A 68,423-nucleotide genomic window follows, 5' to 3' on the forward strand; every position below is an offset into this window, starting at 1 on the left:
TTGAAATCAAGGAGGCATTTCAACTATAGTGTCTCCAACCAGAATCTCTGACTCATGGACAGCTGTGACTATGGTACTTATGGGTCAAATTGTGTCCCCCAAATGAATACATTGAAGACCTAACCCCCGGTACCTCATAATGTGACCTTGTGTAGAAATAGGGTGGTTGCAGGTGTCATAAATTAAGATGAAGTCATACTGGAGTAGGGTGTGCCCCTAATCCAAAATTCCCCAGCAACTTCAGAGACAGCATGGATCCTGCTGACATCCTGGCTTCCAACCTCCAGAACTATGAGACAGTAAGTTTCTGTTGTTTGAGCCGCTCAGGGTGTGGTACTTTGTTACAGCAGCCCTGGCAAATGGAAACTTCTCAGCGATGAACTTCCTAGGGCCTTGGTGAAGGACTATGTCCTGGGTCGTCTCCAGGGACTCAGGGAGAAGGTGAGTTGTCCCTGATAAATTCAGTCCAACATTTATTTTGAATGAATGAGTGAATCTTCCTGAGGCCTTGGGTTCTTTCCTCTACATTACACCAGGGAGCATTTGGCATCTCAATTGCATTTAGTGAGACCCAGTTTTCATTTCAGCCAACCAAATAGACAGGCAGAACAACCCCCAGTAGCTTAAGCCTGCACATTGAATCCAGAGTTCCTGGCAAGCTCACCTGCATTGATGAAGTCCAACCTAACTAAGCTGATGTTCTTATCTCCATGGTCTAGGGCCTCGGTCTCCCCCCGCCACCCCACCACATAGTGTGTATATTTTAGCTAATGTAAAATACCAAAGTCTTAAATTCTTTTGATACATAAGCCATCCCCTCTGGGTCTGACTTTGTAATAAGGTCTCCAGACATGCTGGTATCCATCTCTAGTTTAAGGAGTTGGGGAGGAGGGGCATTAGAAGAGTTGACTCCCCTTGCAAAGTAACTCCCTCACGAGGTCTTATGGGAGGACACCTTGCTTCAGTGGGCAAGGGAGGTGGAGAAGGGCTGGAGGTTGGTTGCAATCTGATTCCTCTAATTCTTTCATATGCATCTTCATTTCACTTAATTCATGAACAACACATGAAGTGCCTACCACGTGCTAAGCAGGAGGAATATAGCAGTAAGCACAGGGGCAAACCCCCTCCCTCACAGAGCTGACATTCTAGTGGTGGAAGACACAGTAAAGAGGTAAGTAGTGTATTAGAGGGTGCTGGGACAGAGCCGAGGGCGTGGTTCAGGGTTGTATGAAGTCCTCACTGAGGAGGCGACCAATGTCCTGGATGTATTAAATACATTTTCAACTTACGATATTTTCAGCTTACAGGGGATTTATCAGTAACCCCATCGTAAGTCGTGGAAGATCTGTACCACACCACCAGTGATGGCTGTACTAGCTCTGTCTCCTCAGCCTGCTGGGGTTGCCAAAGGCTTTCCCTTCATCCTGGCTGGATTTCCACTGCCTTTAACTCCAACCAGGCAAACGTCCACTCCGGATGCACCCCCGTTTCCCTGGTCACCTGCTGACAACTTTATCAGTTGGAGGAAACTGACTCTGCCCAACATAATCAGAAATGGAATTTATGAAAATGAACTTGTGTAGCTCCCAGAACCACCAAGGGCACAGGAGGACAAGACAAAGAGGCCATGCCCAAGTCACAGTTCTGCTTTGGCAGACACTGCATGCTGCTACCCGGCTGCTGTGACCCCCACCACTGCAGAGGCTCTGGTCACCAGCCCACTAGGCACACTCCGGGGAAGGTATGTCTGACCCTAGGGAAGGTACATCTGACTCCAAGGAGGGTACACCTGATTGGCTGGGCCTTGGGCAAAGGAAGCTGGGAAGTGGATGTCTGGCATTTCTGCCTTCTGAAATGGAGGAAGGGAGCCCAGGTGCTGGTGAAGAGGAATGGCAGGAGAGCTGTGCTCTACTTAGCTCTCACACTCCTGGCCCTGTGGGTCAGTCCTGGGCTGATGTCACCCACACCCTGCCACCCACACCGTGGGACACTGGGCTTTCTGAGCATCATTGGGTATTGCTTTGGCCCCATGCAGAGTTCCCATATGCAGCTTGACTGCCACATTAAGGTCCCAGCAGAAAATAGTCTTTTTAAAAAATATTTACTTATTTATTTGGTTGCACTGGGTCTTAGTTGCGGCAGGTGGGCTCCTTAGTTGCGGCTCACTGGCTCCTTAGTTGTGGCATGCGAACTCTTAGCTGCGGCATGCATGTGGGATCTAGTTCCCTGACCAGGGATCGAACCTGGGACCCCTGCACTGGGAGCGCAGTCTTGGCCACTGAGCCACCAGGGAAGTCCCAGAAAAGAGTCATTATTAACACTGTGCGTATTTGAGGAGAGTCCAATAAAAGGGCCGTTTACAGAGCTGTGGGTGAATTCGGGTGTCAGCACCTGGGGCTAACCTTGGGAGCACTTTCCTTCCCTAGGCCTTGTGGACTGAAGAAAAATGCACAACCTAAAAGTTGTGTGGGACCTTACTGAGGACTAAAGCCCAGAAGACAGCCTCTCAGAAAGCTCTGAGGAATTGCTCTGAAGAGATAAGGGAGGAGCCAGGATCTACAGGAGTTTTTTGTGGGAAGAACAAAAACAAAAATATGTAGTTGAACACCAAGATTACTAATCACAAAGAACAGACAAGTTAATGTTTTTCTATGTATGGGAACATGCAAGGACCTGGGTTCATTGAAATTATTCCTTTGATATGCATCTTAACTATCTAGGGTCAGTATCCAAAGCACAGAACGCTTCCTGTTTTTCTCCATCCTGAATTCCCCTCAGGTGCACCATCCGTGGGTTGCTGCAGTGGCTAATGGCTTGATTCTTGTAGAACTGGGATAGCGGGCAACATTCTTTGTTTACAGGAGAGTCAGGCAACATTCCCTGTCCACAATCCACAGGGTCAAGGCCCAGGAGGGGAAGGGTTAGTGGAACCTGGTGGGACCCAACCCCCGACCCCCACTCCTGTTCAGTTTCTACTGTAATCTGTCTACCAGAGGGATCTCTTAAATCAGTCACTCCCTGGGGCTCTCAAGATAATTTCTCAGCATTATGGCCCTGAATGGAGGGACTGGCGAGCTGTGGCTGTGAGGGTGGAGCGGGTGGTGTTGGCGGTGGGATGTGGTGTGTCTGAAGGCCCACAGGAGCTTTGGGGAAGGAATAGGGAAGGAACAGCGCCATTCATGCACTCTCCTCCCACCCTCTGACGGATCTCCTGCAACTTAACTGCCTTCTGTTGACTAAGCCTGACGACTGACTACAAGAAGGGAGAAAGAGAAAGAGGGAACCCCAGGACAGAGTGGGATAGGGGGTGGATGTGGAGGGAAAAGTAGAAGACGGGCCTGGACAGGCATCTACTATGGGCATCAGCACTAAGGTTGATGTGGTTGGTAGGGAGGTAGATGCACAGACAGCTATAGTCCAGCATAATGCGTGCTAGGGCAGTGGGAGTGGGGGGTGGGGTGGAACCCACAGAGGGGACTGGGGAGGCTGAGGCAGCCCATCCCCCAGGGGGAGTGGTTTCCGGGCTGGTGCTCAGGGGAAAGTGGTCAATGGGCTAAAGGAGATCCTTTATTTCCTTTTCCAGTTATTATCTAGCACCTGCTGTGTGCATGGCCCTGTGTTGGATACAGAAAACATAGTCCCAGCCTCACTTAGCCCGCAAAGTAGCAGGAGACACCCACATAACCCAAGGTTTGGTGCTGGGCTGGGGGTTCACAAGGGCTGTGGGAACACTGAGGGGAGCCCTAACCCAGACTTGGCATCTTGAGAGGCTTCCTGGAGGAGGAGGTGTTTAAGTTGGGAGCCAGAAAGGGTGGCGGAATTCACGTGGTGCGTGCTGAGAGCAAGGAAGCACAAGGAGCCCCATTCAGTGCTATGGGACTGAAATCAGGACTTTGTCTTAAGAGATACAGGGAGCCATTGCAGGGTTTAGAGCGAGGGTGTGTGACTGATATGTACTCTAGGGAGATCCACACAGGAAGCATTGGGGGGAGCAGGTGAGTTCAGAGCTGGGTCAGTGGTGGGTAAACGAATGTTCTGGGGGTGAAAGTGGCAGAGCGTGGAGAGAGTTGGGCAGCATGCCTGGGTGACCAGGCAGAGATGGGGAGAGAGGTTTGGGGACAGTGAGTTGCCCGTGGAAGCCGAGGAGGTCTTTGGAGATGGAGTTCTGGGAGTCCTCAGGGCAAGTATGGTGGTGGATGGGCGCAGACTCTCGGAGGCCAAAAGGGCTGGGAGGGAGGACAGGGCAGGGTCCACTGTGCCTTGGGATGCTGGTGGGTGGTGAGCATGTGAGCAGTGGGGAGGGCCAGAGAAGAGGTGTGGGTGGGAGGTAAGGAAGGTGACAAACAGATGGTCCAGGACATCAGCACGCAGTGTGAGGGAGAAATACAAAGGGAGAGGGTGAGGACATAGGGGAGGGCCTGAGGTGCCACCGGCCTGGGACAGGACGACAAGAGGCACAGGGGGCTGTGCCCTGAGATAAAGTGTGAGCCTTTCAGGTAGGCCAGATGGGGAAGGGGCAGAATTTAAGGTAGGGTCTGCCTCAAGCAGGAGGGGAGGGCACCTACTGGAATGAAAGGGGGTGGGGCAGGGGCTGATAAGAAAGGTTGTCTGAGGGGGTGGAGCCAAGCACAAAGGTCCCCAGCTGCCGGCCCCTCGCCCGTGGCCTGGCATTGTTTTGCTGAGCTAGTCCAGCTGGTCTGGGTCCTTAAATGGACGTGGGACTCCTCAGTCTTGTTGAGACCCCGAAGTTTGGCACAGGGAGATTGGTTTCTGTCCGGGAGAAGCAGATTTCCTCAGGCAACCTGTGGAAGTGACAGTTTCCAGTTCACAGGCCTTGTTCACAAGGACCCCTGCCTGTTTCTGCCCCCCCCCACCCCCCTTCCCCGGAACACACACATGGGCACATGCATGCTGGATGTGTGGCTGTGACATCCAAGCCGCTGGGTTTTCCTGGCCTCACCCCCTCCTGCACATGCACAGCTCTGGGTGGGTCCTGGAGCCACCACTATGCTCAACCATGAAGGTTTAACACAGGTGTCTTTGAGGTGTGGGAAGATGAGGGGGCATGAGGGAACCCAATACTGAAAAAGTCAGGGAGGACTAGGCCAGGAGAGAAGCCCCTAGATGGGGATGAGAGGCCAAAGGCAGGTGATGGGAGGTGAGAAAGGACAACTCTTAGCTGTAATGGCCTATATGGGAAAAGAATCTAAAAAAAAGTGGATATATGTATAACTGATTCACTTTGCTGTACACCTGAAACTAAAACAACATTTGTAAATCAACTATACTCCAATACAAATTTATTTATTTATTTAGGCCACGTGGCATGCGGCAGCCTAGTTCCCTGACCAGGGATTGAACCCGCACCCCCTGCAGTGGAAGCATGGAGTCTTAACCATTGGACAGCCAGGGAAGTCCCCCAGTAAAAATTAGAAGAAAAAAAAGGACAACTCTTAGGAGTTTGACTGGGGGCAGGGACTGAGTTATGAAACGAAACCAAGTCTGTGGGAGGCGGAAGGCGGGGCACCCATGGTGTGGAACAGGCCTCAGAAGGTGGCTGGCGAGGTGGACATGGAGGGGAGTGTGTGGTGGCCACTGTGCGTGGGGAAGGGGGACCTGGGCGGTGTTCAGCTTCAGACTGTGGAGCTGAGGGGGCAGAGGCAGCTGGTTGGGATGAGGCTGGGCTGTGTCAGGGAGGGCCCCTCATCCTGCCTTGGGGGCAGTCACCCCTCTGCCCCCACAGTGTGCCCAGCACAGCATGCTGAGTCTTGAGTCCCTCTGGCCAGTGGTGAGGGGGACCATGGAGGACCCAGGCCCAGAGGAGGACCCTAGCCTCCTAGGTCTGGGAAACTGCACTGAGGACATCCCGAGTTGTCTCCTTGGGCCTCACTCCTTGTTACGTGAAACCCCCGCCCTCAGGTGAGAAACGTGGTGGCATGCCGGATGTACACACTGGCTCCGGGGCCTGGTTAGTGTGATACTTCATGTTTTCTGCCTTAAGTGTAATGAGTTTAACTGTGGCAGGTGCAGAGTGGGCAGCAGGTCAGAAACCCTGGGCAAAAAAAGAATGCTTGCCATAGACTGGATATTTGTGTCCCTCCAGATTCACATGTTCAGCTGCTGACTCCCAAGGTGATGGTATTTGGAGTTGGTGCCTTGGGGAAGTGACTAGACCATGAGGGTGGAGCCCTCATGAATGGGATTGGTGCACTCATAAAAGAGGCCCCAGTGAGCTCCTTTGCCTCTTCTGCCACCTGAGAACACAGGGAAAAGAAGTCATCTGTGAACTAGGTAGGAAGTAGGCTCTAAATGGACACAGATGAGCTGATACCTTGATTTTGGAATTCCCAATCTACAGAACTGAGAGAAACAAATGTTTGTCATTTATAACTGAATCTATGATGTTTTGTTATAGCTGCCCCAAGGGACTAAGACAGTAGTCCAGCTCCCCATCCCTGACTCTGCGGGGACTCGTTACTGAGAACCAAACTTGGGTCTGCTGACTTGAGTGCAGTAAAGCCAGTCTACTGACTGTGGTGAAGGAAAGTGCAGCGTTTATTGCAGGGCACCAAGCAAGGAGTCCAGGGCAGCTAGTGCTCAAAACACCCCAAGTGGGACTTCCCTGGTGGTCCAATGGTTAAGAACCTGCCCTCCAATACGGGGGACATGGGTTCAATCCCTGATCAGGGAACTAACATCCCACATGCCACAGAGCAACTAAGCCTGTGTGCCACAACTACTGAGCCCACACCACAACTAGAGAGAAGCCTGTGTGCCACAACTAAGATACAATGCAGCCAAAAATAAATAAATATTTTTTAAAAAAACTTAAAAAAAAACACCCCAACTCCCCATGGGTTTCGACAGTGTTTTTAAAGGCCAGGTGAAGGAGGGAAGTCACAGGGTATGTGATCAGCATGTGCACAATTCTCTGATTGGTTGATGGTGAAGTAACAGGGCCATGTCACAGGTGTTAACGTTATCAATCCTGGGGCTAGGTGCTCATGATCATCAAGTAGTTAACTTCTTCCATTTGTTGGTAGTTTTAGCATCTATAAAACAACTCAGGAAATGTGCATCAGATACTTCTGATTAGGTACTTCTGAGAGGAGCTACAGCAGAGGATATGGGGGAGGGGTCTGTCCAGGGAAGTCCCCATAGGGTCCTGCTCCCTTATGCCCTGACCCACAGTGAGGGGCCAGTGGAGGCCTGTTAGCCGTGGCCGCATCTCCGGGTGCCTTGTAAGAACCCTGCTCTGGCAGCAGACAAGGATGGCCCAATCCTGCTGGCCCAATCCTGAGCCAGGTGATGGTTTAATGTGTGTCTGGAAACTGCCAGTTCCTTTCCCTCACACCAGGCCATGGGAGCCAGACTTGCCCTGAGGCAGGGGTGAGCCTGCCTGGACTCAGGGTAGAGTGACCACGGGGGTAGGGGTGTCGTGGGTGTCGTGGCAGGAGGCAGGGTGATAGAGTGTCTTCAGAGATGGGGTCCCCGAAGCCTCCGAACTAGGCTTTCAGAAGGGAACCAGCGTCTGTTAGGGGCCTACTGTGTGCGGAGGTCTGCTCTGGGAGCTGTCCCCCAGCCACCTCACTTGGTCCTCGGGTACCTCCCGGAGAGTGAGGATGCCCGGGGCAAGTGAGGAACCCCAGGAGCGGGGAGGGGCTGTGTCCCGCCTGCCAGCAGGACCCAACAGGCACTCAAGTGCTAGGAAGCAGATCCCCTCAGAGACCCCCTCCGGGCCCCAGGGTGGGGACTGGGGTTGTGGGCGGACAGGGCCCCGAGAGTCGAAGTCAACTTCGGTGGTCGCCTGTGTCTGAGAGCCGGTACCGAGGAGCCGACACCGGACCGTGCCTAGCCCCGAGGCTGGGAGGGGCGTCCGCTTACCCTCTCTCACCCTCCCCCTCCCCTCCTCTCCTTCCCGGGCGGGGTTCCCGGAACGGCCGGGCCGGGCAGGGGCGGGCCGGGGCGGGGCGGGGCGGGGCGAGGCGAGGCGAGGCGAGGCGAGGCGAGGAAGCGGGTGGCCGCGCGGGTCGCTGAGGCTACGGTCGCGCTACGACCGTCAGTCCGTCCGCCCACCCGCCCAGCCATGGCCGCGCCGGCCCCAGCGCCTCGGATCCTGCTGCTGTTGCTGTTGCTGCTACCAGCGCCTCCGGGTGGTGAGTCTTGGCGTTGGGGGAGTTTATCCCTGGCAGGCATGGGGGGTGGCCACGTCCGCGCCGTCCCTGCAGTGACCCCAAACGAGCCCTAATAACTTCGAGGCAGTTAGCGGACCCCACGACTGGTCTCTCCTCCACTTCAGCCTCCCTCCCGTCAGCACTGACACTGCCCAGACCCCAGGCAGCTGCCATCATTGTTCTGTCCTAGAATGGGGAGGGTGGGGGTGTCTGTCCTAGAGTGTTCCAAGGGGGTGGGTAGGATTCCCTGCCTGCCCTTAGCGGGGCATGGTGGCAGCAGGGAGGCCTGGCCCCTCCATCAGAGGCCTTCCCTCAGCCTCTGTTTATTGGCTGGGAACCTCCACACTCTGCCTCCATGGCCCTGGTATTCCTGGAGACTGCTGAAGCTGGACCCCAGGGTTGGAGGAGACACACTAACTGTGTGTGTTGATTGTAGGCGGATGAATCACAGACGGCGGAAGCAAGGCTGGGGGCCTTTCAGGGGTAGGGATTGGAAAAGCGCACTGCCCCCACCCACCTCCATAGGAAGCCAAAAATCCTTCTGGGGTGGGTGGTTTCCTCCAAGGGAAGGACTTTATTTCCTTGGGACTGTGGACGAATCTGGAGGACCTGGGAAAGTGAGAAGGTAGAGCCCTGTTCTCTGGTCCAGGAAGGTCTGGACAGCCTGGTTCAGAGCGTCTGGGCATCAGAAGAACATTTGTGTCATGGGCTTTTGGCTCAAACAGACTCACCTGTGTGTGTCTTCAGGCCCAGCTTAGACGCTTGGGCTGGGCTGTGGCTGTAAAGGCTGTAATGGCCCTGCTGGAGGTAGGTTGCCCGAGCCTCCCAGTAGCATGGGCTATGCTGAGCGTACCTGCTGGCAGGTGGACAGCTGGCTACATTGGGCCTGTTGGTGGTCCCATCCTCTGCCCTGCAGCTTTGCCCAGAGCAGGGTTCTGCCTGGAGCTGCCAGGAATAAAGCATCTCCCCCACCAACCACCCCGTTTCTAGTTGTCCCTTCTCAAGGAGGTCAGTCAGTGCCTCTGTCTTTGGACCTTGCTCTGCCAGTGGCCCCAGGGTGCATGATACTGTGGGGGAGGAAACATTTTCCCTTCTTGCCATCTAGGTTCTTTGACTGGTCTAATAATTAAATTGATGTAAGACAGATTAACAGGAGAAAAACAAAAGTTTAACTGCATACCTCCTGTATACATCAGAGAGACACAGGAAAACTGAGTAACTCCCCCAAATGGTGGAAGCCCTCACCTTAAATACCATCTTGAGCTAAAGGCAAAAAAGGATATTGGGGGTCAGTTATGGGAAGTTACCAGGAAAAGCCCAGTAAACAAGGGTAAGGTTGTTATGCAGATTTAAATCTATGCCTTCAGCACTGATTCTAGAGATAAGGTCAACCCCCTCTTCCCAGTACAGCGAGGGAGATACACTTACAAATGGAGATTTCCTTTATACTTACAAATGTCTATTGCAAAAGGGTAACTTCTTAGTTTTCAGAGCTTCTCCTATGTCTGCAGTTTCTTAAAAATAATCTGCTTAAAATAATCCTTAGGCCAAAGAGGAATATTTTTTTAGTTATTTATTTGGATGTGGACCAATTTTAAAGTCTTTATTGAATTTATTACAATATTGCTTCTGTTTTGTGTGTTGGTTTTTTGGCCACGAGGCCTGTAGGATCTTAGCCCCCCGATCAGGGATCGAACCCACACCCCTGCATTGGAAGGCGAAGTCTTAACAGTGGATTGCCAGGGAAGTCCCCAAAGAGAAATATTTAGGGGTGACAAATTTTCCCTTTCAATATACCAACCAGGCTGGGTCTCTAGACACTGCCCACTGCCCTGGGGGCGTGACCAGGCTGGGTCTTTAGAGTCCCAGTGCTGTGCCAGGACTTTCTACCTCAGGGTTTATCAGGTCTATCCCCAGCCTACCATAGTCATCTGGGCCTTCCTGGACTGGGTGTTCCATCTGGGGCCTGTCTAGGCAGAATCCAGGACCATTCTGTCCTGCTGGTGGGCACTAGATCTGTGCTAATGTAGCCAAAGTATGCGTGGGAACATTTGGCCGTAACATCTTACTGGAAGTTTGCAAACTTTGTGGTCATTTTCCACACTTGTCAGCCAGGTATACTTAGACCCCACCTCTGACTAAGAGCCTTGTGATGGTTCTGGGGCTCCACATGGTGCCATTGCCTCAGAGCCCTGGCCTCTGAGGGCACAAACATTTCTTAGGTGCCTACTGCAGGCCCAGCCCAGGGCTAAGTACCGCATGGACACTTCTGTGGCGGGAGTGACTGTGGCCCATGGTGAATTGGTCAGGAGGCAGCCTGCTGTAAAGCTATAGTCTGTGAGGGCCGGCTCCTGAAGTCGTAGTGTCCAGCAGGGACTGAGGCTGCTGCGGCTGAGCCATAGGGACAGGGAGTGAGGATTAAGAATGGGTCAGTCTGGGCTCGCCTGGTGGCGCAGTGGTTAAGAGCCCACCTGCCAATGCAGGGGACACGGGCTCGAGCCCTGGTCCGGGAAGATCCCACATGCCGCGGAGCAACTAAGCCCGTGCGCCACAACTACTGAGCCTGCACTCTAGAACCCTCAAGCCACAACTACTGAGCCCGCGAGCCACAACTTCTGAAGCCTGTGCTTCTGTAGCCCGTGCTCCACAAGAGAAGGCACCACAGTAAGCCCGCACACTGCAACGAAGAGTAGCCCCCGCTCATCGCAACTAGAGAAAGCCCGTGCACAGCAACAAAGACCCAATGCAACCAAAAATAAAAAATAGTAAATAAAATAAATTAATAAAAAAAAATATTAAAAAAAAAAGAACGGGTCAGTCCACTTCGCGCTCCCAATGTAGTGGGGAACTAAGATCCCGCATGCCATGCAGTGTGGCCAAAAAAAATAAAAAGAACGGGTCAGTCCAGGGCCTGGTCCCCAGCAGCTGGGACTGCTGGACTTGGGTGGCTTCTGTAGGAGGGGGCCTGGAGTAAGGCCTTGATGGGTAGGTAGATTTGAAGGTGGAGGATGGGAAACAGGTAGAATACTGGCAGAGAAGCGGGTGACCTTCAAGGTCCTTTGTAGTCTGGACCCTGCTTTGTGGACTCTGGGCTTGATCCCATGGCCTGAGAGTGGGGAGTGGCCCAGTCAGACTCACACGTAGCAAGTTCACTGTCCCATCTGGAGGGCAAGTGGACTGGTGGGAGAGGCAGGGAGCCCAGATTGGCACCTCTGCTGTGGCCCAGGGGAGAGGGAAAGGCTGGTTGGGGCAGTGGCCAGAGGTGGCCAATGAGTGGGATGGCTCAGAGATGGCTTGGCATGCTGGGACCTGCTGGCCTTGCTGGGGAAGGGGCTGTATTGGCTGGGACAGGGCGGAGGCCTGGCCCCATGGCCACAGATGAACGGTGTGTTTCTCTGTTTCAGCCCACAGTGAGGTGTGTATGGTTGCCGCTGGACACAATCTCTTCCCCAAGTTCTGTCCTGATTTCTGCTGTGGCACCTGTTATGACCAGTACTGCTGCTCTGATGTGCTGAAGAAATTTGTGTGGAATGGGGAAGAATGTGGTGTTCCGGAGGCCAGGTGGGTGCATCGGAGGTCACAAGGTAGGCAGCCTGAGCCTGCCCATCTTTCCTCTCAGCCCTCTCGAGATGGTGGCAGATCACTGAGGGTGGGGGACTGGGGAGTCCTTGTCCTGGGCTGGACTCCCCAGACCCTGCTCAGGTAGTCCCTTGTTCCTCTCTCCCCCACTCTCGAGGGCTGAGCAGGTTTCTCAGGGGTTGGTGGCCTCGGCGGGCCCTGTGGCTCACCCCTGGGTGTGTACTTGTACCAACGTGTCCTCAGGGTGGACACCTTGGCATGAGTGTACCTCGCAGTGTGTGTGTGCACCTGGTGGGGGGTTGTATGTGATTTGTGCAGGTATCATCTTGTGGACCCTGGAGGGCATAGTGCATGGGTGTGTAGCCCACTGTGGGCCATGCCTTTGTCCTCTTGCCATGGCCCGTGGATTTACACTGCATCTTGGGTTTAAACTGTTTCATAGGCTGGAACCAAGGTTCTAGGACCCTGTGTGTGTCTCCCTTTGCCACACTGTGTGTTTTGTTTGTGTTCGGCCACAGGTATAGAGGGTTGAGGTAGTCACACTGCTCAGCTCATGGCAGGTGACCATCATTGGTCTGGGCAAGACCAGCCCTCCACCATCTTAAACCATGTTATTTTAAACTCCCATGACCATTCCATTCCCCTCTTATTCTGTAGGCAACCAGTCAGTCTGTTGTATTCCTTCGATTATTTGTGTTGCAAAGTTTATATTCTGTGGGCACAGTGAACCCTCTTACTTTTTGCAGTCAGTGCAGTGTTCGTAAGACGCATCCACATTGCTGTGTGTACACCTGGCCTGTGCCCATCACTGCCATGTATTCTTTGTGGTGTGAGTCCAAAACTTGCTGTCATAGATTACTGTGGTGGGCATCCTCATGTACTTCCTCCTTTACAGAGCCATGTGAGAATTTCTTGCCAAGTACAGTGGAGCGAATTGCCAGGTCAGAGACATGCATGTAGTTACTGACTAAGGAGTTGCAAAATTCCCTGGGGAATGGCGACACCAGGCTGTATGCCTGATGGATCATATTCTACCGTTTTACTGCTACCCTTTTGCTGCCTTTATGTTTTATAAGTGTCTTCTTTCTTTCTTTTTTTTAAAAAAATTTATTCTGGTAGCTTTAAAAAACAGGAGGATTTATTCCATTTAAGTTTAATGTAATTATTGGTATTTCTGGGATTACATTCAATATTTGCTATCTTGTTTTGTGCTTTATATTTGTCTCTCTTGTTCTGTATTTCTTTCTTTTTCACTTACTGTATTGTTTTGGTTTGTTTTCATTCCATTTTTTTCTTCTGTTGTTTACTTCTTTTTCTTTATTTATTTATTGGCTGCATTGGGTCTTTGTTGCTGCGTGCGAGCTTTCTTTAGTTGCGGCAAGTGGGGGCTGCTCTTCTTTGAGGTTTGCGGGCTTCTCATTGCGGTGGCTTCTCTTGTTGTGAAGCACGGGCTCTAGGTGCATGGGCTTCAGTAGTTGTAGCATGTGGGCTCAGTAGTTGTGGCTTGTGGGCTCTAGACCGCAGGCTCAGTAGTTGTGGCCCACGGGCTTAGTTGCTCTGAGGCATGTGGGATCTTCCCGGACTGGGGCACGAACCCGTGTCCCCTGCATCGACAGGCGGACTCTCAACCACTGCGCCACCAGGGAAGCCCCGGCAGGCAGATTCTTAATGACTGCACCACCAGGGAAGTCCCATGTTTACTTCTTTTTCAATCTGTATACTTTTATTTTTTCTTGTCTCATCACACTGGCCAGAACCTCCAGTATAATGATGAATAGAAATGGTGAGAACAGCCATCCCTGTCTTGTTCTCAATTTTAGGGAGAAAGCATTCACTATTAGGTATGATGTTAGCTGTAGCTTTTTCATAGGTGCCCTTTATTGGGTTGAGGAAGTTCCCTTCTGTTCCCAGTTTGCTTGGAGTTTTAATCATGAAGGGATCTTGAATTTGTCAAATATTTTTCCTGCATCTTTAGAGATAATTGGATGATTTTTCTATTTTTATTCTGTTAATATGGTAAATTATATTGATCTTATTCTTAAAGAATATTTTATCTGAGCAGGACTTAAGTTGATGGTTATTTTCTCTGACTTCCATTATCTCTGTTGAGACATCAGCTCAATAGTCAGTTGTCCATCATTTAAAAGAAATCTTTTTCTTTCCTTATGACAGCGTTTTAAGATTTTTCTTTTCTTGTCTTTGGTATTCTTCAGTTACACTATGATATATCTAGGTATAGATTTTTAAAAATTTATGATGTTATGTTTGAGCTTCTTAAGTCTGTGGTTTAGTGTCTTTCATCAGTTCTAGAAAATACTCTGCTATTCTTTAAGTATTGCCCTTCCTCCTTCTCCTTTCCTTCTGGGACTCCATTTATACATGCTGCATCTTCTCCTCCAGTGTCCACATCTCCTAGTCTCTCTTCCATATTTTCATCTCTTGGCTGCGTTCTGGATAATGTCTTCTAACCTTTCAGTTCATTCAATTCTTCAAGTGTCTAATCTGCTGTTAAACTCATTCCTTGAGATTGTTTTTTGTTCTGTTATGTTGTAACATATAATTCACATACAGAAAACTGCATTAAAATAAATGTACAACTCAGTGATTTATCACAAAGCAAATATCTGCATGACCACTATGCAGGTCAAGACATCAGATGTCCTGTTGAGCTTACTCCCAATCACTGTCTCTCCTCTCATCCCACTAAGATAGTGATAATTCTTAACTTTTATATAGCCTTGCTTTCCTTTAGAGCTGTAATACCCAAACATGCATCCCTAAGTTCTATAGTTTAGTTTTTTTATTGGGGTTGGGGGCAGTATATATCATACATACATAAAAGTACACAAATATAAAGTGTACAGTTCAGTGAATTACTGCAGAGTAAACACATCCACATCCACGTAACCACCACCTATCCAGGGCAAGAATTAGCACATCACAGCATCCCAGAAGCCCCCTCATGTTACTTACCAATCAGTATTCCCTCTGTTATCCCCAAAGGTAACCATTAAACTGCTATACCTGTTAAACACACACACACACAGAGACAAACACACACACACACAGAGACATACACATGACATCATACATCTATTTCCTGTCTGGTTTCTTTCTCTCAACATGTGAGTTTCATCCATGTTGTGTTGTCTGTCCATTTCCATTGGTGTATGTTAAGTTTTATACCACAGTTGATCCATTTTAATGTTGATGGACATCTGGATTGTTTCTTCCTTTCCTCCCTCCCTCCCTCACTTCCTTCCTTCCTTCCTTTCTTCCTTTCGCTATAACAAATAATGCTGCTTTGAGCATCTTTGTACATATCTTTTAGTGCACATGTATATGGATTTCTTTTAAGTATGCCTAGTAGTAGTAGTGCATGTAAGTAGAGATCAAATTTCATTTTTTAATTTGGGTATTCAGTTGACCCAGCGCCACTTATTGAGAAAACTATCCTTTTTTTCTGTCACTCTGCAGTGCCAAGTTTGTTACAGATTGAGTGTCCACATATGCGTGTCTGTCTCTAGGTTCTCTATTATGTTACATTGGTCTGTTTGTCTATCCCTGGGCTAAAGCAGACTCAATTACTGTGTCTTTATAATAATCTTTGATATTCTTCAATATTGTCTAAGTGATTTAAAAAAAATTAATTAATTTATTTTTGGCTGCGTTGGGTCTTCGTTGCTGTGTGCGGGCTTTCTCTAGTTGCAGCGAGCCAGGGCTACTCTTCATTGCGGTGCGCGGGCTTCTCATTGCGGTGGCTTCTCTTGTTGCGGGGCACAGGCTCTAGGCATACAAGCTTCAGTAGTTGTGGCTTGCGGGCTCTAAAGCTCAGGCTCAGTAGTTGTGGTGCCCAGGCTTAGTTGCTCTGTGGCATGTGGGATCTTCCTGAACCAGGGCTCGAACCCATGTCCCCTGCATTGACAGGAGGATTCTTAACCACTGCGCCACCAAGGAAGCCCTGGCAGGCGGATTCTTAATCACTGAGTCACCAGAGAAGTCCTACATTCTTTCTTAAAGGATATTTTTCCTCGTTATAGATTTCTAGGTTGGCAGTTATTAACTTTCAGCACTTTGAAGTTATCAAATTTCAGCACTTTTTTTTAAAGATCAATTTATTTATTTGTTTTTTATAAATTTATTTATTTATTTTTGGCGGCATTGGGTCTTCGTTGCTGCGCGCGGGCTTTCTCTAGTTGTGGTGAGCGGGGGCTACTCTTCGTTGCAGTCTGTGGGCTTCTCATTATGGTGGCTTCTCTTGTTGTGGAGCATGGGTTCTAGGCATGCAGGCTCAGTAGTTGTGGCTCGCGGGCTCTAGAGTGCAGGCTTAGTATTTGTGGCACACAGGCTTAGTTGCCCTGTGGCATGTGGGATCTTCCCGGACCAGGGCTCAAACCCATGTACCCCGCATTGGCAGGCAGATTCTTAACCACTGCACCACCAGGGAAGCCCCAAAGTTCAGCACTTTGAAGCTTTCATTCAATTGTCTTCTTTTTTTTTTTTTTTTTTTTGCGGTATGTGAGCCTCTCACTGTTGTGGCCTCTCCCGTTGCGGAGCACAGGCTCCGGACGTGCAGGCTCAGCGGCCATGACTCACGGGCCCAGCCGCTCCATGGCATGTGGGATCTTCCCGGACTGGGGCACGAACCCATGTCCACTGCATCGGCAGGTGGACTCTCAACCACTGCGCCACCAGGGAAGCCCTGTCTTCTTTTTTTAAAAAAAAAAAAAATTATTTATTTATTTGGCTGCGTCGGGTCTTCATTGTGGCGTGTGGGATCTTTTAGTTGTGGCATATGGGATGTAGTTCCCTGACCAGGCCCACTGCATTGGGAAGGCAGAGTCTTAGCCACTGGACCACAGGGGAAGTTCCCTCATTCCATTAACTCCTGGTGAGTAATCAGCTGATGGCTTTATTATTGCTCCTTTGCAAGCAACATATCTTTTCTCTGACTAATTTTTAAGTTTTTCCTCTGTGTATTTGGTTTTCAGCAGTTTTACTATGATGTGCCTAAGTGTGCTTTTCTTTGAATTTTTGCTGCTTGGGGTTCACAGTACTTCTGGAATTGTTGGCTTGTTTTTTTTGTTTTTGTTTTTGCTAGGAGAAAAACAAACAATTTTAATAGCATGTATATCTCCTGCATTTATGGGAGATATGCAGGAAAACTGAGTAACTCCAGCCATCATCTTTTAAAATATTGCTTCTGCCCCATTCTCACACTTCTCCCTCTAGGACTCTAATTACACACATGTAAGACCTTTTGTAAATTGTATTTCGTATTTCACCTACTCTCTTTTGTATTTACATTTACCATCTTTTTGTGTCTCCAGGCTTTAGTGTACATATATTTGTTTGGGCCTATCCTCCAGTTGTTTAATTATATCTTGCACTGTGTCTAATAAATTATTATTTTATTTTATTATTATTTTTTGCGGTACGCAGGCCTCTGACTGTTGTGGCCTCTCCTGTTGCGGAGCACAGGCTCTGGACGCGCAGGCTCAGCGGCCATGGCTCACGGGCCCAGCCGCTCCACAGCATGTGGGATCTTCCCGGACCGGGGCACGAACCTGTGTCCCCTGCATCGGCAGGTGGACTCTCAACCACTGTGCCACCAGGGAAGCCCATAAATTACTATTTTTTTGTGTAATTTTTTAGTTCTAGAATTTTTGTTTCTTTTTTATATTTCAAGTTCTCCTAAACTGCTTAATTTTTTTCCTTTCATCTCCTTGAACAAAGTATGTTTTGTTTTTTTTTAAAATATTTATTTACTTATTTGGTTGCAATGGGTCCTAGTTGTGGCAGGTGGGCTACTTAGTTGCAGCTCGCTGGCTCCTTAGTTGCAGCAGCTGGGCTCTTTAGTTGTGGCATGTGAGCTTCTTATTTGCGGCACATGGGCTCCTTAGTTGTGGCATGCGAACTCTTAGTTGTAGCATGAGTGTGGGATCTAGTTCCCTGATGAGGGCCTCCTGCATTGAGAGCACAGAATCTTATCCACTGTGCCACCAGGGAAGTCCCAAAGTATTTTTTTTAAACTTAATTTCATTTTTATAAAGCAGGTTCTTATTAGTTATCTTAAAGTATGTTTTGTTTTAATGTTAGGGTGTGATAACTTCAATATTTAAAGCCCTTGTGGATATTTCAGTTGTTTCTGTTGTTTTCTAGTCATGTTGTCTAGTGTCCTAGTGTTCCTGAAAATCTTCAGTTGTGTGCCAAACATTGCATTTGCAAAATTGATTGTAGACATTTGGACCTTAGGACTTCCTCCAGGGAGGATTGATGTTGCTTTTGCCAGAGACATGAGCACTCTAAGGTCACCTTGGCCTAATTGCAGAGCTGAGCTGAGAAACTCATGCTGAGTTTCTCCTTGCTTTTCAGGACCCAGCCCAAGTGAGTGGGAATCATCAGGGCTTGCCCACCTGCTGGCCTCTGGATATAATTTCTGCCACCTGAGGTTTTCAGAAATGCTGCTCTCAGCAGCCCCTCTGAAATAGGCTAATGCCCCCAGGAGAAAAGGGGCTTCAGATGCCAGGCCCACCTCCATGGAAGTCTCTTCCCAGCCACACACTCCCCCCGCCCTCCCTGCATCCCAGCTTGGTGTGCTTTACTCTTGTTATTGCTTGCCAAAGCACACACACTGAAGTTTTAAAGAATATTTTCTTCTCAGCTTTACTTGTCCTTCAGATTTAGTACGGTATAGTTGTTCCTAATGCTCTTGCATTTTTTTCTTTGTTTCTTGAATTTTATTTTGTTAATTTGTTGAGAATTTATTTTGAGAATTTTCAAATACATACAAAAGCAGAGAGAATAATATATCCATCACCTGCTCCCATAGTTATCAATACTCTGACATTAGTGTTCCATATACCTCCCACTACTTTTGTTTTCTGGATTATTTTAAAACCCATCCCAGGCATAAAAATTTCTCCTTAAATATTAGATATCTGCAGAAGTGAGTCCTTTAAAAAGAAATATAATTATATATCAGGAACACACTTGGCACAATTAACAGCAGTTCATTAATAGCTTTCGGTACTAGTCTGTCTTCAGTTGCCTCCATTTGTTTCAAAAATGCCTTTTCACAGGTGGTTTGTTCAATTCAAACAGTTATTATCATTTTGGGGAGGGGGGCCGCACCATGAGGCTTGTGGGATCTTAGCTCCCTGACCAGGGATTGGACCCAGGCCTCGGCAGTGAGAGCGCCAAGTCCTCATCACTGGACCACCAGAGAATTCCCAGACAGTTATTATTTTTAAAATCTCTCTTGTGTCTATAGTTTACCCCTTTTCATTCTGTATTTTTATCTTTTTGCGTCTTTTCTCCTTTTCTTGATTTGTCTTGCCAGAGGTCCACCAGCTTTGGTTCTGTTAATCTTCTCTTATTTTCCACGGCTGCTATTCTCTTTTATTTTTGCAGTTATCTTTATTAATTCCTTCCTTATTTGGGGGGTTTGTTCTATTACATTTTCCCCATCTTCTTCAGTTTACTACCATCTCAGTATTAAAGCTATAATTTCCCTCTAAGAACCCTTTAGCTGTGTTTCACAAATTTTGACCAGTGGTATTTTTATTATCATTCAGTTTTACAGATTTCTTAATTTCCTCTATGATTTCTTTTTTAAGCCACAGCTCTTTTGTTGTTGTTTTTGCTGTAATATGTTAGTTTCCCAAGGTATGAGGGGTTTTTTTTCTTTAACTTTGTAGCGTGTGTCTTTTGTTACTGATTTATAACTTCATCCCATTGTGATTGAAGATACTTTGTATGATAACTGTCTTTTCAGATCTCTTGAGACTGGTTTTGTGGCCTCACATGTGGTGTGTCCTAGAGAATGTTCCATGTGCACTTTAGAAGGATGTGTGGCTTTGTAACCTGAGATCTTGGTGTGTGTGATATCTGTCCTCCAGAGGCCCCCAGGGCTACTTCTCTGGCCCAGTATGGGGCTGGCTTTCATGGATGTTCTGTGTGTGTGCTAAGTTAGTGTTTGTTCGTTTTCGGTGTGCTGGGTGGGGCGCAGTCATGTTAATTGTGAGGTTTCCTTTTTGCAGCGTCCCCCCCAATGTGGAGCCACTGGAACAGCTGGGCTCAACACTGAAGTTTCGCTCTAGCCTGGACAGCGACCCCATGTCTGGGTAAATAAAACCTGCAGTCTGGGTACATCTTCCTGGAAGAGGTGACAAGGGGGGCTCAGGAGGGCTGTGGGGACTGGGATGGCACAGAGTCCTTGGGCTAGAGCCTCAGGGAAGCTGTCACCATATCTGACCTCCAGGACCTTTGATCCTTGTGTTGGGTGTTTCATCATTGTGCCAGGGATGGGGGAGACTGTGGTTGGGGGTTCACGATGGAAAGGCCAGGTGTGGGTGTTCATATTGATCTAGGTGATGGTGTGGGCACAGGTGACCTATGGATGTAGGTGATGGGGATGATAGTGGCAAACGGTGATAGTGATGCGGCAGTGGTGACAGGGATGAGATGATGGGGGCTACAGTGCTGAGTGTGTGGTGATGGTACAGTGGTGGTGCTGGGTGCAGTGGTGGGGAGAGGCCCTGACAATAACCACGACCCACAAACCCTGACACAGAGACGGGCATCATCAGTTATCCCAGCATCTTTACCCCACAATAATCACCCCATCACTCTGTACCCCGCACCACCATTGCCCGCATCACTGTCACCACCGCCACCATTACCCCAACACCAACACCCACCACCAGCATCCCTATCACATCTGGCTTCCTGGTCCGGGATAGGGTGATGGTAGATGTTGGTGGGTGTGTGGTAATGGGGGAGTAGTGCGTGTTGATGGTGTAAAGGCTGATGGTAATGGGGGCTATGGTGGGGCTATGTAATGGGGTGACAGGCAGGTGTATGATGGTACGAGGTGATGGTGGTGATGGGGGACAGTGACAGGGAGATGTGATAAGGATGCTGGTGGTGGGTGTTGGTGTTGGGGTAATGGTGGCAGTGGTGAAAGTGACAGGGGCAGTGGTGGTGCGGGGTGCAGAGTGATGGGGTGATTATTGTGGGGTAAAGATGCTGGGATAACTGATGGTGCACAGTCTGTGTCAGGGTTTGTGGGTCATGGTTATTGTCAGGGCCTTCCCTTCAGGGGGCAGGGGAATACCCCAGTTGCCCAAACTCCAGTCCCCTTGGCCAGGTTCCTGCGCTGTCTTGTTGCCACCGTGACGGGTGTTGTGATGCACATTTTGCGTGGATGGAACGGGCGTGCAGCTGCTTGTGTGTTTTCCTGGCGGAGTCTGTTCCACGTGCCATCTGCCCTCTACCTCGGTGGATCTAGAAGCCCCTCTGAGAAGGTCCACCTAGGCCTGGTTGCCCCTTTGGAGGAAGAGACTTTGGGCTCTGGGCCTGTGTAGTGGGGTCCAGGTTCTTGTCCTGTCCCATCTTGCCCTGTGGGCCTGGGTGAGTGTGGGCCTCTTTGGCTGCAGAGGAATTGGCGCAGGGCTCCTGTGAGTGGGGGAGGGGAAGAGGTGCAGCTTTGCTCCTAGGCAACTGTGGCTGGGCCTCCTCCCTCTGTTCTGCCCGCTGATCCCGTTCCCTATGTTGGTCAGAGACTGAGACCTGGAAACGCCACTCCCTCTACATGCAGGGAGCACCCAGTTGCTGAGGCCCGAGGCTGTGGGCTTTCAGTTGGCCCCACATGGGGGTCTGATGTCCAGTCAGTGTGGGCCTCGTCCTGGGCAGGCACCATGGAGGGCTCTGGGCAGTGCTGGGGTCTGAATGGTGTTTTAGGATGAAGACCACTCTGGCTGCTCCCCGGAGGATGTCAGCAGCTGGCGGGGAGCCTGGACCATGGCTTCCTGGTCCAGGTGTTGTAGGCCAGAGAGAGGCTGGGCTGGCGGGGTGAGGTGAGGTGAGGCTGCCTGCTAGGAAGGTTGCCAGGGAAGGGGCCACGGTGTGGTGTCCTGCTTTCTGCCCTGCATGGGGAGATACAGGACAGAGGCGGAGTGGCCTCCCGGGGCAGCTCAGGAGCACCTCCCCCACCCCTGCAGGTGCGGAGGTGTGAGTGTGCTGCTGCCCCCACCGGGCCATCTTGCCCATCTGCCGGGAGTGTGGATGCTGCTCGGCCCCCTTGGGCCCCCACCCCATCCTGCCCCATCTCTTCTCTGCTTCTGAGCAGAGCCCCAGCGTGGCGCACAGCACCCGCCTTACAAAGGTTTAGGGCTTCAGGAGTAGGTGCTGGGAGGGTGGAGGGATGGGGTCATCAGTGACACGTCTCCTGTGGATGCCCCCAGGTGGTCACCCCCCTGGGCCCCAAGGAGACATCCTCTCCGGTGAGCATTCGTGTGATGCCCCCTTGGCCAAGGGCACTGTTGTTTGTCCATTGGAGCGTTGGTTCCTTGGGGGGGTCCAGCCCTGGTTGGAAGCTCGGGGGACACTCGACAGGGGAAGGACCCTATGTGCTGAGGGGGCCTGTGCCAGCTCTGCCCCCCTCCCCACCTCCGACCCCTCCCGCTTCATTCTTGGACTTCACCCCCCTACCCCCGCTCTTCCTCTGGGTGACTCCTTGGGTTCTCCAAGAATGAGGCACCAGTTCAGAGCACAGCGATGCAGGTGAGACCACATCTGCCTGTCATGGCCTGGGCTCCATGCTCCCCGTGGTGTGGCCATGTTACCTGTGGGTCTTCCACCCACTCTCCACTTTGGCAGGTGACTCCTGTCCTGCCCTGTTGATGGTCAATGGCTGGTTCTCTCCCCGGAGCTTCCTTGGCTCCCTGTCATGGTTCTTTTGGGCCCTGATTTCATTGTCCCTTCCTAGCTCCTTTCACTCACAGGATGATCAGGCAGGAATGGAGTGTCTTGAAGCACCCAGGTGGTGGAACTGCTGGCTCCAGGCTCCAGGCAGGTCACTGCTGACCCTCTGCGCTGACTCTGCTGTGATGGTGCAGGGGGAGGGCAGGGAGGTCCACTAGGTGAGGTGTGGGCATCGCCAACCTGTGTCAGTTCTCAGCCCTCACTGCGCTCCTTCCGCAGCTCTCTCACCCAGTGTGTCACAGCCGCGTGCTGCCTGGCCAGCGTCGCGGTGAGAGTGCTGGTGTCTCAGTTCCAGAGACAGCCCTCTCGGTGTCTGGACGTTGGAAGTCTTTGGCCTCCTAGGGACCGTCCCATTCAGCCCCGCTGCAAGCTCCTTGCCTAGGCTCTTGTTCCCCTGGCCTTCTGTCCCTTCCTGCCTAGGCCAACTCTGCCTTCTGAACTTGGCCTTTGGGCTCCTTGATCTGGGAGGTAGCCTCAGCCTTGGGAAGCCCCATTCCTTCCTCTCGGAGGTGTGGTTCCATTAGTGTCGTGGCCTGTTGTGGCCACAGGCCCCTGCCCCACTCTGCAACCACCCCTCAAATATTGCTGTTCCTCAGGGCAATGTGCCTTGCTGTCCTACTAGGTGCTGCCCATGGGGTCCCTGAGTGAATTTATTCATTTGTTAAATACTTATTGAGCACCTCCTGTATGTCCAGTCACTGGAGATACAGTGATGGTCCAGAGCTGGTACAGTCTATGCATCCATGAATCCACAGGCTGGAGGTAAGATGCACATTAGTCAAACGCTCACACAAAGGGGTGTGTGTTTATAAACTGAGGTAGACAAGAATTTGATTTGTAAGAGCACTTATCGAGGAGGCTTACCTCATCTGCATGGTCAGGGAAGGTGTCCCTGAGGAAGTGATGTTTTGAGCTGAGGTCTGAAAAGTGACCAAGAATTAAGTGTGTAGGGGTGGGAGGAAGAGAAGAGCAGACGGGGCAGTTGGGCGGGAGGAAATGCGTGTGCAAAGGCCCTGAGGTAGGGCACAGCATGGTGCTTTCAAAAGCTGAAAAGGAGGGTGATGTGGCTGGAGCACACAGGAGGGAGGCTGGGAGTCCCAGGCCACACAAGTTTTACCTTATTTAGACTTTTAATTAAGATTAACATTTGCCTATTGTAAGTGTTACTATCTGATAAGACAAATCCTAGATTGTTTTCCTTTTATTATCAACTATTATATATGTATTTATATATGTATACACACACACACACAGAGAGAAAAGTACAGATACACACACACATCACACAAAGTTTAACAAGTAAATTATAAAGCAAATTCATGTGTGACCCCAGGAGCTACAGGAGCCATACTAGGCTTTTGAGCAGGAGTGACAAGATGAGACCTGACAGGGTGGCCAAGGGGACTTGGGGAGGCATCTGCATCTTCCTGGTGAGGCAGGTTCAGGTTCAGGCAGGTTTGTGGCTTGGAGCATGTGCTGGTGGGAGAGGAGGAGCTGAGGGGACGGGCCGGTGGGCCCCCGGGTCTGCTGGTAGGCTTAGATGGCTGAAGGAGCCCATCGAGGGGACCGCTGGAACGGGGCTGGCCGGCTGAGCTGGGTGGAGCAGGAGCATGGTTTGGGGACCCTAGGCAGGGCATGTCTTGGACCCCATGGTAGGGCTCTCCTGGACAGTGGGGTGGAGAAGCTGGGCCTGGGCGGGCAGGGCTGAGGAGGCAGCTCTGGGAAGACAGCCGAGCACTTCCCTCCCCACTCCTGGCCCCAGTTTGGAGCGCAGCTGGGAGCAGCTGGGGCGCCCGCCAGCCGCACTGTGTCTTTAAGAGGCCCCGCATCTCTCCTTCCTGCCTCTGACGTCAGGGGTAGGGGAGGGCCGAGGAGATTTGCTTTACTTTTCCTGGAAAGGGGAGGAGATTGAAACCGAGTGGCCTCACGATGGAAAGGGGAAGTCCGGGGGTGCAGGAGGCCCCTAAGTGAAGGTGGAGGCTAACATGGGGTGAGCTTGGGCGCCATACTGTGTGTCAGAGACAGAGACAGAAGAGAGAGAAAGAGAGATTAGAGATCGGTGGTGGTGGCCCTACAGTTGAGTGCTATTGATTGCGTGTGAACGTGGGTGTGCGTGTCTACATCCCTGGGTCAGTGGAGGGTCTGGGAGGAGCCTGTGGGTGAGGAGCAGTGACAGGCTCCTCTGGTTAGGCAGGAAGGTACCTCCTGACGGTCCTGTCTTGGGGCCTTGTTCTGGGCCTCACAGTGGCCAATGGCTCCTATTTTACGAACGCGGTCAGGTATTTTCAGTCTGGAGTGTGAAGGGTCTGTCCTTAGTCTGTCCCAAAGCTGTGCGCCGGGCCTTGCTGAGCTTGTGCTGCCTGTCTGGGCTGTGAGATGGAAGACCCTCCACCCAAGGCGGGGCGAAGGGGGGTGCCCAGCCTTCCCCCAGCCCTCAGGGGAGGCGAATGCCTAAAGCTCACCAAGCCCCTTCCACGTTTTGATGTGCTTGGTGCAGTTGCCTTTTACTGGCACACTGCTTGGCCTCGGGGAACAGGGGAGGACAGCTTGGGGCTGTGGCTGTGCCCTTGAAGGTCGGCTTTGGTGAACTTCCCACCACGGCCTGCGTTCTCGGGGGGCGGGCTCTCGACTTGGTCCTGGTCCTTGCTGAGGGGCCTGCGTGGGCAGGGAGGCGGCCTCTTCCAGAAGGCAGGGCCCCTCCAGCCCCGCTTGGCTCTTAGTTTACCCACCTGCCCTTCTGGTCAGAGCGAAGGTGTATGAGGACACCTGGCACAGTGCTTGGCACCCAGCAAGCTCACCGTCACTCCGGGGGCCAGCAGCCCTACCCTGGGCTCGCTGCGTGCCTCACTTCACTGTCCTGGCCACACCAGCCTCCCCTTTCCTGGAACTTCTCCCCGTTTTCGTTACCTGTGCTTCCTGAGTCATTTTCCCTTCAACATCTGCCTCCTCTAATAATCTGTGGGCTCCCAGAGGCCATGAGTTGGTCTGTCTCGCCCACCTCTGAGTTTTTGGTTCAAGCCACACAGTGCCTGGCTTGTGGCGTGTACTCGATGGGCATCTGCCGCTGGCTCGGTGGGGGTAGACAAGATGTGTGTATGGGGGAGGCACCTGAAGAACTCTCTCCCATGCTCCTGAGGGTGTGGCCAGGGGGCCCCCCCGGGTGACTCTCAGTCAACCCCATTTTACACTTGAGGAAACACCTGAGGCTGAAAGAGGTTCAAACTACATACCCCAGAGGTTGCTCTATCTGTGTTGCCCAGAGTCTCCTCTGGCAAGTGGGGTGCACCTTGGGCATGGGTGTGGTGTGGACTGCTGGTCCTAGGTAGGGGAGAGAGGCCCTGGGCCTTGACTGGCATTTTGGCAGGTTTGGAACGACTGTGGCCGTCGGACTGACCATCTTTGTGCTCTCTGTTGTCACCATCATCATCTGCTTCACCTGCTCCTGCTGCTATTTGTACAAGATGTGCCGCCGACCGCGTCGTAAGCATCTCCAGCCCACCTGCCCCACTGTGACCCCTTGTGTGAGGGTGCCGACCCCGGGTGGTGGGCGTGGTTTACCAGGTGCCTGACGGAGCTGAGCTGGAGGGAGGGGTGGCAGGCCTGAGGGTCCTAACTGGGACTCTCTTTTCAGCGGTCGTGACTACCACCACGGCCACCACAGTAGTGCACACCCCTTACTCGCAAGCTCCAAGTGTGCCGCCCAGCTACCCCGGACCAACGTACCAGGGCTACCACCCCATGCCCCCCCAGCCAGGGATGCCAGCAGCGCCGTACCCCACGCAGTACCCACCACCCTACCTGGCCCAGCCCATGGGCCCCCCCGCCTACCATGAGACAGTGGCTGGTGAGTACCCCTACCGACTCCAACTGTGCTGGACCCCCTGCAGCCATGCCCACGGTCAACCAGTGTCCTCTCTATTTTCAGGAGGTGCAGCCATGCCCTACCCTGCAAGCCAGCCTCCTTACAATCCAGCCTACATGGACCCCCCGAAGGCGGCCCCCTGAGCACAACATTGCATCTCTGGCTGCCACTTGATCTGTCATGTGTGTGTGAATGGGTATGCAGGCAGGGTCCTTTTCTCCCTGTGCGTGGTGTGTGTGTCCTGTTTGTACATGAGGCTTCTTGTGATCAATGAGGGGCTGGGAACAATTCTTGCCAGAGTTGCTGGGACCACACTCTGTTGCCTTCCTCACTCGAAATTATGCTTCCTGAAATCTCAAGCAAAATTCAAAGAACAGTTCTTTTCTAGACCACCCCAGGGAGAGCAGGTGGGGCTTGTCACACTAGGATAGTACAGACTTTTGCCGGCAGGATGCACACGTGTTCCAGTTTCTGCAGAATGGCTAGCCATTGCTCAAGGCCATGGCTTGTCCCCAGGCTTGTCTTTGAAGAACCCGAGGATGATGCAGGCAGGTGGGTGAGGCTTGGGAACTGGCTACAGGTGGGTCTCAACCCTTACCCATAGCTCCCTGAGCCTGTGCCATGCCCAGTGGAGGGTGGGCAGCCTCCTGATATCAAAACACCTCAGACAGAACCCCACCCTCCCCCGAGTGCTGTCTGCCTGGTCTGTGTTCTTGCATCCCTCCTGGGACCACCTGGAGGCCCACATTTACCCTCGGTCTGGCTGCCCTGGTTGGCTCTGGCCGCCACCTTAAGTGGGCAGGGTGGCCTCTGTCCATCTACACACTCAGGTGTCTTCCCTGCAGTGTTTTTGTTTTACTTTTAGCTAAGTATTTTGCCTGTTTTCTGTTTCAAAATGTGTGTAATAGTTGCTGTGAGGCTGAAACCCCTGGGTCCTGGAGGAAAATTGCCCGAGAGAGCAGAGGAACTCTGATGTCTGATAGTCCCTGCTTCCCCAGCGCCAGCCTCACAGGCTTTCCAGCCCCTGTACCCCAGGCCACAGTTTGTCTTGGCAGTGGGGATGCCTGGGCCAAGGTGTCGTCTGGACCAAAGGTGGAGGGGACCCTTGGTGGCTGCTCTTGGCCCAGACACATACCTCGCTGTTCCCTATCCCTCTGTTAACGTCTCACCACATAGTAGCTTTGTACCTGTTGATGTGTTTTGGAGTCTAGGGTCTGCACCCTTGTTTATAATAAATCCAACTATTTGGAGCTGCTGTCTCCTTTCTTGGCTGCTGGGATTGGGTTTTAGGCTAGGTATCATTTCCATCCAGTATTTGAAGTTCCTTGTTTTCCCTACTTTTATTGGGCTCAGACGTCTGACCATCCTGCTAGGGAGGGTGATGGACAAAGACTGCCACTTCCTGTGCCCCTGGCCCCAGGTGTCTCAGTGTGGGCAGAAGTGCGGGAGGCTCTCAGGCTGCCACGGTGGGTAGAGGTGAGTGATCACTCGGTGCTGTGGAGGGTCTTTATTAGTCAGAATTTCCTTCTTGGCCTACTGCCCAGGTATGGCCAAGGACAGCCTATACAGCGTGGCTACTGCCAAGGTCAGGAAGGCCAGCAGGCCCAGTGGGGCCAGCAATCCCTCCCTGGGTGGGGCTCCAGGGCTCTTCACTGGGGAAAGGGGCTTAGGGTTCCTGTTTCCACCACGGTTGGGGCTGGTGCCCCTGGCTCTGGCCAGGGGTACCGTGGCCGTAGCAGCAGATGGCCTTGGGCTGGTTCCAGTCGAGGCTGTGACCACGTACATCGGCTTGACGGTGTTGAAGGGCCTGGCATGAGCATCTACCCACCGCAGCAGGGCCTGTGGCCTCCACTGACAGATGCTGAGCAGGGCTAGGACGTCACCCTCGGCTGTGTGTGAGTCTGGTGGGGCCTGCCCGTACAGGCGCATGTAGATGCTGCCCAGGCTGTAGCTCTTCCTTGGGCCGTGCTCTGAGGGGCTGTCAGCTTGCTCCAGGGCCTTCAGGGCAGCAATGCTATCCACACAGAAGGCGCCCTCCAGAGCACTGGCAAGGCCCAGCACAGCCAGCTCTGCCTGGAGCAGGGGGAAGTCGTAGCGGTCACCGTTGTGTGCCACAAGGCACCAGGGCTGTGGTTGGCGCTGCAGGAAGGCTCGGAGCATGTTGGCCAGGTTGGCATCGAAGCGTTGACGCCCATGTGCAGCCAGCACAGGTGTGCTCAGGCCTGTGATCTCACTGGCTGCAGGGCTACAGGCCTTCCCCGGAGCCACGCACAGGGAGAGCTTGTCCAGCACCCGGGGTGGTGGGGGCACTGTTGAAGGAGGCCCCTGATGGGTAGGAAGTCTCTCCAGGGCCCATCTGTGGATGGCCAGCAGGCAGAGCTCTGTGACCTTGGGCTGGGAGAAGGGCAGGCCAGTGGCCTCCAGGTCCAAGAAGATGAGGGTCTGCACAGGACCCGGGGGCAAGGCCTGCGAGCCCATGGTGGTATCTGCCGCTGAGCCTGGGGAGGAGCATGGGTTGGGTGGTGGGTGTGTGAGTGCCCAGTGATAAGAGGCAAGGCAAGTGGGGTGGGGTGGGCAGGAGCACCCCTCTGGCCTTCCCTGCATGGGCAGGCACTGTTGCTGAGCTCCAGGACCCATTTCCAGGGCAGGAAGCCAGGGAGGGTGGGGTGGCTTTCTTAGTGGGACCAGCACACTGTTTTCTGTTCAGGGGAAGGCTTGGCTCCTCCCCCTAGTGCCCGCTTAGTCCGGTGAGGGTTGGTGGGGCAGGTACCCATGCCCTCCCACCCTACCCCCTCCCCTCGGGGGTCCTCACTTACCGAGTAGCAGGCAGGCAGCAATGACTCAGGGTGCTGCGCCCTCTCCAGCTGGTTCTTGCTGCTGGCAGCAGTGGCGGGAAGTGAAACTCAGCCTGAGCCCGCCCAGCGGCTGGTGTGAGCAAGGCCCGCCCCGCTTGTCAGCCTGCCTGGGCTGTCCCTCCTGCCAACACCTGTCCCTCCCCAGGCACCCACAGTGCTATCCCCAAAGGCCTCCTCAGACCTCTCGCTGTGGGCCTGCTGGCTGGCACAATGCACCAGGGCCCTCACGCCCTCACACCGGGAGGACAGGGCTATGGGGCAGGCTAGCTCCAGGACTTGAGCCTGCTGGGAGCCCCTGCCGTGGCCATTTTGCACCCACCCCCTGGCCCCATTTTCCCAAGCCTCCCTGGTTTAGGCCTGGGCTGAGGGCCACCTTCTTCCCTGCCACACAATGGTTTCTTCCCATGGCCTCAGGCGAAAGTGATGACTCAGGACAATTCCACAGGCAGGGCAGGGCAAGGCAGGGCTCCTTCCTCAAAGCAGATTCATTACCATGGGGCTGCTGGCCAGGAACAGGAAGAAGGATCTCAGCCTTCCCTGGGTCCTCCTCCTGCTCTGTCCCTCCCACTTAGCCGTCACAGATCAGACTCAGGAAACATAAGGCTGGCCTTTTCTTTAACAGCCAGTCACTGCTTTTAATCAGGGGATGAGGTAAGGAAAGTGGTGGTGTTGGTGCCACCATGTGGCTCGATGCTCACAGGCCTCAGCCACAGTCCATCTCGGGGTCGTCCACATCAGCCTCCGCGGCACAGAGATCATCCAGGGCTGCCTCTGAGCCAAAAACAAGAGGGTTCTGTGGTGAAGTCCTGCCTGAAGGTGCTGGGACTGGGGAAGGTCCCACCTCTCCTCCCCACCAGGCCCACAGGAACTAAGCAGTCCCTTCCACGCCCAGGCCTTGCTCCCTCAGCTACTGCAAGCAAAATAATACAAAGGCAATTCAGACAGGGATGTTTCTGGAAAAACCGTGGCTCTGCCAGGCCGACTCAGTAGGTATGAGCAAAAGGCAGGCTGATATGCTGAGAGAAGAACCGGACAGGGAAGAAAAAAAAATGGCCCCCGTGCCGGCAAAGGCTGTGTGGATGGAGCAGTGCTGACCTAAGGCCAGGTAGTCTGATTTGTCCATGAACTTCAGGGCAAACTCCACATGTGGGCTGGGGCAGGGAGGGGCCCTCCTGCAGGCTCACCTTCACAGCCTGTCACGTCAGGAAGCCCTCGAATCAGCATGCTGACCCCTGGCATCACCTGGTCGTACTGATGCAGGACCTCCACGCAGTGCACAGTGAAAAGCTTGTCCTTTTGGGACAGACCGTGCAGCAGCAGCACTGTATCGCGCAGACACCGCACCGTCCGCTTCTGCTGGTCAGTCCTCGGGGCGCCCCCTGCCCTCCGCACAGTCAGCCACTGTCTGTGCAGCATCACCGTGAGTGCTCTGACTACCTGAGGGAGGGCACGGGCTGAGGTCAGGTCAGGTGGTCCCTGCACCCTGACAACCTGCTTAGCTGGGCAGCATCTTTCCTAGCCACCCGGGTGAGGACGGTTCTGAACAGTGGCACCAGGGTCTAGCCCTGGTGAAGGAGCATGGGATGCTTTCAGGGGGCCCTGTCATTCACCAGCAGAGCTGCCCACTGTCGGCCCCTGCCTGCCCCCGGCACTCACCTCCACGTTGCACTGGCAGCTGGAACCAGTGACTGGGGAGGAGGGGCTCTGCACAGCAAGCTTAGCCAGGAGCCACACAGCCTAGAACAAGAACAGACTGTCCCATCCATGGCACAGTGAGGCCCTGGTCACAGTGAGGGCTTTCTCAGCCTTCTACAAGAGCTCCAGTTGCCTCAGCAACTGCTTGTCTGCACTAATGGGATCCAAGAGGTGGTAGTGTTTTGGGACCTTCCCAGGAGACACTCAGGACCAACACCTGTGTCTCACCACTGACCCACCTGCCTCCGTGCCCACCTCCAGCCACCAGGCAACTTTGCCAAGTCCCAGGATACCCTGGGCTCCGACTGTACTGTATCTGTGTAGTATGGAACCCCCCAAATGAGTTTACCTTGCTAGTGGCTCAACGTGTTACCAAAATGAATTAAAGCTTCCTTTAATTCCCAGAGGAAGGAGAAGAGTGGCTCTTACGTGGGATGGGGTGGGGTGGGGTGGGGTGGGGTGGTGAGCAGCACAAAAGGGGCTCTGGTGTCTTTACCTCTTGTTCCAGCTGAAGCCACTGTGTCTCCGAGGCGGCTTTGTCAGGCCTCGATGTGATGTACATGTACAGCAGCAGCAGGAGGCAGCCTTCTGGAAAGGACACACCACCTCTCACTCAGGATCCGCCTTCTCACCCAGTGCCTGAGGTACAAGCTGCAGAAGCCCTCAGGAGGCCCTGGACCTGCCCCTGCCACCACCCTTCCCTCCAAGCTGCAGGAGTCCAGACGCGCGCCCCCGGCCTGCTTTACCCGGGTGGGAGCAGAGCTGAGGTGCAAGCTTCTCATGGTCCACCAGGAGGGACAGGAGCTCAATAGTCAGCAGCACACTAGGCAGGGGTGTCTCTGGGCGCAGGCACTGTGGCAGCACCCGGAACACGCACTGGAACCTGAAACACAGGGCCCCAGAGAGACGTGACACCTCCAACCCAACCCCATAACTCACCCTCACCTTTCACGATAGGCAACAGGAAATTGAAGAGGCCAGTAAAAAGGAGACTCGATTCAGACAGACCTGAGTTCAAATGCCACCCTACTTGCTGATACTTGTTTCAGGTGAACGAGTGGGTACTACCCTTCACTGTGGGACTGCTGTGAGGGACAGGGCCTGTCATCCCTTAGAGATGACAGGCCCTTACCTGGCACAGTGCCACCCAGCAAATACGAGGTGCCCCCCTGGACCTTGGGTGCCGGCCTCCGCACTGCTCTTGGGCTCCTTCCTGCCTCTGCTCCCAAACAGGGAGGCAGGTTCAACTTGAGTGTGAGAGAAACGTCCTGTGCCCACCACCAGAGGACTGGCCAGGCATCAGCAGCAACAATGTGGACTTGGCTATGGTTGGATCTTATGAGACCACTCGCTGGGCAAGGAAGACTTCATTTTCCCCACTTGTCGGGAAACACCAGCTCCTCTGCCGCCACGTATGAGAAGGTACACACTCAGGGTGTGCATGGTGAGGGGCTTGGGCACTCTCCCCCTGGTCTTGGGGGCAAAGGGATGGCGCATTCATTACCAAGGAACCGAGTCCAAAGACAAGCACTGCTTTTTGCTCAACCCACACAGCCTCGTGGGTGGGGGGAGGGGCAGTTCTGCGGGTATGTCCCTTTTCATGCACACGGCACCGAGGGTTAAGAATATTCCTTGTACACCATTAGGAAGCAAGGTCTTTTTGGGGCAAACTCATTTTAGAGCAAATCCTGTATGAGAGACAAGCTGAATGTTTCTAGTCACCAGGGAGTGTGGAACTTTGTGGGAAACTGGAATTTAACCGGTTACTACCTAATTTCATTATTAGGCCAGAAGTGGCCCCTGAAACTAAAAAAATCCATCTTTGTATACAACACAGTGGTTTCCAAATTATTTTTGACAGCATCAGAGCCGCCTTTTTAAATGAAAAAAATTTTTTTTGGCACAGCCCCTAAATGCACAATAAATAAGTCATGCTGCCCTGGCTGAGCTGGGGATGAGAACTTTTTGTTCAAAAGCGCCTGCCATGCCAGTACCTGGGGAGCTATGCTGGACCTGCCCCTAAAACAGATGCAGTGGGAAGACAAGAGTCTGAGGGGATGATGTGCCCTCAAGCCTGGGTGGGCAGTGGTGCCTTTCATAGGAGATCACAGCCTGCCTGGCTGCTCATGTTGTATCGTATACTGCTATGGAGCCTTGGTAGCACCTGTCCCTGGCTTTTACTTCAAGGTGAACAAGAAGCTGTGTGGTAATGGGGTTCAGCCTGCAAGCATGAAGGAATTCAGAGAAGCACTGTGTGGGAGGTGGCATCAGACAGTGATCAAGAACAATGATTCAGGAGCCTAACTGGCTGATCTAGCATATTCCCTCTGGGGTTTCAGACAAGTTTCCCTACCTCAACATGGGGTTTATTCATTCAACAAACACTGAGTGCTCACAGTGAGCCAGGCTCTGCACTGGGCGTGAAGACAACAGGGCTCTGAGGGTGCCATCCAAGCTAGTGAACAGAAGGCATCTGTGTCTGGCCTGCAGTAAGCACCCATTAAATGGCTGTTTTTTGATGTTATTGTGGACAAGCTCAACAGGAATAGAATGATGATATATCTACCAAGAGAACTGCTAAAAATGTGGTTCCTGGAATTCATTCATTTAAAAAGTAAGAAACAGGGATGCAAAGCTTTTTCAATATCCACATATCAATCAATGTGATACACCACATTAACAAACTGAAGAATAAAAACCATGTGATCATCTCAATAGATGCAGAAAAAGCTTTTGACAAAGTTCAACATCCATTTAAGAGAAAAACTCCAGAAAGTAGGCATAGAGGGGAACATACCTCAACATAATGAAGGCCATATATGAAAAACCCACAGCTAACATCATATTGGTAGGGACTTTCCTGGTGGTCCAGTGGTAAAGAATCCACCTTCCAAAGCAGGGGACGCAGGTTCGATCCCTGGTCGGGGAACTAAGATCCCATGTGCCTCGGGGCAACTAAGCTTGTGTGCCTCAGAGAGCCCACATGCTGCAAACTACAGAGCCCACACAGTCTGGAGCCTGCGCGCCACAACTACAGAGTCCACACACTCTGGACCCTGCACGCACAACTAGAGAAGAGAAAACCCACATGCCACAACTAGAGAGAAGTCCGCGTGCCACAATGAAGAGACCATGCGTTGCAACTAAAGATCTCGCATGCCTCAACGAAGATCTCACATACCACAACTAAGACCCAATGCAGCCCAAATAAATAAATAAATAAAATAAAAAAAAATCATACTCATTGGTGAAAAGCTGAAAGCATTTCCTCTAAGATCAGGAAGAAGACAAGGATGAGCACTCTCACCACTTTTATTCAACATAGTTTTGGAAGTCCTAACCACAGCAATCAGAAGAAAAAGAAATAAAAAGGAATCCAAATTGGCAAGGAAGAAATAAAACTGTCACTGTCTGCAGATGACATTATACTATACATAAATCCTACAGGTGCCACCAGAAAACTACTAGAGCTCATCAATGAATTTGGTAAAGTTGCAGGATACAAAATTAATATACGGAAATCTGTTGCATTTCTATACACTAGCAATGAGCTATCAGAAAGAGAAATTAAGGAAACAATCCCATTTACCATTGCATCAAAAAGAATAAAACACCTAAGAATAAACCTACCTAAGGAGGCAAAAGGCCTGTACTCCAAAAACTATAAGACACTGATGAAAGGAATTGAAGATGACATAAACGGCAAGATATACCCTGTTCTTGGATTGGAAGAATCAATACTGTCAAAATGCCTATACTACCCAAGGCAATCTACAGATTCAGTGCAATTGTTATCAAGTTACCAATGGCATTTTTCACAGAACCTAGAATAAAATTTTAAATTTATATGGAAACATGAAAGACCCTGAAACAGCCAAAATAATCTTGAAAAAGAAGAACAGAGCTTGAGGAATCATACTTCCTGACTTCAGACTATACTACAACGCTACAGTAGTCAAAACAGTATGGTACTGGTGCAAAAACAGACACATAGATCAACGGAACTGAAAAGAAAGCCCAGAAATAAACCTACATACCTAAGGTCATTTAATCTGTAACAAAGGAGGCAAGACTATACAGTGGAGAAAAGACAGTCTCTTCAATAAGTGGTGCTGGGGAAACTGGACAGCTACTTGTAAGACAATGAAATTAGAACATTCTCTAACACCATATACAGAAATAAACTCAAAATGGATTAAAGACCTAAAGGGAAGACCAGCTACTATCAAACTCCTAGAGGAAAACATAGGCAGAACACTCTTTGACATAAATAGCAGCAAATTTTTTTTTTTTGGACCCATCTCCTAAAGCAAAGGAAACAAAAGCAAAAATAAACAAATGGAACCTAATTAAATTTAAAACGTTTTGCACAACAAAGGAAACCATCGACAAAATGAAAACACAACCTGTTGAATGGGAGAAGATAACTGTAAGTGATATGACCGATAAGGGGTTAATATCCAACATATACAAACAGCTCATACAACTCAACATCAAACAAACAACCCAATCAAAAAACGGGCAGAACTGAAAAGACATTTTTCCAAAGAGGGCATCCAGATGGCCAACAGGCACATGAAAAGATGCTCAATATCACTCATCATCAGGGAAATGCAAATCAAAACCACAATGAGATATCACCTCACACGAGTCAGAATGGCTATCATCAAAAAGAACACAACAAATGTGAAGAAAAGGGAACCATCCTACACTGTTGGCGGAATGTAAATTGGTGCAGCCACTGTGGAAAACAGTATAGGGGTTTCTCAAAAAATTAAAAGTAGAAGTACCACGTGACCCAGCAATTCCACTCCTGGGTATATATCTGAAAAAAACCAAAAACACTACTTTGAAAAGAAACATGCACCCCAATGTTCATAGTAGCGTCATCTACAATTGCCAAGGTATGGAAGCAACCTAAGTGTCCATCAACAGATGAATGGATAAAGAAGATGTGGTACACGTATACACACACACACACACACACACACACACACACACACACACACACACACACTGGAATACTACTCAGCCATAAAAAAGAACAAAATTTTGCCATTTGCAGCAACATGGATGGCCTTGGAGGGCATTATGCTAAGTGAAATAAGTCAGACAGAAAGGCAAATACTGTATGATATCATATGTGGAATCTAAAAAATACAGCAAACTAGTGAACAAAACAAAAAAGAAACAGGCTCACAGACACAGAAAACAAACTAGTGGTTACCAGTGGGGAGAGGGAAGGGAGGAAGGGCAATATAGGGGTAGGGGATTTTAAAAAAGCATTGTTATGGGATTATATGAAATTGTGTGTGAAACTTTTGGAAACTGTAAAGCACTACGGAATTAAAAAAAAATAAAAGGAAAGAGAAGACTCAATAATAAAAAAAGAAGCAATCAGCCACCATGAGCTGGGCCCCCCGCCAGGCACCTGGGTGGTGGTAACACGCCTACCTTGCTGCTCACACTACTCTGCAGTACACTGTGTCTAGCTCTAAGCACCACCTTTAGGATGCACCAGACAAGCCAGAATATATTCATATGGAAACCAGGATCCAGAAGTGTTTTTAGCAAACAGGTATTCTGAGTTCAGAGACAAAAAGGCTTAAGAGACATCCAACAGAGGAACTGGCCTCTTGGTGGAATGCTGAGGGGGAGATGGGATTACAGGACGAGGGGATTGGCTGGGTGGTGTTTACCCTCCCAGTGTTGAGGGTCTGGAATCCCAAGCTAGGAATTTATGACAACAGTGTTCTGCAACAAACCTTAAGAAGAGCAAGTAACCTGTGGCTCATGCCAGTGGTGGACACCATGAAGATGGGCAAATGCCCAGCAAGGTCAGCTTGTAGCTGCAGACCCTCCACACGCCCTCTGCTTCTTCAGGGAACCCCACCAAACGAAACTTCAATGTGGCTGTGAAATCTGGTCTTCACCTGATCCATGTCCCAGGTTCAAAGGCCTCTTGATTCAGCCTTTGTCTGTTTCGGGGGCAGGACACTCTTCCATAGTGACTAGCAGCCTTCTTTTATCACATGTGTCTTTTGCTTACCTACTATCCAGAGGCAGAACTAAGCCAAATAAACCACTTCCTTGGTTCTTCTAACTCCTGGCCCCACTTCCCATCACTTCAGAACTCTAGCTAAGAACCTAAACCGAGGCTTAGAGCTGAGCAGTATGGACGAGTCAAGATGGGAACAAATACAGTGGCCACAGGACAGACCTCAAGAGGCCGGGTAAGACCCACAAGGAATCATAACTCCCATGCTGCGTTATACCTGGGCAGGAAATCAAAGGAAGCATTTTCAGCTAATTTCACCAAAACCTTAAGGCACTGGCTGAGGACACTGGCTTTAAGGTGACCTGTTGCTGCAGAAGAGAAAGCCAAAAGTTGAAGAAGCATCTTCAATAGTGGATGCTGGCCTTGGTCACCAGCAAGCCTCCCTGGGGCTGAGGTCACATCCCCACGACCATGTCCGTCAACCAGGCTCTGGTCTCCTTCCCTAGCAGCAGAATCGGCGCCTGCTCCTGATAGTAACAGGCAAATGACTGCTCCGCTGTGGCACACCAGGTGCTGAAGAACGCTTAGTGAAGCCACAGAGAAGCCTTCCAGGTTGCAAAGTGAGTCCTCGGGGCTGGCCTCTACCCCAGAGCTCACACAGGAGGGATGTGTCGGTGAGTCCGCAGGCGCTCCGCTTCTCTTGGCTGCTGCCAAATCCTGCAGAGCCTGGCAGTGTAAGCCGATAAAGAACTGTACCAGGGGGAGGAGGTGCACAGCTCCAGGAAGCTGGCAGAGTGGGAAGGCCCTTCCGCCTCCCTCTGCTGGGTCTCTGTCACAGGAGCCTTCATTCCTGGCCACCAGATTCAGTCCAGTAAGTGCCAGGTTCTGTGCTTCTCTCAGGGCCAAGAGGGGAAATGACCCATCACAAGAACCTGTGGTCCTCAGGCTTGAAATCCCAGTCAAGGTACTAGCAACAGACACAAAAGAAAACACACAAGTGTGAGAGGGAGATAAGGTCAAGGGACCCAAACAACCTGCCTGCTAAATTCTCTAGTTTTCCTGCCCAGAGCAGACCTCCTAGGCCGGTCAGGACCAGATAGGGACTTGCTTCCTGGAAACTTCTTCCAAACAAGCTTTTTAGGAGTCTTATGCTTACCTGCCAAGCCCGGGTAGCTGGAACAGGGTGCCGGTAGGAGCCTCAGAACAACTGCTCAGGAGGTGGCACAGACCTAGGGATGACCCTGGGATCAAAGGCTGCTTCAGGAGAAGGTTTATCAAAATGGAGCCTGCAGAAGACAAGGTGACTGTAGAAGGTTCTGACATTGAGAGTGCTTTTCTATGATGCCAACCATCCTCTAAACTGCCACTAAGTTCCCTTGAGACACCTGTGGGTACTGAAGGCTCGGAGGCATACTTGCTCTTGGCCCCTTCCATTTTATAGTCTTCTGCTTAAGCCACAGACTACTACTCCCTTGGACCCTCTAAAGCACTGCCTGGGGTGCTGATTGAGCCCCGGACAGTTCCCTAGGCAATTCCACTGCAGCATCACAGAGGATGATCGGACCCAGGAAGGCCTCCTGCAGAAGGAGCAGGCATTCTGGTACCTTGAGTGTTTGATCTCTGCATCCAGCTGTCAATAAGCCTTTTCTGGGACTGTTCTTGCTTTATCGGGTCATCTCCCAGACTGTGGGTCTTATTCTCTGAATAACAGATAATATGTTAATCAAAACTGGAACACAAAAGCACAAGTGTATCAGAAACTCTTAAATGTAATGAGTTTAAAACATACATTGTTCTACTTCTTCAACTTTGGATCAAAACAAGAGCCAAAGCAACTCAAGAACCTTCACATCTTTGCCTTCCTCATATAAAACAGGAACTTGCATAAGGAAAGGAAAGGAAAAGAAAATTAAATTGTTTGCCCCACTTCAAAATCAGGCAGTAATATAAAAGCATTTTATATGATTCTTATTATGTGCCAGACACTGTTCTAAGAGCTTTATACATGCTAGCTCTCTTGTTCCTCACAGCAACCCAACCAGGAGGTGTTATCATTGGCTCTGTTTTACACATGAGAAAACTGAGGCACAGAGGTTAAGGGACTTGCTCAAATCATACAAGCCAGTAAGCAAGGTCTCCCAAGTGTGACTGGGACTCTCAGCCAGGCTGGTGGGCTCCACTGCCTGCTCATAACACCACCCGATAACCTCTCCTGAAGTTGCTAAATATCAAAAATGTTAGTAGCTGTAGTTCTCAGGGGTGGCGTGATGCTAATGACTTGAAAGGGCTGATGGTAGGAGAAAGGCAATGTATCTGAATTGTAAGATAAACTGGCATAGCACAGTCTCAGAGTGAAAACCTACTAATGCTAGATTGTCTCTCTAGAAAGCAGTAGCGTTCCCTCAGTCTGGACTCAGCTGGGCGATGAAAGGAGCCCATGTTCCTGCATACTAGCTGTGTTTCTGGCATGGCAATGGATGCTGACTGGAGGTTTTAAAATATGCCTGTAAATTCTTTGACACACTTCTCCTCAAAGGGTGCAGCCTAGTTTTCTTCCCCTTGAACATGGCCCAGACTCAATGACTCACTTCTAACAAACAGAATTTGGCAGAAGTGATGCTATGTGACTTTTGAGGCTAGGCCATAAAAAGGATAGCTTCCACCTATCTCTCTGGGTTTGCTAGCTCTAGAGGAAGCCATCTACCAGGTTATGAGATCAGCCAAGTAGCCCTGTGGAAAGGCCCACATGTGGAAAGGAATTCCACTGCCAGACATGTGAGTGAGCCACCTTGAAATAGATCCTCCAGCCCCCTACAAGCCTTCAGTGCCCGCAGAGACAAACCATCCCCACTGTGCTGTCAGAACTGCTGACCCACAGAAATAAGGAGAAAATAAATACTCAAATGCTTCAAGGCTCACGTTTGAGTAGTCTGATATAGAGCAATAGATGATGGATAGACTGACTTACCCTCTTTGCCCATCAGGGACTTATATCCTGGATCGGTCTGGCAGGGGTGGGGAAGGGACATGTTAGCACTAAAAGACTCCTTTGTAGGGAAAGATGGTTTTCCAAGTTGTGGAGAACATGCTTCTGGCTTTATAACCACAGAAGGGCTTTTCCTAGGACTGGAAAAAGTTAACTATGAAAGCAAAGTAATGATTCTGCTAACACCATGTAAAATACCTGGTTATAAAACTTCTAACAAACTTTAAACTTTTCCTATCTAGGTGATTTGACCAAAAATTTTATCTATTACACGTTTGTTATTCTTTGTCAGGACAGCAATGCAAAATTCAAGGCATTTTGATTCAAATTGTTGGAAAAAAAAATCTTTCATTTGCTTCCACCTTCTTCCAATCACCCAGAAGTATTGGCTATAACTCCATTACTATTTCCAGTTCCACCAAAACATCTTTTCAGTTTGCAACCTCTTTTTTTAAAATTGAAATATAGTTGCTATACAATGTTATATAAGTTATAAGCAAATGCTATAGTGATTCATAATTTTTTTTTTTTTGCGGTACCCGGGCCTCTCACTGCTGTGGCCTCTCCTATTGCAGAGCACAGGTTCCGGATACGCAGGCCCAGCGGCCATGGCTCACGGGCCCAGCCGCTCCGCGGCATGTGGGATCCTCCCAGACCGGGGCACGAACCCGTGTCCCCTGCATCGGCAGGTGGACTCTCAAGCACTGTGCCACCAGGGAAGCCCTGATTCATAATTTTTAAAGGTTATACTCCATTTATAGTTATTATAAAATATTGGCTATATTCCCTTTGTTGTACAATATATCCTTGTAGTTTATTTTATACTTTAATAGTTTATACCTCTTACTCCCCTATCCCTCTATATTGCCTTTTTCCCATTTCCTCTCCCCCCTGGTAAGCACTAGTTTGGAACAACCTCTTTTATAATAGTCAGGGACTGAATGAAAAGATTTTCAGGAGAAAGAGGGTCTAGAAAAAGGTGTATTGTGTCTTGCAACTTGGAAACTGAGCCAGTGCCTTGGTGCCAGGGTCTTTATGTTAGAGAAGCAGTCTTAACCCTCTGATTGGATCAGACAATGCTGAGGCCCTCCTGTTGGTGTAAAGAGGTGAGGATGGACTCCCTCTGCTCTCCTGTCTTACCTGGGCTACGCAAGGCAAGAAAAGTTCAATTTCACACCCTGCCCATTATAAGCAAAAGCGGCAGAATGTTTAATACCAGAAAAAGACGACCTGACCCACACTGTTCAAATTTCAAGGCTGATCCTGACAGTGTGCCAGACTTCTTTGGCAGGCAGGGGACAGGATGGACCATTAACAAGCTGATCACATCTGCAGCAAAGGTGGGGACTGCTGGACAGCAAATGAGAAAAAATATTCCAAGCAGTTGCGACTGAAATACAGTTGGGGCAAAATCATTTATTTGAAACAAATTACATAAAAATGAAGACTGGTCCACTCCAAAAGTTTGGAGAGCATCTTTCCAGCCTCTTTTCATCCCGAGGAGTTGTGTGGTGTTTATAAAGTCTATAGGGAGGAAGCACTTCTAGAGTGCGGGGCCTTTATGCTATGATGCCCCAAACCATTCTAGTCTCATCCAAACCATCTTTGAGGCCTTCGGGAAAGAGCATCTATGCCCCAGTGGCAGAGTCTAAATGACCTTTGTTCAGGACTAGCCTGACATTGTTATTCAGACTTTTTACTAAACGATACAAAACTGTATTCTCCCTCTAGCACCATCATTACCTGACATGGGAAATGGAGGGAGCAGCTAGTTTATTAGCTCGTTCACTGCTTTGAAGCTTTGTCCTTAATTCATTCATCTCTGCATCTTTAAACTGGAGTTCAGACTGCAATGACTGGAGCTGGAAGGCAAAAGAAGCATACTTATAGAGGCCTCATCACATATACAGAAACAGCTCTGGGCTTCAAAATCTCAGGATAGTAAAGGAAAAACAAGTCTGCTGTGACATAAATGTCCTAAAATACCAAGCTTTCACCTTCTTCCTGAAAGATGACATGGTATTCTAGAAAGATATTTTGACCTGAACTATAGCTGGGTAGTTTGTGAGGGTTCAAATACCATTTACTCAGCCTCTCTGAACTCCAGCTTATCTGTAACATAAATACCTGTCTTCCTGGTTGGGGGTATTAAGTAAGAATGGTGAATGTAAAATGCCCAGCACAGAGCTTGACAAGGTACCATATCTCACGGTAACATGTAGACCTTTTAGTGAATATAGTGGTGCACAATCCAAGTCTTCCTGAAGGTCTGGGCTGAGTATTTAGAAGAGTTTTACCAAAACCTTGTACAGGGTGGGGAGACCTGCTGTTCTGGCCAGTGGTAACTGCTGCCATTCCCAGGCACAGCACCAGACACAAGGGCAGGACCATTTAAGCCTCACGACAGCCCTTCTGGTTATTTTCTGGAACAGATAAGGGAAATGAGTCATAGAGCATAAGTCGTCACCCTGAGGCCACTGCTTGAATATGATAAAGCCTGGATTCAAACTCTGGTTTGTCTGATTGCAAACCCATTGCTCTTCATCATGTATATGGAAAGGCAACTACTGCTGTTAGTCTTGAGCACAGGTCAGTGCTTCTTTAAAGACTGCCAAGTTTGCTGAATGAAGTAATGGCAGAATAAGGCCCACGTCCTTAAGTTTGAAGCCTTGGGAAGTGAAGGAAAGTGGTATATACTGGACACCCACTGTTTTTCTCCCCAGAACAGTATCTCCCTCCCTTAAGAAACATCATTTTCCTACCTTTGAATATGTGATTTGAATGGGAGCTATTATCTCGATTACAGTGCCTAGTTCAGAGGCAGGCACCTGACTCAGATTAGACCAATTAGAGCCTTCCCCAGAATTTTAAAACTTGGAGATAAAGAACCCTAGGTCTTCAGTCTGCTCTGGAGCTATGAAATATGAGCCCAGGAGCCCCTGGAGAACACATCCTCTACCATAAGGATGGAGCCTATCAATAGTACAGAGAATAAAGATGAGTCGTGGCAAATCTTGAGTCTTTTGAGGCCCCAGCACACCTGTTTTCCCAGACCTAGTTATGGAAGCCAATACGTTTTCTTTTGGCCTAAGCTAGGTCAACTGAGTTTCTGATCTGCCAAAAAACAAAAAAAACACACAACAAAAACCCCACTAATTTTAGCTGTTTCTGCAAAGTGTGAGCTAGTAACTTAGACTACCACAGCAAAGCAGAGTTTCTTCTAAGTCCTTTTCCAAACCTCAGAGCCTGGAGAAAAGTACATGCAATTAGTTGGTAGCGAAAGTATTTAAGACAAACAACTGTTGAAATCTTCCTGGAAGATCTATAAGCAACTTTAGTCATTGCTTCTAAAGGAACTCATTGAGCAGGCAAAGCTGATGTCCATACAAGCAAAACAAATGCTCTGGGTCACCTTTTTGGAGAATTCTTTTTCTTTGTCACTGAGTGCTTGAGTTTTCTCTTGCTCAAGAAGGAAATGTGATCTTCTCTGTTCCTCTAGAATGGATTCTGTCTGATGCAGTGAGTCCCGTAAAATTTTAATTTCTCCACTTTTAATGAGCACTTCTTCTTCCATTGCCTTCATCTGTAAATCCCAAATTGATGTTGTGAAAAGTTTGTAAGGGAAAATTATATATGTACATGTTTCAACATGTAGCTGGGGAGATGAAGAAACACATTTAAAACATGTCCAACAGACCAGAGTGCTCAAAATATATCTGTACCAATCAGACATCACCGTGATCTGCTAGGCCCATTCCTGGGACAGTGGATATTCAGCAAGATAGTTTAAGGACACACTTGTCACTTCTGCATGCAGATTCTATAGGCTCTAAGAGGTATTAAACAATCTGGGTCACACACTTCACAGAACTAAAATTCTACATTATGTTCTTGGTTTTTCTAGGGACCTATAGATAGTCATATGAAGAATGTTTGCTTTTTGCAAAACTGCTAATGAAAATAGCAACCATTATGATGTTGTTTCTTATATAAGACATAGGCTATAAATTTATCTCAGTGCTACAACAGAAAGTTTGTATCTCTTTTTGTATATGGTTTACAGTGTTTCCTTTCTTGCCCTAGTTGTTAGGAATCTCAGGATTTAGTTTCAACCAAAATTTTCTGGCTTTCTTTCCCCCAATTCATGGGGATGAATCTGGACTCTTGTTTTAAAACTTTTATATATTTTATTGTATAATGCTTTATAACACATGCATAACCGAATGAAGTAACTACAAAAGCCACAAGTTAAATCGCTTACCTTTTCTTTAAGCTCTTTGTACTGTGCCTGAAGTAACTCTAATTCAAAATTATCTTTAACTGGAACACTTTCTCTGTTTTTCCTTGCAGGATTTTTTGACATCCCATCTAATCTGGGGACCTTATGAACATCTGTAAAAAACAGTTCCCGTATACTTTTAAGGACCCAACATTTTCCCACTTTAGCCAGACAATGCTGAAAACAATCACTTTTGAAAGCAAATTAGAGAAAGATCTAGTAAGCACTACAGGTATTTTACAACATAAGAACATGAATCAATCCTCAGGAAATAACAGAACCTGCCACCCTCTCCCCATTCTGCACCCAGTTTTAAGAGTCTCATCTAAAGGCTGAAAGGTGCTGTGGGAATCTCACTGGTCAGAACTCAGTGATCTATTATTCAACAATATTTACTGAGCACCTAAAATATGCCAGGCTTTAGCCTCTAAAGAAAGGTACAATGGTGAGCAAAATGGATACACTCCTTACACTTATGGAGCTTACATGACACTCAAAAACACAAGAATAAATGTAAAATTTCAACTGTTATAAGAGCTGCAGAGAAGAGCAAATATAGAAAAGCCTATAATAGGGGCTTTGATCCAACAGGATGAATAGAAGGCTTCCCCAGGTAAGTGATGACTGAATGGAGAGCTGAAGAACAGGCAGGAACTAACCAGGTGAGTGGCGATGGGGAATAGATGGAAAGAACACTCAGTGTGTAAGAAACGGCAATGTGCAGTTTCTGTATTGTAAGGAAGCAGGGAGAATTCAAGGAATGAAGGAAGGTTAGTGTGGCTAGAACCCAAAGAAGGAGAGGGAAAGGGACAGGCCATGCTGGGCCTTGCTGGCCATGTTAAGGATTTTGATCTTTATACTAGAAGTAGTGTGAAGTCATTAAAGGCTTTCAGTAGGGATGTTCACGTGTATCTGTGTGTGACACAGAGATTCTAGTTTTGAAAAGATCACTCTGGCTGTGGTATAAACTCTGACTTGAGTCATAACTGGAAATGTGGGAACAATTTAGCAGACTATTGTCTGGAGAGGGGTGATGGTAACACAGATCAGGGAGATGGCAGAGATGATGCAGAGAGGATGGATTCCAGAGATGGATGAAGAAGGTAAAGTTACAGGATTTGGGAAGGAATCAGATCCATGGTCAAGGAAAGGGAGCTGTTGCCTGCCTTGTGCTACATGATGGAGAGTGGTGCTAGTCATTGCCATGCAGAACATTTGGTCATCAAATGTTCTGAGTGTTTTCTGAATGCTTCGCCAGGCACCATGCTGGAGATGCTGGTGGATGACTGGGTTTCCAGGAAATGATTGTGTGGAATATAAGATGCATTTAAGACATCCAAGTAGAGATTTCTCTTCCTGGGAGCCCCACAAGACTTCACTAGAATGAGGGTAAGCTCCATGAAGGAGGGGGCTTTTGTCTTTTGTTTATCGCTAAGTGTCTGCAGCTCCTAGTGTTTGGGCACCTAAGTATGATTTATTGGTTGTATAAAAGAATGAGTCTCTTTTATCTCTTGCCTCTGCCAGGCCCCTCTTATGTTCATGCGGCCCAAGGGAAAAGGTGGTCTTCATTAGATCTAAAGCCTCCCAAACCTGTCATAATGATGGGCCCCCACGTGTAGGTAGTGATGATTCTGCTGGTGGTGGTAGTCGTGTTGCAAGGATCTCTGTTAAGAACTAAGAACCTTAGTAGTCCAAAGTATAGAAACTAAAGTAAAATGTTAACCTAGCTTTCGGTATTCCAAATCGGCTGTTTGACACTCCTGATACATTTCTCCCCCAAATCAAAGGACCTTTTGGGACACGCCGCTGCTTAAATCAAACTGTTCCTATATTTTTAAAAGGTGAAGTGGCAGTGTGAGTTCAAGACACCGGAACAGCGGTCGTGGGGTTCTTAAGCCACAGCCATCAAGTGGGTCTAGCGAGGTCTGCACCACCCTCGGGGAAAAGGCGCACTCACTGGACACGTCCGGAGCCGCGTTCGGGCACTGGCTCAGGGCCTGTGACGCGAGGGTGTCGAGCTCCTCCAGGTCGTCGGCGGTGAAATCCCCGTGCGCGCCGAATGGGTCTTCTGGGTCTGGGGGGGCGGCCGCGAGGAAACCCCGGGCCCGCTTGCTCGGAGGGTGCTGAGTGCTGGACGGCGGGCCAGGACTGGGTGCCGGGGGCCCGCTCCGCCTCCTGCTGCCTGGCGCGGGGATTCCAGCCATGCCTGCCGCCAGCCGGTATCCGAAGGCACCGAGTCCGGCCTGTAACCTCGAGGCCGGAGGGCTGGACCAACCGATCGCGCGCTGCCGCTCGCCTCAGCCGCTGGGGCCGCGCCCCCTAGCCAACAGGCCAATCACCTTCCAGTCGGTGGGCGCGGATGAATGACGTAATCAGGCCGCGCCGCGGTGCTCAACGGGGTACCTGCGGAGCTCGGTCGCTCCCAGCCCGTCTGGGCGTCACCCCGCCTGGCGCTTTCGTACCGACGGCTGGGACCCCAGTAGGCGGGTGGTCTAAGAGGAGAGAACCGAGTTACCTGGGCTAACTCACCAGCCCCACCGCGCAGGTGGCTCTACGCCCGCTCTCTGGCATCACTTAGGGTACACAGCTGGGCTTGGAGGAGTTCGCCCTGATTTTCACAAGTGCACATGTGAATCGAGTCAGGGAGCATTCAGGGGTTTGGTCTTTGTGAGCTCGCTGTTCTCCAGCTAGACCCACTTCTCATATACCCCAAGGCTCTCTTGGGTAGGAGTCTGGGAGAGTGGGACTGGGCAGAAGTTATGACTAGAGCTGTTGTGAGCACACATCTTTGAGAACAGTAAATGCTTTGGATGTGTACCTTTGAGGTAGGTCTGGAGAAAGAAAGGTCTGAGAAGGGGTGATCCTGAGAATGGTGTGCCTGTGTTGGAGGGGGTGGGAACTAACTGCTCAGGCTGTTAATATTCATTCATTTCTCTGAGAGCTCTTGAGTGTTTTTGGCCCAAGCGACGGTCATAGGTTAGAAATGAATGAAACTCAGGAAGTTAAGGAAGGCCCCCTGGAAGTAGCACCTGGGCTGTCATACAGGTTGAGTGGAAGTTATCAAGAGTTACCAAGGAGGGCTTCCCTGGTGGCGTAGTGGTTAAGAACCCGCCTGCCAATATAGGGGACACGGTTCGAGCTCCTGGTCCGGGAAGATCCCACATGCTGCGGAGCAACTAAGCCCGTGTGCCGCAACTACTGAGCCTGAGCTCTATAGAGCCCAGCCTGCACTCTGCAGAGCCCACAAGCCACAACTACTGACCCCGCATGCCACAACTACTGAAGCTCACGCACCTAGAGCTTGTGCTCCACAACAAGAGAAGCCACCGCAATGAGAAGCCCGTGCACCGCAACGATGAGTAGCCCCCGCTTGCCGCAACGAAAGAAAGGCCGCGTGCAGCAACAGACCCAATGCAACCAAAAATAAATAATTTTAAAAAAAGAAAAGAGTTACCAAGGAGGATGGCACCAAGACTACTCAGACAAGAACACAACACTGAAATGGACGCCACACAAGTGCCAGGTAGGAATTATTGATGGCAGAGAGAGAAGGTAAGGCTTTAGAGAGGAGCAAGGATTCAAGCTGGGCTTGAGTGGCTGACAGGATTTTACCGGGCAGCAGTCATGTGCAGAACAGTTAGCAGGAACAGGGTGTTGGAGAGTAACTGGGGCAAGACTTTTCATCCTTGATCACTCAGTGCCAAACTTGGCCTGTGAGTGTCCTGTGAATGTTTGTGAAGGCAGTAAATGAAAGGGAGGTGGTTGTCAGGGTCTAGAGGGTCTTGAATACCTGGCTTTAGTTTTTTGAGGTAATTGGTAGGTTCCCTCATACAGCTGCCCAAATGTTGAATGCTTAATTGCTCCAAGACTCTGGTCCCGTAAAGGGACAGGATTATACTTCCATTTGTTAATGCTGATTAGGTTCTACCAAATAAAAGAGCAGTAGCTTAATCTCAGGGGTGGTGTACTGGCACTGGCTCTCTGAAGGGTTATTCTCAGTAGTACAGGGATGGGTGCGAGCTGGCAAGGTCCAATAGGGAATCCCTGAAGTCCAAAGAAGATGCTGCTGGCTGTGCAACTTTCCGGGAGAGAAGCAAAGTGGGCTGTTTTTCTTTTTCTACTAATATCAAGTACATTAGAATGATAATACAGGCTTCAATCTATCAAAATCTTTTCCAGGGCTTCCCTGGTGGCGCAGTGGTTGGGAATCCGCCTGCCAACGCAGGGGACGCGGGTTCGTTCCCTGGTCCGGGAGGATCCCACATGCCGCGGAGCGGCTGGGCCCGTGAGCCATGGCCGCTGAGCCTGCGCGTCCGGAGCCCGTGCTCCACAGCGGGAGAGGCCACAACAGTGAGAGGCCTGCGTAACGCAAAAAAAAAAAAAAAAATCTTTTCCAGTTTTGACTCAGCAAAATCTCAGACTAGTTCTAGAGCCCTTTTTGAAAACACATTCGCAGAGAAAGCTAAGTGTTATTAGCATTATTCCCATAGTTGTATCAGGAATTTACTCTTCCTGGAGTCAAAAGTGGTAGATAACAAATGTCAGGAGAGAAAAAGGAAACAGGGTTAAGAGACACTGGGACTGCCACTACAGTCAGGAAAGAGCTCACTAATGTGACATTTCAGTTCTCTAAAGGAAGGGAGTTTCCATTGGTGATAACAGTGAGGCAGGAGCTTGACCGGAATGTAGGCCACGTGGCTCACGATTGATCAGGAGGATGAATGCTAGACATCAGAGGGTAGGGAGTGGCATCCAGATCCCTTAGTGCCTCACTGGTCATTGTAGGGACTTGTGTTTTTTTTGCACTAAGAAGCCACTGAAGAATTCTCAGCCAGGGAGAGACAAAATGTAACTTTATGGTTTAGAGATCACTCTGGGTCCTGAATAAGGATTAGACTGTACGGAAGCAAGGGTAGGGGCAGGAAGACAAATTTGGATGTGACTACAATAATTTTAGGTGAGGGATTTTAGGGTCAGAATGAAGGTCCGGTGGTATAAGAGTAAATATGAAGGGTTCAGATTTGATTTTGCTGATGGGTTGAACGTAGAGTATAAGAAATGGGAACCTAGCAAGGACCTTTCTGAAGCCCTAGTGGAAATGCAGACCTGGGGGCTTCAGAGTAAGCTTAGTTCTTACAGACTTTTAGGAATCTCTCCTTTCTCCAGTCTTTTTTCCCTTCATAACACATATCATATGTATTTGTCCTGCTCCCCTCCAACAATAGAGAAGTTCCTTGGCAGGAGGAATTGTTCACTGGTGCATGCCCGGCTTGCAGAAGCAAGACTCCTTACATGAACAGATGAACAACCCTATTAAAACAAATAGTAATGTGGATGTCATAACAGAAAGAATAGATTTTCTTCCCAAAGTACAAATTCTTCCACTAATCTCATGTAATATTTTGTTGGGTATATAACCACACAGAAAACAACAGCCATTTCAAATGAGTTGGTTTAATTCCAGGTGGTACAGAATTCAGGATAGAACAAGGACTTAAGAACACACTTTGGCAGGATTCTGCGCTGGGTTTATGCAGATCTCACAGCTAAGGTAGAAATGGCTGAGAAGAACTAAAGACAAGATGAACCACCGTATGATTTTTTTTTTTTTTTTTACAAAAGTTTATTCTTAAATGTACAATAGGTTCCAAGACAACACTTCATTCTAGCTATAGGTGGCAACAGATGTTATGGCAGGGAATCCAGATGTTTAATTCAGATGTTTAAACAGGAATGGAACTAAGGATCATCATTGCCTCAGGCACAAGGAACAGCTTACTTTTTGCCAGATTTCTTAATTCCGCCTGTGGCTGCAAAAGGAAAAAAAAAAGTCTCATCCAGGGAAAAAGACAGTTCTATGGCTGAAGCCCCAAGGGCCTGATAAGGATCCTAATAAGGCCCAGCTCTTTGTACTGGGCATTTTTTTGGACACAAGCATGCACAGGGCTTTCCCACTATTATCTATTCTGGGCAAAAGTAGAATGAGAATAAGGCAGGGCACGAGTAATGGCTGTGCACTGGTCTGGATCTCAAGTGTGTTGTGTATTTCAGACTGGCTCACTTAATCCTCATCCCCTATCAACCCATTTTACAGATAACAAAGTCTCAGTGTTAGGTGTTGTTCAAAGTTATAAACTGGTATGTGACAAAGCCAGGATTCCAAGCTGGGTAGCCTGACTTCCAAGTCCATACTCTTAAGTGTCATATCACACCACATCACCTTCTATATTACGATCCTGGGATCTGATTTACTCACTACATTTATTTTACCCAATTTACAAATGACTGTATTTGGCACACGGTAGGTAATTTAACAAACAATTATAGAATTAAGTATGCCTAATATAGAAATGGAAGTCCTAAAAGGCTGTGACAAAATAAACCTTAAAAAAAAAGTACATGATGCTCAATAGAAACAAGTAGTACAGGATTTCACTAAGGGTTGGCCTTCTCCCCATACATAATCACAGATTAAGGGAAGGTGCAAGATACCTCACATCATTCCAAAAAGGAATCTCAATATCTAGAATCTCAGCGCTGTGTGGGTACACAAAAATGACTCAAGCCCACTAGAATAGAGGTCTTGGGAAACGCTGAATGACACTCCCACCATCCCAGCCTTCGTTGTCCCTAGGGTGGCTCAGTGATCCAATAGGGTATAGATAACTGTTGAGAAAATAATCCTATTTTGATGAATGTAAACAGGATTTAAGAAGCACAAAGTACAGTGACTGATGGGTTTAAAAAAATCTTTTGATATGTAATCAATTCCTCTTACACAAAGGCAAAAAAGAGACAGAATGGTAGAGAATTAGGTTAAAAAACATAAAGCACAATAGTATGCCAACAGACTTGGACTTTATCCATTAGACTAGGCGCATCCAGCAGTGAAAAGGCTCAGGATGCAGAAGTATTTCGCTAGAGTTTTAACAATACGATTAGTAAATTAAGAAATGTTACAAGCAACAAAGAAGCAGTGAAATACGAATTTGGAGCAAGAAACTGTAGAGGATATCTGGAAACTCAACTGTACTAACTTGTGTCTGAGATATATAAATTTCTGTATTTCCATTTCTGCCACTTCCCTAAGCAAGAGAAGCCCATACTGGGTCTGACTCCCGCCCCCTCTCCCGCTGCTGCGAAACCAAGCCTGGCTAGGGCCTTCCACTGCAGCGGACACCAGCAAAAGGGACCTCGCAACTCACCAACGAGGCAGGACACGGACATGCTCGGGCCCGTAACCAGACTGATGCTCAGGCGTTTGTCCGGCTTGAGCTCTACCCAGCCCTCACTTACCCAGGGGGCCTTTCCCCGCGGCCTTCGCTTTTAGCTCCTCGAGTTTCTTTTGCTCCTCCTTCTGTTTCTGCTTGAATGCCTTATCTTCCTACGGAGAGGGAGAGCGGATTCACTCCCGGCGGATTTCTTAGACCCTCCGCGCCCGCCCACGCCTCTGCGCCAGCCCTCACCTCGTCCATCTCCTTGGCTTGCTTCTTGGGCTGCTTCAGGGGCTTCTTCTTGCCACCTGCGTGCGACACGAGCACGCTCAGCCTGGCCCCCGCCGGGTCCCGTCCCTCTCCGCCCCGCCCCACCCCATCGTCCCCGCACACTTACCTCCGCGACCCGACATGGCGCCTGCCGCCCCTTCCCCAGACCCTCCACCGGATGCGGGGCTCTCCGTCCCACCCCCTGAGCCTATACCTCCATGCGGGCCCGCAGATTGGCTCCTGGTTCGGAAGTTGCGCTCCCGCTGCCGGAAGCGGTCCGGAGGCGGGCACTAAAGGGTCAGAGATCAACTGAGTGACTGGCGCGCCTTTGGGGTTGCGGCTCCGGCGCAAAACCCACCAGGTACTGGGGAGGTGGGGTGTCTTGCCCGGGGAGGATCCAGAAGCCGCGAGCGGTTTTTAACCGCAAGCGCTAAGACTGGGACTGTAAAGGACTGTAAGTAAAGGGAAGGGCTTGTGCAAAGGCCTTGAAGCTCGGCGCATTCCTTACAGTGTGGCTGGTGGGAGATGCGAGGGAGGCAGCAGAAATGGGCGGGGGCTAGACCACCTGTTTCTAGAGCTTTGGAGGCCACCGGAAGGACTTGGGGTTTTATAATATAGCCCGGGGTGCGATATTTTGCAAATTCTGTTAATTCATCCAGTACATTTTTGTTGAGTGTGTGCTATATGTGTGTACTTTAGGCACTGAGGATGCAGCAGTGAACAAAACAGTGCCTGCCCTGGCAGAGCTGCCGTTCTGGTGGGTGAGACTATAAGCAAATAAGTGAAATGCATACCACGGGTCATGTGATATGTGCCTGGGGAAAAATAAAGCAAAGTGGTTAAGGTGTCCTGGGGTGGGAGTGGACAGCTATGACATTTGAGCAGGACTTGAAAAAGAGAAGGGAGCAAGCAGTACAGATAGGAAACAGGTGGTATGAAGCCCCTGAGGTGGGAATAGCCTAGCATGTTCCAGCAACATAAAGAAGCTGGGAGTTATATGAAGTGAAAGATATGTTAGCTAACCTTGTTATGGTAAACATTTAGCAGCATATACATTTGTGAAGTCATCACATTGTACACCTTAAACTTTTACAATGTTGTGTGTCAATTTTATCTCAAAAAAAAAGACGGGGGGAAAAGGTCCGTGTGACTGGAGCAGAGTGAGGAAAAGGAGACTGGTGAGAGGAGAGAAGAATGAGAGCCAGGAGGTGGATGCCCTGTAGGTCATGGAAAGGATTTTTGCTTTTACCTTGAGAGAAATGGGGAACGGTTGCAGGCTTTGAGCAGAGAGAGACATGGTCTGACCGTGTTTTGAAAGCACCACTGCCTGCTCTATTGACAGTAGGGCCTAGAGTAGAAGCAGGGAGACCTGTCAGAGGCTCTTAGGATAATCCAGACAAAAGATGTCAGTCGTTGGGACCAGGTGATAGCAGTGACAGGGGCAAGAGGAAGAGGGATTCTGGATTTAGTTTCAGAGGTGGAGGTGGCATTTGTTAACGGACTGGATGTGAGGAGGGAGAGAAAGCAGAGTCAGGGATGATATGAGAGTTTGGGCCTGATTGGTTTCCATCAACCAAGATGGAGAAGGCTGTGGGAAAGGCAAGTTTGGGAGAGGAAGATAAGATCCCCATCAGCCTTCCAAGCAGAGACATAGAGTGAGCAGTTCGATAAATGAGCCTGGAATTCAGAGGAGAGGTGTGGGCTGGAGAGGTCCGATTATAGTTTGTTTGGGTTTTATTTATTTATTTATTTATTTATGGCCACGCCACGTGGCTTGCAGGGTCTTAGTTCCCTTACCAGGGATTGAACCCGGCCCTGGCAGTGAAAGCACCAAGTCTTAACCACTGGACTGCCAGAGAATTCTGTCTGTTTGTTTTTTAGTAATAGCTTTATTGAGATATGATTTACATACCACACAATTCATCTACTTAATGTGTACCATTCAGTGGTTTTAGTATATTTACAGTGTTGTGCAGCTATCCCTACAATCAAGTTTAGAACTTTTTTGTAGATGATTTTTCAAGCCACAGGACTGGATAAGAGAGGAGCCTGAGGACAGAGCTCTGGGGCACTGTGTGGAGAGGTTGTGGAAGGGAGTGGGGACTGGAAGCCAAGAGGAGAAGGTGGTTCAAGAAGGAGGGAGCTATCACGAGGCACAGGCTGCTGACAAGGCAAGCAAGATGAGGATGGAACTGATCATTGGGCTTAGCCACGTGGACATGACCTGGACAGGAGCAGTTCAAGTGTCCTGGTGGGTGTGAAGGCCAGAACAGAGGGGGGCTGAATGAGAATGGGAGAAGAGGAACTGGAGACAGCTAGTGCAGGCACTTTGTCAAGGAGTAAAGAGGAGCAGAGAAGTGGGGCAGTTGCTGGAGGGAGTGTCAAATCAATTAGTGCCTGAGGAGGGGCGAGGATACGGGACCAGTGTCTGAGGAGGGGAGAGGATATGGGACCTGGGGCACAGCTTGGCCTTTCCTAGAGCAGGAATTATTCATCCTGAGGAACAAGAGAAAGTGGCGATGAGACAGACACTGGCAGGTGGGAAGGTGTGGTAGGAGTTTATGGAAGTTCTCTTCCAATTTTAAAATATTTTCTTGGTGAAAAATGAAGCAAACCATCAGCTGTACAAGTGAGGATGAGGTACTGGTGATGGAGGTTTGTGAGAAGGGCAGTTGGTAGGAGATAGTCATCTGGATGGAGTAGGAGAATGGATGTGGAGGGGCAGCGTCCTGAACTTGGCCCAGGGCTCATTTTGGCCTCTGTCCACCTGTCCAGCCTCTCCACCCACTCTCCTCTCTGCTGCACAGGTCATCCTTCAGATTTTAGACGACTTCATGCACTGCTCCGCTTTGTCTCTGTGCCAGGAACATCTTCCCTTTGCTGGTTGATGGGCCTCTGAGACATCTAAGTGGGGAGGAGCCAGGAGACAGGCTGGGTGGGAGGCTGAGAGGAGGGACTATAGTGGGGGAACAACTTGGGATTCGTTGGTGTGTCCCGTCACGAAGCCAAGTCCCTGCTGTCTCCAAGCTTATGTTCTAGTGAGGGGCGAGGCAGTACATGAAGAAGGCAATATGTGTGTCTGGTGGAGAAAAAGAAAGCAGGTAAGGTGGCCAAGGAGGGAGTGGTCAGGAAAGGCCTTATCGAGAGGTGATACATGAACAAAGACGTAAGTGTGAGGTGACTGGACTTGTGGAGGAAGAGCGGTCCAGGCAGAGGACATGGCAGGGCATAGACCCTGTGGCAGGATTGTGCTTAGCGTGGTGAGGATGCTGGAGTGCAGTACGTACAGGGATGGAGAGAAGGAAAGGGATGAGGGCTGAGAGGACCGGGGCTTGTTGGCTAATGGCAGGACTGGTGTGCATGCCAGGTGATAGGGGAGCTGTCAGGGGGTTTTGCACCGAGGGATGTGATCTGACTTAGGAGGTAACAGAGCCTCTGTTTGCCATGTGAAGAACGGCTCTGAGGGGCAGGGGAGGAAGCCATGACTGTGTAGGAGGCTGTAGCTGTCTTCTGTGCCAGGGATGAGTGACCTTCCTAGGGTCCAAGATTGGGCTGCTGACAGAGGAGGAGGCTGAGGGGGATGGTGCTTTCAAAATGAGAGGGTGTTGAAAGCTGCAGAGGTATTGGAGAAGAAATCTGAGTAGCACCTGCTGGATCTGACAAGGTGGGAGTTTTGCAGGGCTTCAGGAGAGCAACCTTGGTGGTCGAGTGGGATCAAGAGAGAAGAGGGCTGAAGAAGTAGTGATGGACAAGGGGGACACCTTTCTGCTGAGTGTTGCTGAGGAGGGTGGGTGCTCTGCTTTGATGAGGGGTACACCTGCAGGATTGTTGTGAGGCCACAGCTTGTGTGCAGTGGTCGCTGGCCTTGAGGCCTAGGAGGCTGGCCCGACTGCTGGGCCATGGGTGGCGTGTGCTCCCTTGGGCCTTAGGCAAGGGGCACAGGGGTTTGGGTGCAGCACCAGCTTGGAACCACTGTCACAGAGATGTTCCCTTCTGTGGCGCTCAGCTCAGGCTTTTGCCAGGAGGCATGTCCCTACCCAAGCAACTTTGTTTTCAAGAGGGTCTGAGCTTCTCCAAGCATGGCACCATGGGGAGGAGGCTGGGATGCTCATCGCCTTACATCAGGGAGGTCCTTTCTTTGTAACTGGAGCTCTTCTAGTCAGTCATCCTGTCCCCCGCTCCCTTTGCTTACCTCTCTCTCTGGCCTGGTCTTTTGGCTACCAGGTGTCACTCTGACAGCCAGAGTCAGTACTTGGGGGCAGGGGTGGTTTGGCCAGACCAGGGTGCTCTGGCCCAGGTTTGCCCCAGGAGCATGGGTCACCTGGCCCTCTCTTTGGGGTCCTCGGAATTCACCGCTGCTCCTGGGCTCAGGCAAGGCCTGACTGGATGATGGGAGACTCCCTGTGCTGTTCAGGTAACAGAGAAGTAGGATTGTTGGGGCCCAAACATCAAAGCAAGGTTGAAAAGGGAAAGATGAAAGAAACTTAACCTGTTGGGCAGTTACTGAGGTTGGAAAGAAGGAAGAAAGCTTATGGAAAGTGAGAAATGTGAGACTGGGAGTTGGTCACCCGGAATGTCTGGGCTTGAAGGGCAGAAGGAAAGTTGGTGTAAACCTAAAAAAGCTGTCCTCTATGAAGAAATCTGGGTTGTTTTGTTTTGCTTTGTTTTCCCCTGGAATTGTCTTTTCAGAGGAGAGCTGAGGAGAGAGTTTTCTGCCTTGGGACATGAACGACCTGTGTCCCAGAACAGAAGCGAAACTGCTTCACCAGAGTTGAGGCAGCCCTCAGGGAGTCTGGGAAGCTGGTTTTGATAGTCATTTATAGAAATCTTTCCCCCAAATCCCCTCAGTCAGTTCCACAGTTTCCCTAGGAGTCTTTGTGAATCTTTGTGGGGCTCTGTTAGCATGGACACAACGCAGGTTTAAGAATTTTCTTTGAGATGATCAGAAAACTGGACACCAGGATTCTCATGCAGATCACAACAGAGACCTGGGGTTGTGGGAAGGTGAGTGGAATGGGAGGATCTGGGTTCATGTGGCGTCACGGAGAGAGATGGAAGGCCTGAGCTCCTAAATATGCTCTTCCCTGACATGCTCCATTGTCCGGGGGCACCTCTGGGCCCAACAGAGTGGTGCGCAGTTTGGACTGTCTAATGGAAACTGTTCAGTTCAGAACTGTCCCTAGGACTTGAGATCTGACTTAAGCCCAGCCTTTCTCGGCTGTGAGCTGATCTCTCTGGCATCCCCCCACAGATCTCCCGATGACAGGGTGCAGCCCTGTGTTGGCCATGCGGCACGTCGTGGGTGTGTCTCCCGTACTGGTGCGGAGAGGCCTCCTTGGAAGGGACCTCTTTATGACCAGGACTCTCTGCAGCCCAGGCCCCAGCCAGCCCAGAGAGAAAAGACCTGAGGAGGTGGCCCTCGGGCTGTACCACCGCCTCACAGCGCTGGGAGGAGCCCTGGGGCACAGCATTCAGCAACGGGCGTCCTCCATGGCCAAGACTTGGTGGGACAGATATGAAGAGTTTGTTGGACTCAGTGAGGTTCGAGAGGCCCAGGGAAACGTGACTGAGGTGAGGAGGGGAGCTGGGGTGGTTGGCCCTGCCCTCTGACCTGGGCAATGTGGCCTGGAGGCTCCTGACAAGTAAATTACCAGCCACAGATGCTGGGAGGCCACGTCCAGATTTGCCTTTTCTTGAACACATACCACTAGGAGAGGGATCTGACTCGTTTCTCACACGACAGCCTGGCTTTGATACTACCGGGGTGAAGGGCCCTCCTCTCCCCCATGTAAACAAGTTGTTGTGTATGCTATGTACCAGTGAGTCCCGGGCCATTAACATCCTTTCTGTGAGGACAGCAAACACTTCCTTCATTGACTGCTTGGGGGTTGGTGGTGAGAGTTACCTGGAGGGTTGCTGCATTACAGTGTCCTCAAAGCCCCATGTGTGATTAAAGCATCCCTCGTGAAAGTAGAGGCCCTGCGAAACATCAGACTGTGAGGTGGGAAGAGCTGCTTCTGGTTGTCAAGTCCTTTGTGGCAATGGAAATGCGTTCCGCCATCTCTGTTCCCACTCCCACCTAGGCGCAGACCAGTGTAGTGGGGTGGGAAGAACCTGGGGTTTAGCCGGAGGTTTTGAGGCACAGTGCTGTCTCTCCCCTTGGAGGCCATCACTTTGGCTGAGCCGGGGTTTCTCTGTCTCTTGAATGGAGGCCAGGGCAATGCCTGTCATGGCGTTTGGCGTTGATGGGAGGTTGTAGCTAAGGTAACACACATGAAGCCGATTAAGAACATAAGGGCCTTGCTCTGGTTTGTCAGACTAGAGTCAGCTGGGTTTGGTGGACACAGATTGTATGCATCTTTAGCTGTTTTCAGGTTTCTCAGGGGCATGTTATTTCCACTTGAACGGACAAATCCGGTGATTCTGATGGGCAGGGCCCGGGGCTACACTTTGAGGACCACTGGGTGAGCCAGGATTATGTGTCTGAGGGACTCTCTTTCCACCCTTTGTACTGACACCCCACTGACCTCTTCTCCGCCCAATCTTGTTGGGAATGGAGCCGAGGCTGTGTGGGCATGCAGAGAAGGGGCAAATGGCCTCTGTTGTTCTCTCTGCAGGCAGAGAAAGTGTTCATGGTGGCTCGAGGGCTTGTCCGGGGGGCTCGGGAGGACTTGGAAGGTCAGCAGGCCAAGCTGAAGGAGGTGAGGGACCGCTTGGACCGCATCTCCAGAGACGATAACCAGTACCTGGAACTGGCTACTCTGGAGCACAGGATGTTGCAGGTAGGCCCCTTCCTCATCTGGAGAGGGACCCTAGCCTGGCAGGTCATGGAGGGGCGAGGTGGGAACCCTGACTAGTTAGGGGGTCAGACACCTGGTGAGGAGGTAAACCAGAAGCACCTGTGGAGGGACTGGGCCCCAGGCTTCCAGAGCTTCTCTACGCACTTCCTCCTGGAATACTGGGATCAGTGGTCCAGGACAGTATAATCTGGACCCCAGATTACTGAGGAGGGAGCACCATGCAGGGGTCTGGCCCAGAGAGCGCCAGACACTTCCCTTCTGTTAGACACATTCTGTAGACACCACTGCATGTCCGGCCAGACCCAAGGCTGCTTGGGGAGGATAGTGCCACTCGCCTTGACCACCCCCAGTTCCTTTGCTCCTCCCTCCTGACCAGGCTTATGCTACCTTTACCCATTCAGCATGTTTATGGAACATGTAATCTGTGCCAGACGTGAAGCTGAGCCCCAGGGACATGGTAGTGGGACATCTGCTGGTGGCTGCTGGGCCAGGTTGCTGCTATATGACAGCTTTGCTTCTGCAGGAGGAGAAGAGGCTTCGTATGACCTATCTGCGTGCCGAAGACTCTGAGCGAGAGAAGTTCTCCCTCTTCTCTGCAGCTGTGCGGGAAAGTCATGAGAAGGAGCGCACTCGGGCTGAGAGGACCAAGAACTGGTCCCTCATTGGGTCAGTCCTGGGGGCCTTGATTGGTGTGGCTGGCTCCACCTACGTGAACCGTGTGCGGCTACAGGAGCTGAAGGTCTTGCTCCTGGAGGCTCAGAAGGGGCCTGTGAGCCTCCAGGAAGCCATCCGAGAACAGGCGTCCAGTTACTCCCTCCAGCAGAGGGACCTCCATGACCTCCTGGCAGACCTGAGGGGCCTGGTGCAAGCTGGGCCTGGGCAGAGCTCTTTGTCCCAGGCAGGTACTTCCCCCACCCGAGAGGGAGACACAGATGTCCTTTCAGCTGCCTTGAGAGAGCAGCTCAGCCATTCCAGGCAGGTCCATTCATGTCTAGAGGGTTTACGAGAGCAGCTTGATGGCCTGGAAGAGACTTTGAGCCAAGTGGCTGGGGTGCTTCAGCTTGCAAAGGCTGCAGCGCACCCAGGCCTGGTGGAGCCGGCAGATGGGGCCCTGTCTGGGTCCTTGCTGGAACAGGGGAGCATGATCTTGGGGCTGTCGGACATGGAGCAGAGGCTAGAAGCCCAGGTCAACAGGAACACCATCTATGGCACACTGGTCACTTGCGTGACATTTGTGGCCATCCTGCCTGTGCTGTATATGCTGTTCAGGGCCAGCTAGCCCCTGGACCCCCCTCCAGAGGGAGGAGGTATGGATGTGGATTTAGTTAGAGAATGAAGCAATGAAGTGAGCCTTCAGGGGTGCACTCAACCTCAGCCTGAGTCTGTGTGGCTCACCAGCAGACATACTTTGCTTTTTAGGCAACACTCATTTACATTAATTATCGAAAATTTGTGCTAACGTCCAATTAAAGTGTCTTTAAGTTTGTCTTATTTAAAGTAATGTTACATTGGGTTTTGTCCATTGAAAATTGAGATTTGGGACTCGAGGGTTGGGCCTGGAAGTAGGGTAATCGCCCCCTTTTAGTTCCTCTCTCATCTCTTGGTCTTGCCCCCAGTTCAGGATCATTTTGGATGTACTTACCGCTTGAGGCCTGGATTTTCATTTTGGATTTCCTGGCCTGTCCTCCACTTGCCCAGCCCTCCTGTGTCACGTGGCCCATGATTTCCAGTGAGTAAAACCTAGCCTGCTTCCCACCCATTGGTGACCATGGTTACTGCCCCTCTTCGGGATCACTTTCTCTGCCATGTTGGGGAGAACTTCCTGTTTCTAACACAGGAGGAATGATCAGAGGAGAGCAGGGAAGAGAGATTGGGGGAATGGTTGGTAAATATTGCTGGGGACATAATTACAGGGATTGGCGGCCAGTCTGGTTCCCTGGTGCAGAGAATGCTTTGGGCAGCACCATTTGGGCGGGTGTCATCCCACACACAGCCTAGGGCTGACCTCTACAGCCTTGGGCAGAGCTCAGCCCACCAGCAGTGTGAATGGTGAGGCCGTGATGGGGAGGGACCTCCCAGAGCTGGGAGGTGCAGTTGGCGGGGCATGGAGGCAGAGTGCCCTGAGAACCCTTTACCTCTTCCTTTTCAGTGGAGAACAGCAACCTTTGACCTCCTGGGATAAATGGCCATGGGTGGCCTTGGGTGTCCTTGACTAAACAGGAGCAGTGGGGAGGCACTCGGCTTGCACTGTGGGTCTGGAGAACCCACCCTCTCAGGGTGCACTGAGGTTGTGTGCAGGGTCTGCAGGTAGGGGTTTCTGTGGGCTGGGCAGAGCTGACTCACAGCAGAGGCCTGTGGAGCCAGAAGTGCTTCCATGAGATGCCCTCCCTCTTGGGAGCCTGTGCTCAGGCCTGGGCAGTGGGCATGGCCCAGGTGGCCCCATGGGTGATGTGAACCTCTGAGCCCCTGGTCCCTTGATCATTTGGTCACTGTCCACGGCATTGTTTTCTTTTTGTAATGGATTCCCCAGGAGGGCGTGGGATGAAATGACCTCTGCACTTGGGATGTTCACCCTCCTGATGGGTAGGAGGTGACTTGTCTGTGTATAGGTGAGGGGTGTTGTGGGGTTTGGAAGTCCTAGGTCCCCCTCTGGGGTGACGTAGGTCCTAAAGGGTGTGCACTTGAATGAATGGGTCTGGGGAGGGGAGGATTCCAGGCACATGGAGGGGGCCCCCCACAAGCTGCACAGCCAGGAGAGGCAAGGTGGGTGAGGGCCTTGAAGCACACCAGCTTGGCTGAGGTGGTGATGGGTGTTGGGGAGTTGTGGAGCATAAAGTTAGAGAATGAAGTGGAGGACCCAGAGGGCCACTCTGATGTCCAGAGGCCAGGGACGAGGGAACCAGGGAAGGGGTGCCATCCTGGTGGGGACAAGGTGCTGAGTCCTGGACCCAGGTGTTGGAAAAGAAGGTGGAGGGAAGGGAGCGAGCCGAGGAGTTGGGGAGGGAGAATTTGGAAGGCAGAGTCGGGTATATGAGAATGATGACTCTTGATGGGTGGCAGGTGGGAAGAGGGTGCCTGTGATTTAGCTCTTCTGACAGCAGCCAGTATGGATGACCAGAACCTTCTGATTGAGGCTCCCCCAAGCCTGTGGAGGCTCTGGGGGCTTCCAGAGTGATCTCTGTGTGACAAATTTTGCCTCCCAAGAGGCTGTCCCAATGGCCATGAGCCAAAGCTCTCCAGAAGTCCTAATAGGATGGGCTAGGTCCTGGCTCCTGAGTTTTTGCAGTGGGCAGGGCAAGGTATGGAGGGCCCAGCAGAGGGCACACCTGGGCCTCAGGAGAGAACCCAAGTGTACCTCCTTTGGAAGGCCCAAGTATTTGCAGGTGAGGGAGTCCAGACTTGCCCAAGGCTTCTCAGCTTGGGGCGGGCCCAGGTACAGGTCTGGAAGGAAATGTGCCCTTGCTTGTGCACTTTTGCAGCGGTGTGCCCTCCTTTAACAGCCGGGCTAGGTGTGGTATCACCTCCACTTGGCGGTCAGCAAATAGGCGTGTGTGTTTGGGGGGCAGGGGTCAGGTTACTTGGCTTAGTGATGGCGCAAGCCCAGGCCCAACCCTACAGCCTGCGCTCTTCCCGCACAGCCAGAGGTGGGGGCCGGAAGGAGACGCCGGCTGTTTGGGAGTCCTGGGAGTAGAGCCGGTGGGCAGACCTGGTGCGGTGGGGAGAAACAAGGCGCCTAGGAGTTCAAGTTGGAGGAGGACGACCACAGGAACCAGGTATTGGACAGGTAAGAGGGAGCTCGCGGCGCCGCACAGCGGGGGTGGTGGTTAGCGAACAGGCGGGGCAGGTGAGGGGCGTGGGTCCCACCCGGCGCTGGCAGGCAGGTAGGCAGAGGCCGGGGCGCGGTGCAGAGCGCGACCCCCAGTCCGGCACCTCCCATCCCGGAGGCCTCCCAATTCCGGTTCCAGCGTAGCACGCAGGTGAGGCCCGGCGGGACTGGGCGGGGTGGGGCAGCCGGTCCTTGGGGTTCCCGCTCCTCACCGTCCTCCCGCCGCCGTCCGCGTTGCCCTGGCTACCGCCGTGGTGCAGCCCGCCCCCGCCGCCCCCCCCCGACCCGGCGAAGGAGGGGTGTAGTCCCCCGCCCTCGGCAAGTGCAGAGCCGGGCGGGCTGGAATGCGGGGTCCCGGGCGGCTTGGGGCCGCGCGCCTGGCTCTCCCGGCTGCTTCCGGCCTGGCCTGGGCGGCGGGCGGGGGGAGGGCGGCCCGGCGGGCGAGGGGGGGAAGGAGCGGAGCCGGGCCCGGCCGACGCGGCTTTGTCTCCTTTGTTCCCAGCGGTGGCAGCGCCACGGCGGGAGGGGCGGGCAGCGGCCGCGGTTTTCCGCCCCTCGGTCTCCGGGTAACAGCTGCGGCTCCGCCAGACCCACCTCCGGCGGGGGGCGGGGTGGGGGGGGGGGGTGGGAAGGCCGCCGCCGCCGCCGCCGCCGCCGCGCGCGCACATCTCGAGCCCGGAACGGCCGGCGCCCGCCTCGGCGTCCTAGTCCTGCGGGGCCCGGCCGGGTGGTGAGTGCGGGGCCCGGGGCCGGGGCGGTGGGACCGGGGCGAGGCGGCGCATCCCCGGGATGGAAAGGCCTGGAACTTCGATGCCGCCGGGCCCGGGCAGCCCGTGTGAATGGTGGTCGGCTTCGGTCCTGAGAGTTGGGACCATACTTCTCCGCGTGAAGGGAAACTCTGGCGGCTCCGCCTGTAACGCGATTGGGAGACAGAGGAGGTGGAGCTGCTCCTCCGCGCCCCCTCCTCGCCAACGCCGCCGCAGCCGCCTCAGCCCGGGACCGGCCGGCCTCTTCCCCGCCCTCCCAGGACCACTGGTGGGGTCCTTGCTCTGGTCGGGGAGGAGGGAGGAGGGTCGGGGAAGAGTCGACGGGGAGGTCGAGGCTTCCCCTACGTAGTAACAGCCCTTCCAGGCTGCTCTCGGTGCAACTGACAAAAGGCAGCCTGTGATCCCCCTGCCACGCACCCCCAGAGGGGAAGCCCCAGCCCCCTCATCCGCCGTGTATATATATATATATATATATGTATATATCGGACGATGGGTGATTGATGAGCACTCCTTGGGTCCTCATCGGTAAATGGTGGACCCTCACCCCCACCCCCACCCCACCTCAACACAAACAACAGGGTAAGCACTGTGCACTCCTGCGCTGTCAATTAGTAACTTCTCTTGGGTGGACCCTGGGAGCAGAGCGAGGGCAGAAAGGAAAGGCCGGTTTCCCACTCTAATCCCCGCGACTCGGTAAATGAGGGCTGGGATATGAACCCTCTCTCAGTTTGAAGGGCAGAGTTTATAAGCCCTCTTGGTTGGTGAGGACAGCCCCAGGAGGGCGGGGAGAGGTGCTTGCTCTTTGCAGACAGAAGTTAGGCAGCCTTGGGCCCTGCTGAAGCGGTCCAGAGAAAGGTGGGCCCAGAAGAGCTAGGCTTTGGCTGTGACTCTGGCTGGGGTTTGAGATCTGGGGAGTGGGCAAGAGATCCTAGCTGTGGAAGTTGGGGACCTGAGGCCCAGCTCCAAACCAGCCTTTTCAGCCTGCTCTGGCCTCGTCATTAATAAAAGTGGGGCTGACCCTGTGTCATCCTTCAAGAAGCCAGGTGGCTTGGAGAGGATTGTGGGCTCCATATCTCCCCTGTTGGCTGGGTTTTCTTGGCTGTGAAATGAGGGTTCTTTCAACATGTAAGGAGCACCTGCTCTGTGCTAACGTTTGTCTTGGTTACTGGGGCCTCTGAATCAAAAGTCACATTCCCTGCCTTTAAGGAGCTTCAAGAGTGGGAGTGTGGAACAAGGAGAAGAGTGGCCTCGGTTGGTGCCTCTAATGCCAGGCACACACCATATCACGTTTAATGGTCAGAGCAGTCCCGCCTCCCATTCTCCAGATAGGAAACCTGAAGCTTAGAGAGCCCAAGGCAGAGCTGCAATATACACGAGGGTGGTGGCTGGGGATGTCCACTGGCCATGTGTAGTAGGCTCCTCAGGAGCATGGGGGGACAGGGAAGGCTTCCCTGGGAGGTGATGGTTGGGCACCAGAGTTAATGGGATAGAGAGGGAGTGGGCACGGAGGAGTGTGAAACAGCCTGCAGTTCAGGCTGGCAGGAACGAAGAGCATGTGCGGGGGAGCACTGGCATGGATCGCACAGGAGAGCATGTGGACTGGACGGCTTGACCTTTATACTCCAGGCCCTGGGGTGCCCCAGAGACTCTGGAAGGAGGGATGTACTCCGATACATCGCTTGAAGTTCCCCTGAGGTGGGAGGGGGTAAGCTGGAGGGGCTGGGAGCTGCTCTGTGGCCGGTGGCAGAGGTTAAGTGAAATATGTGTCCTTCTTTTTGTCCTCCTACCCATGGTATGTGGGGAAGGGCGAGGGTTGCTCGGCTCTGTGGCAGTGATTGAAGAAGCCTGACACTTTTCCCAGCGTGAGTCGGCCTCCAGTATCCTATGTGGCCTTGCCAGGAGCTGTTCTGATCCTGCCCATCCGCTTCCTGTGGGCCACTCGACCCAGCTGTGATTTTACATTTAGGGATTGTCCTGGTTGCTGCCCTTTGAGGGCTGGAGAACTTTGGCTTGAAGTAGGCGCTGAGCTAATGTTTGTAAGCGAATGATGGGTCAGACCCTCTGCCCAAGGCACATCCCTAGGCGGGAGGTGGTAGGAGGGACTGAGCAGTGGCTGAGCATGGGAGATGGCCTCTGCCCATCCTCAGGCAGACCCTGTCTTCCCAGAGGAAGAAACTTTCTCCCCCCATCCCTTGGAAACAAGGTGGGGGGCTCCTGGGAAGCCTGGCCTTGCCACAGTCCTGGGCTTCTCGCCGGGTTCACGACTCTCCCTGCCGGCCCCCTCCTCCTACCCCCTCAGTGGCAAACAGAGGCTGCCTTGTTCCTGCTCCCATAGAGCTGCCCTGTTCTCTGCACACTAAAAATGGAAACCCCCAAGCTATTTTGGGAGCACTGCCCAGCCAGGCCGTGGCCACAGTACTCTGCTTCCACCAGGCTGCTGGACCCTCCTCCAAGCCTTACGCCCAGCCCTGCTCGCTCTGGGCCAGCCTCAGGAGCACCCTGCCGGGAGCCTTGGCTGGAAGGAGCCAACCTGGACCCTGGGAAGCTCTGGGAACAGAGTGAACAGGCAGACTGGCAGCTGGGTGGTGGGAGGGGCTGGGCCATGCCACCTGGGCACAGGCAAGTAGGGGAAGTGTCTCAGCTTGGGATGCATGCCCTGTCCTCTGTGCTTTACCAATCTTGATGCTCCTGGCTCGAGACCATCCAGCTCTGGGAAAGGTGGCTGGTCTCACCTGGCTTCAGGTGGAGCCTGCAAGGATGGGTCTGTGAGGAGAGCAGGCACTCAAGGTCTGCGAAGGTCCTGGGGATGTGGGGCACATCTAGTATGGTGACTTCCTTTAGGACAATCCCCCCTGCCCCCCACCCTCCAGCCCTGCTCTGCTCTGACCTGCAGGAGAGGAGATAGCAAGAGATGGCCTGGCTTCTGCAGCCCTCTAGGACTTAGGGCTCAAACCAGGGAAGTGTGCGTGAGTCTGTGTGTGTGGGGTCTGAAAGTGGGTGGTGGTGTGTATGTCTTGGGTGGGTGGGTGCATGTGATGTGCCTGTGTGGAGTGCATGTTTCTTTGTGTAAAAAGTTTGTCTCTGTGGACGTGTCTTTGTGCAGGTGTCTAAGTGCAGGTGGGTAGCGTGTCTGTGTGGGACGTTTGCCTGTATTTCTGGGTCTGTGTCTCCGTGCGCTGTGCACAGGCAGTATGTGCATGCATCTGTGTGTGTGCTGGTGCTCATGTGTTTGTGTGTGGGTGTGTGCATCCAGGGTGGGTGGTGTGTATGCTTCTTGGTGTGTGCGAGCATGTGTCTGCTTATGTGCTGGTGGTGGCTTGGGGCTAGGCTAGCCCCGGGCCTGTGTGGAGGGTATGTACCAGGGTACCCTGATAGTGGAGAGTTTGGGCAGAGGATGAGGATGGGAGAGTGCCGAGAACGGGCTGCAGGGGGCATGGGACTAAAGTGGGGGCCTGACTGGGCCCTGCCAGCCGCGCAGCTCCTTCCTAGCTGCCCTTTCCCAGGCCCTGAGGGTGCTTGGTTCTGCTGCCCTCCCCCTCTCTGTGGGCTCTGAGGAGGCGTCCCTGTGGAATGTGTTTGGTGGCCGAGGGCCAGGCTGGGCCCAGCTCCACCAGCAGACTGGGCAGCCGGGAGAGGTACCTTTGTGCTGCCTCCATGGTGGGGAGCCCAAATGCCTGCAGCCCAACCCCCAGCTTCATGCTCTGCTTTCTCCCTGGCTAGGTGACTCTCACACGGGGCATGCTGTTGTCTCCTGATCCAGCTGGCCTTGCCAGGTGAGCCTGACCTCACACCTAGGTGTCTGGGAGCAGTGTGACTCCCACCTCTGCTGAGGGCTCTCCAAGGTGGGGTCTAGCTAGCCTTTTAGGCCCTATCCCTGGCAGCCTTTTTTTTAAAAAAATTATTTATCTTGGCTGTGTTTGGTCTTCATTGCTGTGCGCGGGGTTTCTCTAGTTGCGGAGAGCAGGGGCTACTCTTCGTTGCGGTGTGCAGCCTTCTCATTGCAGTGGCTTCTCTTGTTGCGGAATACGGGCCCTAGGCACGCGGGCTTCAGTAGTTGTGGCATGTGGGCTCAGTAGTTGTGGCTTGCGGGCTCTAGAGCACAGGCTCAGTAGTTATGGCGCACAGGCTTAGTTGCTCTGCGGCCTGTGGGGTCTTCCCGGACCAGGGCTCGAACCCGCGTCCCCTGCATTGGCAGGCGGATTCTTAACCACTGAGCCACCAGGGAAGCCCTCCCTGGCAGCCTTAACCCCCCTCATTTCTCTGGCCCTTTGGTTCTGTGGTTATTACCTTTCTGGATTCCTAGCCTGAAAGGCCCTTCATCCAATTCTTACCCTACTCTAACATGCAGGTGGCCCATGAGACCTTGCCCTCCCTTTTTCTGCCCAGGAAACTGACATCCATGCAGAGGGTGCCTTTCTCTCTTTGGGGTTCTGGGTCCCTTCTTCCCATCCCTTGCCCTCCTGCCCCTTCCAGGCCCTAGTCCCTGGGAATGGGATGTTTCCCATGTTTCTGCCCCTTTAGCCTCTTACCCTTGGACCCTGTTATGACATAGGGCAGGGCAGGGCAGGGTGAGGGGTGTGGGGTGCAGGTCTCCTGAGAGAGTAGTGCTTACAGAGAATGGGCAGCGTTGAAGTTGCCAGGAAAATGTCTCCTGACCCCTTTCTAGTGTGTGGTCCTGGGGTCATCCTAACCACAGTGCCATCTAAGCCTGGTCCTCCCTGCTCCCCCCTCCCTGAGTTAGGAGGGGCGTCTTGGCAGCATCACAGTCCTACTCCTCACCAGTGGTCGCACGGTGCTCAGGTGGCCACATGAGCCCCGCTCAACCTCTCTCCCTACCAGGTGACCATGCCTGCCCTCGGCCCAGCTCTTCTCCAGGCACTCTGGGCCGGGTGGGTCCTCACCCTCCAGCCCCCTCCACCGACTGCTTTCACTCCCAATGGTACGCATCTGCAGCACCTGGCGCGGGATCCCACCTCAGGCACCCTCTACCTAGGGGCCACCAACTTCCTGTTCCAGCTGAGCCCTGAACTGCAGCTGGAGGCCACTGTGTCCACTGGCCCTGTGCTAGACAGCAGGGACTGTCTGCCACCTGTGACGCCTGATGAGTGCCCTCAGGCCCAGCCCACCAACAACCCAAACCAGCTGCTCCTGGTGAGCCCCGGGGCCCTGGTGGTGTGTGGCAGTGTGCACCAGGGGGTCTGTGAGCAGCGGCGCCTGGGGCTGCTTGGGCAGTTGTTGCTGCGGCCAGAGCGACCTGGGGACACCCAGTATGTGGCCGCCAACGACCCTGCCGTCACCACGGTGGGACTGGTGGCCCAGGGCTTGGCTGGGGAGCCCCTCCTCTTTGTGGG

The 68,423-nt window shown here is 51.5% G+C and overlaps 5 protein-coding genes across 6 annotated transcripts in view; 3 read left to right on the forward strand and 2 right to left on the reverse strand.

The window, feature by feature from the left end:
* The first annotated feature begins 8,086 nt into the window (after positions 1-8,086).
* SHISA5 (shisa family member 5) lies at positions 8,087-26,525 on the forward strand. Its single transcript, XM_065886153.1, has 6 exons — positions 8,087-8,156; positions 11,579-11,735; positions 19,796-19,879; positions 25,885-26,000; positions 26,152-26,364; positions 26,446-26,525. The coding sequence occupies exons 1-6, from the start codon at positions 8,087-8,089 to the stop codon at positions 26,523-26,525; spliced, it is 720 nt and encodes a 239-aa protein (XP_065742225.1).
* A 1,176-nt stretch (positions 26,526-27,701) lies between these two features.
* On the reverse strand, positions 27,702-29,291 carry TREX1 (three prime repair exonuclease 1). The gene is made up of 2 exons (XM_065886127.1): positions 29,199-29,291; positions 27,702-28,880 (listed from the first exon to the last, which is right to left on the reverse strand). Exon 2 carries the CDS (start codon positions 28,858-28,860, stop codon positions 27,916-27,918), a length of 945 nt encoding a protein of 314 aa, XP_065742199.1. The 5' UTR covers positions 28,861-28,880; positions 29,199-29,291; the 3' UTR covers positions 27,702-27,915.
* A 649-nt stretch (positions 29,292-29,940) lies between these two features.
* ATRIP (ATR interacting protein) lies at positions 29,941-46,399 on the reverse strand. Of its 2 annotated transcripts, XM_065885558.1 has the most exons (13): positions 46,153-46,399; positions 44,178-44,308; positions 43,329-43,499; positions 41,660-41,778; positions 39,899-40,056; positions 38,535-38,630; positions 38,087-38,216; positions 37,208-37,897; positions 31,679-31,815; positions 31,429-31,520; positions 30,894-30,974; positions 30,422-30,674; positions 29,941-30,008 (listed from the first exon to the last, which is right to left on the reverse strand). In XM_065885558.1, the coding sequence occupies exons 1-13, from the start codon at positions 46,397-46,399 to the stop codon at positions 29,941-29,943; spliced, it is 2,373 nt and encodes a 790-aa protein (XP_065741630.1). The 2 variants fall into 2 exon arrangements, with proteins under 2 accessions (XP_065741630.1, XP_065741631.1); XM_065885559.1 differs by lacking the exon at positions 30,894-30,974.
* Positions 46,400-52,369: 5,970 nt separating this feature from the next.
* Positions 52,370-59,976, forward strand: CCDC51 (coiled-coil domain containing 51). The gene is made up of 4 exons (XM_065885432.1): positions 52,370-52,436; positions 56,931-57,250; positions 58,297-58,461; positions 59,003-59,976. The coding sequence occupies exons 2-4, from the start codon at positions 56,939-56,941 to the stop codon at positions 59,756-59,758; spliced, it is 1,233 nt and encodes a 410-aa protein (XP_065741504.1). The 5' UTR covers positions 52,370-52,436; positions 56,931-56,938; the 3' UTR covers positions 59,759-59,976.
* A 7,941-nt stretch (positions 59,977-67,917) lies between these two features.
* Positions 67,918-68,423, forward strand: part of PLXNB1 (plexin B1) — a 20,959-nt gene continuing 20,453 nt past the window's right edge. The window contains exon 1 of the mRNA XM_065885560.1: positions 67,918-68,423. This exon is cut by the window's right edge and continues 601 nt beyond it. Within this exon, the coding sequence (XP_065741632.1) occupies positions 67,918-68,423 (506 nt within the window).

This window comes from Phocoena phocoena, chromosome 10, assembly GCF_963924675.1.
Source record: "Phocoena phocoena chromosome 10, mPhoPho1.1, whole genome shotgun sequence".
NCBI classification, from domain to species: domain Eukaryota; kingdom Metazoa; phylum Chordata; class Mammalia; order Artiodactyla; family Phocoenidae; genus Phocoena; species Phocoena phocoena.

Coding starts and splice junctions, on each gene's coding strand:
- SHISA5 (XM_065886153.1), top strand. CDS start 8,087: ATGGCCGCGCCGGCCCCAGCGCCTCGGATCCTGCTGCTGTTGCTGTTG. Junction 11,736..19,795: donor TGTGGTGTTCCGGAGGCCAG/GTGGGTGCATCG, acceptor TCCTTTTTGCAG/CGTCCCCCCCAATGTGGAGC. Junction 26,001..26,151: donor GATGTGCCGCCGACCGCGTC/GTAAGCATCTCC, acceptor CTCTCTTTTCAG/CGGTCGTGACTACCACCACG.
- TREX1 (XM_065886127.1), bottom strand. CDS start 28,860: ATGGGCTCGCAGGCCTTGCCCCCGGGTCCTGTGCAGACCCTCATCTTC.
- ATRIP (XM_065885558.1), bottom strand. CDS start 46,399: ATGGCTGGAATCCCCGCGCCAGGCAGCAGGAGGCGGAGCGGGCCCCCG. Junction 44,309..46,152: donor CGCGGCTCCGGACGTGTCCA/GTGAGTGCGCCT, acceptor TGTTTTTTACAG/ATGTTCATAAGGTCCCCAGA. Junction 38,631..39,898: donor GTCCCTGATGGGCAAAGAGG/GTAAGTCAGTCT, acceptor TCTGTTATTCAG/AGAATAAGACCCACAGTCTG.
- CCDC51 (XM_065885432.1), top strand. CDS start 56,939: ATGACAGGGTGCAGCCCTGTGTTGGCCATGCGGCACGTCGTGGGTGTG. Junction 57,251..58,296: donor CCCAGGGAAACGTGACTGAG/GTGAGGAGGGGA, acceptor TTCTCTCTGCAG/GCAGAGAAAGTGTTCATGGT. Junction 58,462..59,002: donor TGGAGCACAGGATGTTGCAG/GTAGGCCCCTTC, acceptor TTGCTTCTGCAG/GAGGAGAAGAGGCTTCGTAT.